The sequence below is a fragment of the Gorilla gorilla genome, chromosome 23 (assembly GCF_029281585.2).
Source record: "Gorilla gorilla gorilla isolate KB3781 chromosome 23, NHGRI_mGorGor1-v2.1_pri, whole genome shotgun sequence".
NCBI classification, from domain to species: domain Eukaryota; kingdom Metazoa; phylum Chordata; class Mammalia; order Primates; family Hominidae; genus Gorilla; species Gorilla gorilla.
This window is the reverse complement of record NC_086018.1, coordinates 9834295-9906383: the sequence shown is the minus strand read 5'-3', so window position 1 is coordinate 9906383 and position 72089 is coordinate 9834295. Positions and strand designations below refer to the sequence as shown.

General features: G+C 38.9%; 3 protein-coding genes and 1 pseudogene across 3 annotated transcripts; 2 read left to right on the top strand and 2 right to left on the bottom strand.

Annotated features, from left to right (window-relative positions):
• Positions 1-46703: 46703 nt before the first annotated feature.
• Positions 46704-51126, bottom strand: LOC129529652 (unconventional myosin-Vb-like). The gene is given in 2 exon segments (XM_055375386.1): positions 46704-47981; positions 51073-51126. Coding segments are annotated over 2 exon segments (1332 nt in total).
• Positions 51127-59913: 8787 nt separating this feature from the next.
• Positions 59914-60285, bottom strand: LOC129529639 (cyclin-dependent kinase 2-associated protein 2-like). The gene has a single exon (XM_055375364.1). It carries the CDS (start codon positions 60283-60285, stop codon positions 59914-59916), a length of 372 nt encoding a protein of 123 aa, XP_055231339.1.
• A 5854-nt stretch (positions 60286-66139) lies between these two features.
• On the top strand, positions 66140-67829 carry LOC101125723 (uncharacterized). The gene is given in 2 exon segments (XM_031007325.3): positions 66140-66458; positions 66553-67829. Coding segments are annotated over 2 exon segments (1596 nt in total).
• Positions 67830-70891: 3062 nt separating this feature from the next.
• The window catches only part of LOC129529651 (mucin-19-like), a 3706-nt pseudogene continuing 2508 nt past the window's right edge, over positions 70892-72089 (top strand).

Genomic DNA, 72089 nt, shown 5'->3' with positions numbered 1-72089 from the left:
GCTAATGGTGGAGTAGATGTCTCTTTGCTTCTGACAGGGTGTCTGCTTATGTGTGAAACAAAATAGTATGCTATATATTTCATTAAGAAATCTGCTAAAAAATGAAGTAGAACAGGTTCATATTCCTAAGAGGCACAGGATTTGCTACAGCAGCAAGAACAAAAGGCTTAAGTAACAAAAATGTGCAAAGTAGTTACAAACATGTTCATCTAAACAAAACAATGTGAGCATCTGCATATGACAATAACTTATGCAAAAAATATTTTTAACTGAGATTGAAATCATTTTATACATAACAAATGTTATCACTGTATTCTCAGGTAATATATTGTTTGCATATAGATGTTATAAATAATAACTTATTTAATTTATTCATCATTTATACAACAAATAATTCTTTGGAATCTACAAAATGCTGGTTTTGTTCTAGGCACTGAATGTACAAATTGATTTAAAATATGTGTTCTTAGAGTGTGGTAGATCAAAAAATACAAATAGGCCAGGCACAGTGGCTCACACCTGTAATCCCAGCACTTTGGGAGTCCAAGGTAGGTGGATCACCTGAGGTCAGGAGTTCGAGACCAGCCTGACCAACATGGTGAAACCCCATCACTACTAAAAATACAAAATTAGCCGAGGGTGGTGGCACAAGCCTGTAGTCCCAGCTACTCGGGAGGAAGAGGCAGGACAATCGCTTGAACCAGGGAGGTGGAGGTGGCAGTGAGCCGAGATTGCACCATTGCACTCCAGCCTGGGCAACAAGAGCAAAACTCTGCCTAATATATATACATATATTATGTATAGATACATATATACATATATTATGTATAGATACATATATACATATATTATGTATAGATACATATATACATATATTATGTATAGATACATATATACATATATTATGTATAGATACATATATACATATGTGTATATATATAACATATATACATATGTGTATATATAACATATATATACATATGTGTATATATAACATATATGCATATGTGTATTATAACATATATGCATATGTGTATTATAACATATATGCATATGTGTATTATAACATATATACATATGTGTACATATAACATATATACTTATGTGTACATATATAACATATATACATATGTGTACATATAACATATATACATATGTGTACATATAACATATATACATATGTGTACATATAACATATATACATATGTGTACATATAACATATATACATATGTGTACATATAACATATATACATATGTGTATATATAACATATATACATGTGTGTATATATAACATATATACATGTGTGTATATATATAACATATACATGTGTCTATATATAACATATATACGTGTGTGTATATAACATATATACGTGTGTGTATATATAACATATATACGTGTGTGTATATATAACATATATACGTGTGTGTATATATAACATATATACGTGTGTGTATATACACATATACGTGTGTGTGTATATACACATATACGTGTGTGTATATACACATATACGTGTGTGTATATACACATATACGTGTGTGTATATACACATATACATAATACATAATATATGCATATGTATAATATACATATATACATAATATATAATATATGCATATGTATAATATACATATATACATAATATATAATATATGCATATGTATAGTATACGTATATATCTGTCTAATATATATACCTATATACATATATTAAATATATATATACATATATTAAATATATATACACATATATATTAGAAGTTGTACTGCTGAAAACAAGCGCTACCAATGAAAAATTTCAGGAAACCTAGTGTGATTATTTTTAATAGAAATGGATATTTTAATACAGGTCTCTTGTTTTTTCTTGTGGAAATAAATGACGAGTTGGAATTTCTGGGTGTTTGGTATCTGAATATTTAAGTATAGCACGTATGGTCAGTTTTTCAAAGGCATTTTACCATCTTACTTGTCCATCGGTAACTCATAAGATATGTGGAACAACATCCTCTCCAACAACCTCTAGTATCAGTCTTTGTAAAGTTTGTTAATTAAATGGGTGTTTTTTTGTTTTTGTTTTTCTTTTTGAGACCGTCTCACCCTGTCACCCAGGCTGTAGTGCTGCTGCGTGATCTTAGCTCACTGCAGTCTTTGCCTTCCAGGTTCAAGTGATTCTCCTGCCTTGGCCTCTCAAGTAGCTGGGACTACAGGTGCCCCCCACCACACCCAGCTAATTTTTATATGTTTAGTAAAGACAGGGTTTCACCATATTGGCCAAGCTGTTCTCAATCCTGACTTCAGATGGTCCACCTGTCTCAGCCTCCTAAAGCGCTGGGATTACAGTCATGAGCCACCGCACTTGGCTGGATTTTCTTTCTTTCTCTCTCTCTCTCTCTCTCTCTCTCTCTCTACTTTAAGTTGTGGGATAAATGTGTAGAACATGCAGTTTTGTTACACAGGTATACATGTGTCATGGTGGTTTGCTGCAACATGGGTGTAGGTTTTGCTGGTAATTATTATATTATTAAAAGATAACAGAATACCTAGCTAAAAAAAATGCGAGGAGGCATTGATGGGCACATGTTTACTGAGCACATCCTGACTCCAGAATTAAAAATCCAATTTATGCCTCTGCAGTCCAATAAAATTTTTCCTTAAGAATCCAGGGATCAGACTTTCATCTCAGCAACCACTCCAATATGGTTTCTCACCTACTCATTCCAACGAGCTGCTCATATCAAAATATAAGTGCTATCCATGTTGTTAAATTATAAATTGAACCATAACTTCTCAGCCTTCATCTTAATTTATATATCAGCAGCATTTCACACAGTCGACCTCCACCTTCTCTTTGTAAAACTTTTTTATAGAATTCCAGAACACTTAACCTACTTTCCCTCCACCACGTTTTTGATAATTACCCCTAGTCCTTTTTTGCAGGTTTCATCTTTACTATTTTTTAAATGTTAGAGGACCATTAGGCTCAGGACTTTGACTTCTTATCTTTCTTATCTTTGCTTTGTTACTAATTTTTGTGTCATTAATTTCCTGATATTTCATATTACACCTAAACACTGGACACTACACCCAACACTCCCTGACTTATCCACGTGGATGTCAGTTAGGAATCTCAAAATTAATATGTCTGTGTGGAGCCACTGAAACTCCCCAAATTTGCTCTTCCCCATTCTGTTTAATGGCAACTCCCATTTTATAGTTTCTCAGCTCAATATTCTTGGTGTCCCCTTTTAATTCTGTCTCTGTAGCTCTGTCACTCTCTTCCTGTATCTGTCTGATTCTCTCCCTCTCTCTCCTCTCTCTCTTGCTCACGGTCACTCTTGCTCTCTCTCACTGCTTCACACACACACAAACACACACAGACAGACAGACACACAAACACACGCACATTTTCAGATCTGATGTGTATGGAATTCCTGCCAGCTTTACCTTTAAAATGTAATAATTCCAAATGTTGTTTCCAAATTCACATTCCCACCCCCACCACTTGGTAACTATAGCGCTTCCCTCACAAGGCCAAGTGCAGAGATTTCTTGGGGAAATAATGAGAACTATTATACATTCTTATTTCAAGGACACCTAAAATTATAGGATTACCATATTTGATACTAATTTAAGCTTCTGTCATTGCCCTTTTTTCAATCCAGTCTCCACACAGCTACCACAGTGTGCAAGTAGAAGTCTCAGCCATATCACCACACTCCTGCTTTAATGTCCCTACTCCATTGCTTCTTTTCTCCTTCAGAAGAGTTTAAGCTTAATGAAGCTGGGCAACTTTACATATTTTTCCACGAGCTGGAGATCACTTGGTGTAAGGTAAAAATGATCAGTCAATATTTTCAAATAACAGAATCCACGAATAATAGTTTTGTTTCTTTGAGAGTACATTGACTTTTAAAAATCAAGAAAATAGATTGGTCAAGAGAATTCTGCTTGTTTTGATTTTGTTATCCCTCGATTAGATTAACTGTGTTAGTATAAATGTCAGTGTGGAAAGCTATAAGCATTTCCTAAACTTTAAAATGAAAGGCATGGAATTTAAATATCTACTCCTTTTATTCAAGCAACCAAAAAACACAACTTTTTAAATATATTTTATGTATGTATGAAATCTAAATTTATTTTTCTCTCTTTATCCCTGAATACTTTTTAAAGTTATTCATGTCCTCATTATTTTTTAATCCACTTCAGTCACATTTTAAAATATATTTTTGACTTCATTAAGAATATCTTTGTGTTCCACTGAATAGCTTGCCAAATAATAAAACATTAGCAGTATAATTTCCTCATAGACTTTATTTAATTTGCTTGGTTACACATAGATTTCCTACTCTCAACTCATAATTTCATTCAAGTGTAATATATTCTACTTGACATTTGCGGGGTTTTCATACCATGCATTTGTCATTGAAATTGGTTTTTGATATTTGAACCACTAGTTTATAATTATATTGTTGGTTAGACTGGTCTGTAGAATCTTTCTTTGTTTTGATTCTGTGGTTTATTCATTACAGAGTAGCTGTGCTACTGTAAATTTTGAGGTCAAAGGCTTAAAGCATTTCATGTATTTTAAAACAAAGTGGATGGCATTTAAATATCTATTCCTTAAAATTTGGAAGAAAGGTTAACACCATATAAACCCAGAGCCTGTTTTTTAGATTAGTAGCACGTAGACATTTTCAATTTCTTCTAAAGTTGAAAAAAATAAACATTTTATATTCATAGAATGCTTGATGAAGGTAAATATTTAATTTTCACTTAAAAGAAATTTGGTTACATTGAAAGGAAATGTGGCTAATATAAGTGAGATACATTTCTAATTAAAACAATAATTTAAGATAAATAATGCTCAAAGAACCGTGGTCATTGCATTTATTCCAGAGAAAGGACATTTATCCTGATCTGGCTGTAATAACGTAGTAGGTAGAACTGCTGCTGTGGACACCCAAGCAAGGAAGGGAAGCTGGTGTCTCAAGGGGTCCCGCTGAGATGGAAAGGGGTCAGGGCCCAGACTGTTGATGTCGCCTGGACCCAACCACCACGTCTCAGAAGAAGAAATGACCCTCCCCTCCTGGTGTTGCCCCAAACAAGGAGCTTAGCAGTGTTGCACACAGGATAGTCCTTGCAGGAGACATGTTTGACAAGTTGCTGAGGTGCCTGATGGGGCCAGGCTTTTTTTCATGAAATGAGTTTGCATCGTGAGGAAGACTCTTTATTGGAAACCTGGCAGGGATCCAATTTCCCCTTTGCCTTAACCCCATAGGAGCACAGTAGACAGGGAGGAAGTCACCCAGGTGGCTGTTCCTGCTTGGCCCCCACTTCCCAGACCCTTCCAGGCATGGAGAGCCACTGAGATCACTCCATGGGCTGCTCACATGGGGTCTGGACCCAGCCGCCCTCCTGTGCCTGTCAGGCAGCCCCTGGGCCATCACAGGACCCACTGTGTGGTGATCAGTGGCCCACCACCTGTCCTTGCAGTGGGTGCAGGTCACAGATGCTGCCCCAGTCCTGGCACACTGGCCTTCCCAGCCTAGCCCAGGGTAGGGGATGTGAATGATCCTTGCCTGTGCCCCTTCAGACCATGTGAGGTTGGACACTCACTGCAGAAGTCCCTCCAGGTCCCTTTTCAACTGAGTTGTGGGGGACTTGCTTAGTCCTCATGCCCAGGGTCAGGGGAGGGGTGCAGGGTCTGCACCCTAAATCCCCTAGGGCCTGAGGGAGGTCTCCCAGGTGACCTCTGTCCTCTCCAGTGACATGAGTCCTCCCAGATGGCCTCAGCCCTCTCAGGTGACTTGCTTCCATCGTGACTCTGGCTCTTGCAGGAGGTGGGCTACTACAGGGACATGAGCTGCCTAACTGCCATCCTCCTCCTGTATCTGCCAGTGGAAGACACCTTCTGGGCACTGAATCAGCTGATGGCCGAGGAGAGGCACTCCCTGCAGGGTAGGTGGACAGCTACCCCGAGGGCCTCACACAGCCAGGCCATGGGACGGCCACCCTGACTGGGTGATCCTGACTTCCAGGCAACGCACCTTCCTTGCTTTCCAGCTTGTTAGGAGCCTTCAGGACATCCCTGCTGAGGGTCCCACAGGGGCCCAGAGCTGAACAGGGACCCTTTCACTTCAAGGCAGATGGTGCTGCAGCCTCCCCCTGGCCACCCTGTGTGTCCTAGAGCCACAGCCCTCTAGCCCTGAGTTCATGCAGGTGACTCTCACTTCCCCAAGAGTCCTCCTACCTCCCAGCTGGCCACACTCCCAGCTGCCCCCTAGCCCACAGATGGGCCAATGAAGTCAAGATGGCAGTGTCTGCCCATCCCATGTCCCCTAGCCAGACCCCATGTCCAGGAGATGACCATGCAGTCCTTCAGCACCCACCTGGTTCCCTCCACTGGCCACTGCCTGCCTCAGCCCTGCCTCACAGCCTCAAAGGCAGGCCTGCCCTCCTGGCACCTTTACCCAGGATGCTGCTGTGCAGTGCCTCCAGCTAGGGCCCATCTCCCTAGAGCTGAGGGCACATGGTAGGGTCACCTGATGGAAGGGAGGAAGGCCTCAGGATCCGGGGTCCCCTGCCACTGCCCAGCTCTTCCAGCTGATGGCTCCACATCTTGGGAGTGGGCTCTGATGCATGATGGGTCAGGGGCTTCCCAGTTTTCTACAGCCCAAATACTGCCCAGCTCCAGAGGCTCCTATCCCACCAGGAGCAGGTATAACACAAATCTTTCCCAAAGATCATGCGGTACCTGCTGAGTGGATGACACCCTCAACTCTTTCCCAGAGGCCCAGGGTCCCATGGGGCAGGGAAACAGGGGAAGATGGAGCTCCTCGAGGGCCTGACAAGGGGCTGAGTCCCAGTCAGGGCCTCACCCAAGATGAGGATTTTCCATGGGTTTGGAGTTGGGTTTCCTTTTCCTGCCCTCGAGGAGGAGGCAGAGGTACTAGGATGGGGGCTGAGCTCCAGCTGAGCAGGGTTAAGGGAAGTGTGTCCACCAGGCATCTGTGCATGGGGGAGTTGTTGGGGAAGCACTGGCCACTGTCCAGTGTTCTGCCCCAGGGCAGCTCAGGGGGCCCTGAGCACCTAGGGTCCAGGAAGTGCCGTGCATTGAGGTTTGTTGAGTTGGCTCCTCTGGTGTTTTGTTGATGGGATAAGGAGGCAAATGGAGACCCCAGGCCAGGGACTCACCTGTCCCACAAGTGCCCAGCTCCCCCAGGAGGACCTGGCTCACCCCAAGCCAGCAGGAAGCACAGGAAAGTTTCTGCATGGCACAGAAGCCAGGCCCTCCTCAAGAGGGGGCATCACACTGCAGGGGTCAGGACTCAGGCCCGCTGCTATTTCCACATTATTCATTTATAGGGTGATATGGTTTGGCTGAGTTGCCACCCAAATCTCATCTTGAACTGTAATTTCCATAATCCTCATGTGTCATGGGAGTGGCCCAGTGAGAGGTAACTGAATCATGGCGGCAGTTTCCCCCATGCTGTTCTCATGATAGTAAGTGAGTTCTCATGTGATCTGATGGTTTTATAAGCATCTGGCACTTCCCTTGCTTGAGGTGATGAATGCCCCATTTACCCTGATGTGATTATCACACATGGTATGCCTGTGTCAAACTATCTCATGTACCCCATAAATATATACACCTACCATGTACTCATATAAATTAAAAATAAAAATAAATTTTTAAAAATACTGTGAGTTTTAAAGGTGAGGTTTGCCCTCCAGCGCTGGTGCCTGCCAGGTGTGACCTTCACGTCGTCTTTCCACATGGTCCAGGCCCCCATCTGCAGAGGCCAACAGTTCCCAGAGTGACCTTCCTCAGAAAACAGGGTCTTGGAGGAGACAGTCAGAGGAGGGGGCCTCATCCTCCCCACTGCCCAGCCCCTTGTGGGGATTGGAAGTGAGGGTCTCTGCCCACAAGTTGGCAGTCACCCTAAGCTGTTTTGTGGGAGGAAGCATAGGGAATATAGGTCAGTGCTGGGACAGCATTTCCTGATCCTGACTTGGAGAAGGTGTTAAAATCTTGACATTCCTGACTCCTCCTTTGTGAGAGCCCCTGCCCTGCAGGTCTCACAGGGTTGTTGTGAGGGTCACCTGTGGTGATGGGTTTGGAAGTGCTTTGTGAATGACACAGTGGGCCTTCCTATTCCTGTCATTGGCCTTTCGATCTTCAATACTAATTGCCTGGGGAACTCCAGGCCTCAAGGTCTAATCCTGGAAAGGTATGAGGTGTCCCTAGTGGAATATTCTACACCTCCTGGGAGGTCTCTCACTTCAACCTTCACCCGACATAACCCCTGCTCCTGTTCGCTCAGCCTGGAGAGCTTGCCCAGGAGCACAGGGTAGTACTGGACTGACCTCTTTGGAAAGGGTGATTACATCCTCATTTCAGCTCTCCCTCTTCCTAGCTTTCCACGTAGAAATCCAGGGCTCCATGCAGCATTTGCTGGACATGAGGGGGAAAAATTTTAGGGCAGGGATCTGCCCTGGTTGGGGACAGAGGAGTATCCTGGAGTCTGAGTGTCAGGAGTGTGAGACCTGCCCAGCTGGCCAGCCCCTGTCCCCATGCTGCTCGAAGCATGATGTTTCCTGCACAAGCTTCCTTTAAAGGGAAGCTTCCGGAGTGACTGCAGTGAGGTCCATGCTGTTGGGGGTGACAGAGAAGCCCTGGAGGCCCTCTGCTCTTACCCTGGCAGGAGGTGGCCAAAAATAAGCAGGCAGAGGAAGCTTCTCCAACATGCTTGGAAAGAAATTTCCGCTTATCACTCATGTCACACTTGCCACTAGAAGGACAATTTCTACAGTGGAGTGGAAGAAAATGACTATGCTGTGGGAGAGAATGGATGCATCCAGAAGAGCAAGGTGGGAGGAAAATGAGCCCATTGCCAGAATTTTGTGTCTTTTGAAGACATTTGCCAGAATTCTACTTTTGAAGGCTGCCCCTTTTGACAGTTACTGAGGAAGCTGTGGGACATTTTCAAAGCCTTTTATATAAAAAAAAACACACAATATACTGCTGTGGGTCTGTGTTCAGGGACTACGAAGAACACAGCTGCCACCGTTCTGTGTCGCAGATGCTGTGGGAAGTGCCTTAACACACAGAAGTTTGCTTCGTGCAACCGGGTGAGGAACATCTCTAAAACAGTTTACAGTCAAGAAAATTCAGTGTTCAGGAGGCTGAATGCGTTATCCAAGATCACACATATGTCCTGACAGATTCGGGGTTCAATGAAGGATTGTGTATTTTAATTAAGAATTATGTATTTTAATTAATAATTATATATTTTAATTTCACATTTTAAATTTCTGCACTTTTCTTCCATCACTTTTCACCATGCTTTCTACACTTGGAATTCCTTTTATGGGCTTCTTGAACTTCTTTACTTGTATGTTATTGATTTTCTACAAGTTTTAACATATATGATTAAAGAGTATTTCTTAATGTTTTAATAATTATCCTAGAATAAAATATATTTACTTTGATGTATGCATTGGATATTACAGTGTATTGTGTACATTTTCAAACACTTTGTGTTATACCAGAAGCATTATTCAACAGTGGTCAATTTTTTACCTGAACTATGTTCAGAAAATCTTTCCACCACAGTACAAAAAGATCGACTTCATGTTGTTAACAGATGGATGTGCCATAGTGCAATTGACTGTTTAATTATCCTGTTATCCTGTTGTGGATATTCAAGTTCAAACAATGCAGTAATAAATATGCAAGAGTGCTTTCAGACATTAAACAATGTGGCTCTAAATTAGGGACCTAGTGCCTGTAATCCCAGCACTTTGGGAGGTCTAGGTGGGTGGATCACCTGAGGTCAGAAGTTTTGAGACCAGCCTGGCCAACATGGCAAAACCCCTTTTCTACAAAAAATACAAAAGTTAGCTGGGTATGGTGATGCACACTTGTAGCCCCAGCTACTCGGGAGGCTGAGGTAGGACAACTGCCTGAACCCACGAGGCAGAGGTTGCAGTGAGCTGAGATCCTGTCACTGCACTCCAGTCTGGGGGACAGAGTGAGACTCTGTCCCAATAATAAATAAATAAATAAATAAATAATCTAGAAGTACAATTGCTTAGCCAAATTTCTTATGCATTTTGAATGATAAGAGTTGCTGCCTAATTTCTGTTACAAAGGCTATGGTAATTTACACTCAAAACACAGAATAGTTTGGTTGTTGTCACATATGGAGTCTTACTGCTGCCGAGACTGGAGTGCAGTGGTGTAATCCTAGCTCGTTGTAGCCTCCAACACCTAGGCTCAAGCAATCCTCCCACCTCAGCCTCCCTCCCAAGTAACTAGGATTACAGGTCCATGCCACCACACCCAGCTAATTTTATTCTTAGATATGGGATCTTGCTATGTTGCCCAGGCTGGTCTTGGAATCCTGGCCTCAAGGTGACCTCAGCCTCCAGTGTAGCTGACATTACAGGCGTGAGACACTGTACCTGGCTGAATGAGTGCCTCTATCCTGACACTTGTGTCCCCACGGGATCCTGCAGAATTCAGGACTCTGTCCACACAGGGGAAAACTCTGTTGGGGTCCTGATGACTGAGGAGGGAGCTTACCCATGGCTCTCCTGGTCATTTTTATTTAATAGTGAGCACAGAACCTCACATTTTCTGGAATGTTCCCATATGATTTTGTGAGAGAAAAGAGAATACAGACCCCAACCCCAAGCTCACTGTGTCAAAGGGAAAATTAAGCTTGGGAACTGAGTTACGCAATACTGCCTTCCTTGTTCTCAAACACATAGCTATAACTTCCCAACCCTGTGTCATAGCCTCATCCATAAGCCAGGTTCCCACAGTGACAGAAGGCCGCAAGTCTCCTCAGATGTCCTCCCTGACAATTTGCTGTGAGCCCCTAAATCTTTCAGAATGCACATCCCACCTGTAAACCATCCCTAAAAGTGAGTCAGCTCAATTTACCCTGACAATCTCAATTACCAGCTTATTTTCATAGTTCTGGGACAAGGTCAGGACCAGAAATCATCCCTCTGCCTATCCTGAGATGAATGAATCATTGAGTTTTTCTCTACTTCACTCCCTCTATTCACATGCTTACTTTATCTTATGTAAAATGGAGATTTACTGAATGCGAGATGAACGCATAACTGTTTCCTCTGCTCCCTCCTTTCCTATGTAAAATGTAGATATCCTGATGCTAATCAGAGCCACACAAGAATGCAAGCATTTGCTTCACTGCCTACCTTCAGTCTCATGGGAGTTCTCTGGATTTCTTGTATCAGCATGTGGACCTCTTTAGCAAGATTGAGGACAGTTTTCTGAATTATATCCTCAAAAACGTTTTCCAAGTTGCTCACTTTCTTTTCTTCTCCGTTAGAAATGCCAATAAGTCAGCTGGGCACAGTGGCTCATGCTAGTAATCCCAGCACTTTGGGAGGCCAAGGTGGGAGGATCACCCGAGGCCAGAAGTTTGAGACCTAACTGGCCAGCATGGCGAAACCCCACCTCTACTAAAAATACAAAAATTAGCGAGGCATGCTGGCACACACCTGAAATCTCAGATACTTGGGAGGCTGAGGCACGAGAATTGCTTGAACCCAGGAGGTGGAGGTTTCAGTGAGCCAAGATCATGCCACTGCACTACAGACTGGGTAACAGAGCGAGATTCTGTCTCAAAAAAAAAAATGCCAATATGTCATAGATTTTGTTCCTTTACATAATCCTACATTTCTCAAAAGTTTGGTTCATTATTTTTAAATTCTTTTTTTATTTTTGTCTGACTGGGTTGATTCAAAGGTCTGGTCTTTGAGCTCTTAAATTATTTCTTCTATTTGGTCTAGTCTGTTGCTAAGGCTGCGAACTGTTTTTTGAAATTCCTATAGTAAATTTTTCAATGCAAGAAGCTCTGCTTGGTTCTTTCTCAATATGGCTATGTTGTCATTCAAATCCAGGATCGTTGTTATGGGGTTGTTGTTGGATTTCAACTTTCTGTTGGATTTTGGTGATTTTTTTTGCCACTTATATCTTGAATACTATACCTGTCATTTCAGACGTTCCATTCTGGTTAGGACTCATTGCTAGATTGCTGGTTTAATCCTTTGGAGGTCATGGAACATTCTGGCTTTTTGTATTGCCAGAGTTCTTGTGCTGGTTTCTTTTCATCTGAGAGACTTGATGCTTCTTTTGTTGAATTTGCTATCATTTGGAAGGAGTTTTTTTTTTTTAATTTTTCATTCTTTCTTTCTCTTAAGGGTATGACTGTGGTGTATGTTGTATAGAATCAATTTGCTTCATTTCTGGGTACTTTCAGAGGACCAAGGCTCTGTACAAGTTCCTTGGTTGCAGATAGGCTCCTGTGGTGGCTTGGTGTGGTGATGTATTTTTGTTTGGTGGCATAATTCAGGCTTCAGTCCAGTAGACAATGCTTAAGAGTAACAGCTGGCTGCAGGGTCTTCTCCTCTGTGTACTTGTCCTCGACAGGTGCAGAAGTGACAAAGTGCCAAAAGCGCCCTGTCCCAGTGTGCACTAGTCTTCAGCAGGGGCAGAGCTGCTGGAGATACCTAAGAAGCAGCCTCTTTCAGCCCACGTTCCTTGGGCCCCAACAGGATGACCACTGCTGGATCTGCGGCAGTGCACTAGGAAGGGGACAGAGGGCAAGAGATGACCACCTCTCTAAATCTGTTCCCAGGCTTTGGTGTGCCCCTTTCAGCAGCTGATATCATGACAGTGTTTCCTTTGACCCAAGGGGTGGGTTTGGCAAGCTGTATTCCTCCTTCCCTTAGGGCTGGTCCTCACCAAAGTTTAGGTCTCCTGGGGAATGGGGTTCACCTCCCTCTTGTTTCTTGGAGCTGATGGAGTATTCTCTCAACTGACCAAGGGAGCAGGCTGAGACACCCAGCAATGACACACACAGACCAGTTCCAGGTTGCAAAGATGTTCTTGGCTGCAAGTCTCACCATCCTTGAGAAACCTCTGCTTTAGCAACTCTCTTCCCACTACAGTCCTGCAAGAGGAGAGAGCCTAATTCTAACACCTACTGCTGGGGCACTTTCCACACTCAACACTCAATTCTGGCTGTGGAGGCTGCTCCCCTGCTCCAGAGCAAGCACTCCAATTCCTAGCCCAAGATTAAAGTGTCTGCAGTGGCCACCATTGCCAGGCACCAAAAAATGATTGACTTTGTATGAGCCCAGATTAAAAAGGGCATCCTTATCTCAGTCCCAGGTCTAGGGAAATGCCTGCAGCTTTTCTGAGTGTCTTTCCTCTTTCCCCATCTCTCAGCCACTTTTGTGCTAGCTCCAAGGCTTGGGAGAAACAGAGTGCTCTCCCTTAATCTGGATTGCACAGATCCCCAGTGGAAAGGTGAGTTTCAGAGGGAGACTGGCTGCTCTTCTCTCATACTGGAGTTTCACTCCCTTTTGTGAACCAAATGCTATCACAGAGGCTGCTTTTCCACCTCCCCCTCCACAGGGTCTGAAGTGTTCTTCTCTATTCCTGTGAATTCCTGTTTTTCTTCTTGAATTGAAGCTCACAAAGTTTATCTTTATGCTTATTTTTCTACTTCCAAGTGGCTGAGGCACACTGAAAGCCCCTAATCCATCATTCTAGGAAAAAAGGATGGTTTAAATAAAGGAATGTTCATATAAAATATATATTAATTAACGCAAACATATTTTATTTGACATGAGTTAGGTGAATATTTGATACATTAATTAATTTTAAAATTGTTAAATAAAATTAGAAATGTCTTCGAATTTGCCAAGGTATGTTTCTCTCCTGGGATTACTGGTCAGTTTTATTTTTTCCTTGGATAGACATTTTAAGCCATAAATCTTGACATAGACCTGATGTAGACCTCCATACCTTTCCCAGACGTGGGACCGAGCAACTGGGACAGGTCCATCCTAGCACTAAGGGATGATTAAACCTAACTTGTAGTCGTTGTACAACTATAAACATGGTTGATGCTTTAAGAGAAAGATCTTGATGGAAAGGGTTAAATGTAAAAATTGATCATATGAATTGGGTCATTCTTATCACACCAAATAAAGCCATCAACAAGCCTGGGGGAGGAGGCATTCAGGGCAAAAACACCACTCCAAAAGCATAATTCTCTGCATGCCTGGCTGCTGAAATTACCTGCTTTAAGCTGAAACCAGTTTTATCAAATGGTTACTGAAACAACCTCTTGAACACTAAGACTAGCTTTACCCACCACTGTCCCTCACCTATGAGAGCCTGCCAGCTCTCAAAAACCTTACTGGTGCCAGTGAACTTTCTCAAAGAGAAATACATACCGTTTTTCTCTCTGTCTCCCTTTTTTATAAAACCTCTAACTTTCTCTTTATGTTTTGGACATACTAAAGACACCCATTCTGCATGTATGTGTGAAATTGTAATACTTGTATCTCAAATAAAACATTTTAATTTCAGATGTTTGTCTATATTTATTTGACTTTGACAATCTGATATTATTTAGCATTATTTCCAGTCTTCCAAATAATGTCAAAATTTTGTTATGTTAGATAGGAATATCTTGTTATTCAACTTGAAGGTAAACTGCTTGATCAATGCATGTAATTCCTTGACAGATTGTCAGCACCTCTAAGACAACATGTAGATATTGCTCATTACTAACTCATTTCATCTTTTCATGATAAATGACATAAATTTAATTTTCATTTTTAAAGTGCAAACCATTATGCCTTGTATTATGGCATTCTTGCATTACTATAAAGGAATACCTAAGCACTACTTAGTTTATACTGAAAAAAAAGATTGACTTGGCTCACAGTTCTGCAGGCTGTACAGGAAGCTTTGTATAGGCAGTTGCTTGGCTTCAAGAAGGGTCCTCAGGGAGATTTTACACATGGCAGAAGGTGAAGCAAAAGAAGGTATGTCACATGGCCAGAGCAGGAGCAAGCAGAGGGAGGTGCCACACACTTTTAAACAGCCAGATGTAATGAGAACTCACTCACTCTTGCAAGGACAGTGCCAAGAGGAATGGTGCTAAACATGAGAAATCAGTCCTCATGACCCCATCACCTCCCACCAGACCCCAACTCCAACACTGGGAATTACAATTCGACATGAGACTTAAAGGGTACAACATCCAAACTATTTCATTCCATCCCTGGCCCTTCAAATCTCACGTTCTTCTCACATTGCAAAATACAATCATCCCTTCTCAATAGTCTCCCAAAAGTCTCAACTTGTTTTGGCATCACTCGAAAGTGCAGTTTCTTCTGAGACAAGGCAAGTCCCTTCCACCGATGAGCCTGTAAAATCAAAACAAGTTATTTACTTCTAAGATAAAATTGGGGTACAGGCATTGGGTAAACATTGCCATTACAAAAGGGAGAAATTGGCCAAAAGAAAGGGGCTACAGGCCCCACACAAGTTCAAATCCCAGCAGGGCAGTCAATAAAACTCGATGTTCCAAAATAATCTCCTTTGAAACCATGTCCCACATCCTGGGAACATAGAGCATTCCCAGGATGCATAGGGTGGGCTCCCAAGGCCTTGGGCAGCTCTGCTCCCACAGCTTTTCTACACTGAAGGCATGAGTTGCTGGTGGCTCTATCATTCTGGGATCTGGAGGGCAGCAGCCCCCTCCCACAGCTCCACTAGGTAGCCCCCCCAGTCAGGACCCCGTGTGGGGCCTCCAACCCCACATTTCCACTTGGCACTGTCCTAGAAGAGGTCCTCTTTGAGGGCTCCAGCCATGCATAGTCTTCTCCCTGGGCATCCAGCCTTTCTCATACATCCTCTGAAATTTAGGCAGACAATGCCAAGCCTCCTTCACTCTTGCACTTTGCTCACCTGCAGGCTTAACACCACATGGAAGCCACCAAGGCTTATAGTTTGCACCTTCTGAAGCCATGACCTGAGCTCTATCTGCAGCCCTTTGAACCAAGGCTGGAGCTAGAAGGGCCAGGATGCAAGGAACACCCTCCTGGGGGTGGTACAGGACAGTGATGCCCTGGCCCTGGTCCAAGTGGAACAGGAATTAAAAGAAATTAAAGAATGTGTAAGCAGAAACTCAGTTGTATGTGAGAAAACCCAATTCCCCCTGAGAAAGAGAAAGAGCTGGAGTCCTTTAAAAATTAACTGCCTGTTTTTCTGTGGCTAGTGAGCCTCATCTCTCTTCCTTTCCCAGGCATTGTGAAGACGCTGTGTCCCTAGCTGTGCAGCTGCAAGGTCACTAGACAGATAAACTCAAGTGGTAAAACATGTTTTTCCTTGAAAAGTAATAAATGATATAATGCATGTCTCAATTAATTGAATAACTGTCGTTCTTTCTCGCATCTGTAATGTGCTTCCCCCTGCACAGATCTCCCCACTCCCCACCACCCCACAAAATGCTTAAAAGTTAACTTAAGTCTTTGTTCAGGACTCAGTCCTTTGGATGTTAATCTGACTGGGCCGGTGCACCTAAATAATAAATATCCTCCTCAACCCCATCGGTTTCTCTGATTCCTTAAAAAATCCCACTACAGATGAGTAGGTTGCAAAAATTTTCTCCCATTTTGTAGGTTGCCTGTTCACTCTGATGGTAGTTTCTTTTGCTGTGCAGAAGCTCTTTAGTTTAATTAGATCCCATTTGTCAATTTTGGCTTTTGTAGCCATTGCTTTTGGTGTTTTGGACATGAAGTCCTTGCCCATGCCTATGTCCTGAATGGTAATGCCTAGGTTTTCTTCTAGGGTTTTAATGGTTTTAGGTCTAATGTTTAAGTCTTTAATCCATCTTGAATTGATTTTTGTATAAGGTGTAAGGAAGGGATCCAGTTTCAGCTTTCTACATATGGCTAGCCTGTTTTCCGAGCACCATTTATTAAATAGGGAATCCTTTCCCCATTGCTTGTTTTTCTCAGGTTTGTCAAAGATCAGATAGTTGTAGATATGTGGAGTTATTTCTGAGGGCTCTGTTCTGTTCCATTGATCTATATCTCTGTTTTGGTACCAGTACCATGCTGTTTTGGTTACTGTAGCCTTGTAGTATAGTTTGAAGTCAGGTAGTGTGATGCCTCCAGCTTTGTTCTTTTGGCTTAGGATTGACTTGGTGATGCGGGGTCTTTTTTGGTTCCATATGAATTTTAAAGTAGTTTTTTCCAATTCTGTGAAGAAAGTCATTGGTAGCTTGATGGGGATGGCATTGAATCTGTAAATTACCTTGGGCAGTATGGTACCATTTTCACGATATTGATTCTTCCTACCCATGAGCATGGAATGTTCTTCCATTTGTTTGTATCCTCTTTTATTTCCTTGAGCAGTGGTTTGTAATTCTCCTTGAAGAGGTCCTTCACATCCCTTGTAAGTTGGATTCCTAGGTATTTTATTCTCTTTGAAGCAATTGTGAATGGGAGTTCACTCATGATTTGGCTCTCTGTTTGTCTGTTGTTGGTGTATAAGAATGCTTGTGATTTTTGTCCAGAATCTACAGTGAACTCAAACAAATTTACAGGAAAAAAACAAACAACCCCATCAAAAAGTGGGTGAAGGACACGAACAGACACTTCTCAAAAGAAGACATTTATGCAGCCAAAAGACACATGAAAAAATGCTCATCATCACTGGCCATCAGAGAAATGCAAATCAAAACCACAATGAGATACCATCTCACACAAGTTAGAATGGCAATCATTAAAAAGTCAGGAAACAACAGGTGCTGGAGAGGATGTGGAGAAATAGGAACACTTTTACACTGTGGGTGGGACTGTAGACTAGTTCAACCATTGTGGAAGTCAGTGTGGCAATTCCTCAGGGATCTAGAACTGGAAATACCATTTGACCCAGCCATCCCATTACTGGGTATATACCCAAAGGACTATAAATCATGCTGCTATAAAGACACATGCACACGTATGTTTATTGCAGCATTATTCACAATAGCAAAGACTCAGAACCAACCCAAATGTCCAACAATGATAGACTGGATTAAGAAAATGTGGCACATATACACCATGGAATACTATGCAGCCATAAAAAATGATGAGTTCATGTCCTTTGTAGGGACATGGATGAAATTGGAAATCATCATTCTCAGTAAACGATCGCAAGAACAAAAAACCAAACACCGCATATTCTCACTTGTAGGTGGGAATTGAACAATGAGAACACATGGACACAGGAAGGGGAACATCACACTCTGGGGACTGTTGTCGTGTGGGGGGAGTGGGGAGGGATAGCATTGGGAGATATACCTAATGCTAGATGACGAGTTGGTGGGTGCAGTGCACCAGCATGGCACATGTATACATATGTAACTAACCTGCACAATGTGCACATATACCCTAAAACTTAAAGTATAATAATAACAAAAAAAAAAAAAGAAAAAAAAATCCCACTACAGCCTGGGCATGGTGGCTCATGCCTGTAATCCCAGCACTTTGGGAGGCTGAGGCAGGCAGATCACGAGGTCAGGAGATTGAGACCATCATGGCTAAGATAGTGAAAACCCATCTCTACCAAAAATACAAAAAATTAGCCATGCATGGTGGCAGTCACCTGTAGTCCCAACTACTTGGGAGGCTGAGGCAGGAGAATGGCATGTACCCGGGAGGCAGAGCTTGCAGTGAGCTGAGATTGTGCCACTGCACTCCAGCCTGGGCAACAGAGTGAGACTCCATCTCAAAATAAATAAATAAATAAATATATAAATAAATTTTTAAAATCCCACTACACAAGAAACCATTCTTTCATCCTAGACCTCTAGGTCTGTGCTGGGATGAGCTGCTGCAAAGATTTCTGAAATGCCTTCAAGGCCTTTTTTAAATTGTCTTGGCTATCAGCACCTTGCTCTTTTTCAGTTATGCAAATATCTCTAATAAGTGGTTGCTCCACAGCCTGTTTAGATTCTTCCCCTGAAAATGCTTTATCTTCCTTTGCCAAATGGGCAGGCTGCAAATTTTCTATACTTGTATGGTCTGCTTCCCATTTAATTGTAAATTCCAACTTTAAGTAATTTTTTTGCTCCCGCGTCTGAGTGTTCAAACTTCCTCAGATCACTAGTACATGAACAGACTGCAGCCAAGTTCTTTGCAAAGGCATAACAGGCATGATCTTTATTCCAAGTCCCAGTAAGTTCCTCATTTTCATCTGAGACCGCATCAGCCTATCCTTCACTGTCCATATCACTATCAGCATTTTGGTCACAACCATTTAACTAGTCTCTAAGAAATTCAGAACTTTCCTTCATCTTCCTGTATTCTGAGCCCGGCAAACTCTTCCAACTCCTGCCCATTACCTAGTTCCAAAGTCACTTCCACATTTTCAAGTATCTTTATAGCAACGCCCCATGTCTCAGTACCAATTTTCTGTATTAGGCCATTCTTACATTGCTATAAAGAAATACCTGAGACTGGGTAATTTATAAAGAAAGGAGGTTTGAAAAGAGGTTTGTATAGCTGCAGGCTGTACAAGCATGATTCTGGCATCTGCCTAGCTTCTGGTGAGGCCTCAGGAGGCTTTATTCACGGCAGAAGATGAAGAAGGAGCAGGCAGGCACATCACCTGGCAAGGCAGGGGAAGCACCACGTACTTTTAAACAAATAGATCTTGCAAGAATTCACTCACTATCACAAGGACAGCACCAGGGACAGGATGCTAGACCATTTCTGAGAAATCCACCCCCATGATCCAATCACCTCCCTCCAGACCTACTACCAACCTTGGGGATATCACAATTCAACATGAGATTTAGAGGGAACAACATCTGAAGTATCTCATGCCTCATGTTGTGACTTGGTATAATGTCCATAAGATTACACTGACTTTACACATCATATTGCAGTTTTTGCTAGCTCTTCTGTAGTAAGAAAATGGGATTCATCAGCAATGCCTTCTAAGTCTGGCTCTGTTTTCCCGTGCAGACTTTTCCCTGAGCTCTGCTTGTCAGTCTTGCTAGAACCTCACCCTAGGCAGCAACCTCCAGTCTGAGATTGCCCTTGACAATGGCTGAGGTTTGCATTGTTGGGATTAGAAAAAACAAAGGGAAGACAGACCAAAACAGATTTAAATACAGATCCCATTTGTTGAAGTTTTAAGTAATTTTAAATGTTTATTTTCACCAGCTGCCCACTCCCATTGTACTCTCCTCACCCAAAAAGGTGACTTGATATTCTAGTAAAAAGCCAAACTGTGCTTTAGAGAAACCCACTTGTTACTTCTTTAAATCCATATAATTTTGCCAAAGTGAATTTTTCTTAATATGTTCTGGCAGAATCAGAAAACTAATTATTTACACCAGAGTCACTTAACTTTTCCTCTTGGTCATTTGCACGTAAATTATTTTTATATGTATAAAATTTGCTTACTCAAGAAAGCTCTTGCTATATATATATATATATTTTTTTGTGGTATCTTAACATACTCTAGTCTTGTCTTGAATTCCTTAAGACTTTGAGGTAAAGAACTCTATTGTAACAAGTTTCCAAATCAAAGTGGGAAAGAGGAAGATTAGGTTAAGCATTAGGTCATCAGGTATGTAGGACAGCTAATTCCATTATCAGAATGGTAGTGATAGTCAGTTTGCATTTTGCATATTAGTTGTAACAAAAATATTCAGCATATTAGTGAAAAAACCAAAGTTATTGTGAATCAGTTTATAATTTATTTTTTGAGATAGGGTCTTACTCTGTCACCCAAGCTCAAGTGCAGAGGCATGATCTTGGCTCACTGCAGCCTCAACCACCTGGGCTCAAGAGATCCTCCCAGCCCAGCCTCCTTAGTACAGGTGAGTGCCACCACACCCAGCTATTTTTTCTCTAGTTTTTGTAGAGATTGGGTCTCACTTTGTTGCCAAGGCTGTTCTCAAACTCCTGGGCTCAAGCAATCCTTCTGCCTCAACCTCGCAAGTGGTGCTGGGATTACAGGTTTGAGCCACCGCACCTGGCCAGTTTATAATGTTAATGGCTTTTGGAGCAGGAACCAGTGGGTGCTGCTTCTTGTCTGCAAGATGAGGAGTCTCCTCTCCCCAGAAGTGAGGCATCTTCTACCACAAAGGAGGCTTTGCCCAAACAGTCACCGAAAGGCTGAGATTGGGGAAAGAACAAAACAGGAGTCAATATGTTCCTGGAACCTAACTGCTCCCCAATTCAATCTACTGCAGACATTCAGAATGAAGGGGACATTCAGCTGAGGAACAGGAGTGCACTGGCTGTTAAAATCTCAGATTGTAAAAACAATTTTGCTTCATTTTCCCTAAATAACTTTTAAACAATTGTTCTTAGGTGATTTTCTAAACTTCAGGTAATATCTGTGAATTAGTAAATGTTCTTTAAAAGATGGGATAATATTTTTATTTTGTTTAATTATATGTGTTTTTAAACTAATTTTATAGGAAAAATAATTTCTTTCCTTCCCTGTTATACCAAATACAGCCTTTAGCTCAAGACACAAGTAATTCCAGGAAAACTGGAATGTAAGTTCAATATGTTGCACTAAGTACATTTGAAAGTGCATGCATTTTTATTTTAATTCATCATTCTCAGTCAACTATCGCAAGGACAAAAAACCAAACACCGCATGTTCTCACTTAGGTGGGAATTGAACAATGAGAACACATGGACACAGGAAGGGGAACATCACACTCTGGGGGCTGTTGTGGGGTGGGGAGAGGGGGGAGGGATAGCATTAGGAGATATGCCTAAGGCTAAATGTCGAGTTAATGGGTGCAGCACACCAGCATGGCACACGTATACATATGTAATGTATACATATGCAATGTATACATATGCAATGTATACATATGCAATGTATACATATGCAATGTATACATATGCAATGTATACATATGCAATGTATACATATGCAATGTATACATATGCAATGTATACATATGCAATGTATACATATGCAATGTATACATATGCAATGTATACATATGCAATGTATACATATGCAATGTATACATATGCAATGTATACATATGCAATGTATACATATGTAATGTATACATATGCAATGTATACATATGTAATGTATACATATGCAATGTATACATATGTAATGTATACATATGCAATGTATACATATGTAATGTATACATATGCAATGTATACATATGTAATGTATACATATGTAATGTATACATACGTTAATGCACCAATTCTGCATCAAGTCAGTGCAGAGACACTGCAAGAATGACTTTTGGTTTTCTTTTCCTAGTTTTTGAAAGTTTCTCAAGTCTGTCATACTGGACTCCGTATTACATCTTGAATTTTTTTCACTTAATATAGATCTCCTATACGCTCAATTGTTTAGCTATTACCTTAACATTTACCCTGTGAACCCATGACATTTGAGGCTGCCAAAGTGATTATTACATGATAAAACATATACTTGGTTAAAGGCAATATTTAACAATTGTAAAACCAATAAATGAATAATTAAATCTTTCTGGCTTAGACTTAAAACTGCTTAATTTAGTCATATCTCTACCCACAACATAGGGATTCCAACAAGGGTGAAAGTGGAGTTGGCAAGCATTTCCATTCTCTTCTGGGACAATAATTCTTACTACCAACACTAGTTCTGACCAGTGAAATTCAAAATCAGTGAAACACTACCCGGAGTCTGAGTGAACCAAAAATAGTTTCACTTTAGGAAAAAGTCTATATCCTTAGATGTGAGTGATTCTCTGTGAACATTTTATTCACTTGAATATATTTAAAGAAAATCTTTCTGAATTGGTGTGTTTTCTTTAGTTTGTATTCTGATACTTTGATGCTAAAAGCTCTTGATTTTAAGTTTTCATGAAGGGGCTATCTACATAATAATTTTTATACATCATTATATGCATCAATAATTAAAAAGGAGTAGAAATTTTTACACCAATTGAGAAATATTATAGACCTAACGAAATGAGGGCAAACTATAAGCAATTTGGGGAAACTATAAGGATGTAATTAAATAGTCACTGTTTTTAGAAACCATTAACTGCATATTGAAATCTTGACACTTGTTGGGAAAACGAGGTGGTAAATCAACTTGTCAGCGTGAGTATTAAATAAAACAAAATATGGTTAAGTTCAGGTAGTAGTTCTGCAATTTCTGATTTTAAATGTTTCTGCAAAATAGTTTATCTGAGTGATTAAACTATTATTCCGTGTTCACCAACCATTAAGAAAATCTGCTGTATGGCCAGGTTAAACCTGAAAGTGGTACAATTCAAAACTTGATGTAGGCAATAGGTATGTATAATGTATTTATTCTAATATGAGAGGGTATATCAAAGTAATTTTCTTGGAGCACACTGTCAAAACAAAGCAATGGGATTTGGCCATGGACATTTCATTATTATCAAAGAGACCTGGACACTACCTTAGAGTAATAACTATTATTTAGCAAAGATGTTTTATAAAAAGAACAACAAAATGAGAGGAATAGAAATCACACAGGTAAAACAGATAATCTGATTTTGTGGGTCTCAGAGCAGAGATTAGTGTCTTTCAGTTTCAGAGTAAATGACCTCACTGCATTTCTCTGAACTGCCATCGTTGTCACAAATATACTGTGTTCTAACACACTCCATGATTTAAGGTCTACAAAGTAACAAAGGCAAAATAACCTATATGCTCTACCATATTTTCCTCAATTCTAGTGTTCTTCAAAGAGAGAATGTTTTCTCTAAATCTAATTGAGAGTAATTCTGTATGGATCGATAAACATTTCTTCAGGCAGTTGTAGTAATGTGTGTCTGGGGCTAACTCAGAGGGGTCTTTTATGTCTTTTAAAAGAAACTAACTATACTCTTGTGATATGATAATCACCATCATTGACTTACAGTTTCTGAGGTTTGAAGGTATATTGAACACTCAAGGGGCTCACATTCTTACTGATTCATGAATCTCTTCAGGTCCAGGGAACTTAGCATTTTTCAAGAGTGCAAAATGCCTAGAGACAGCTGGGAACAAACGAATGTCATTCCTGATACTGTGCTCATAGTTACTTGAGCTTCATCTCAGAAAATAAATTGTCTGGTGCAATATTTCTTACAACTTAGTTCCTAAATGAACTCAACAAACTAGTTCTTTTGTTTTATTTTATTACTATTATACTTTAAGTTTTAGGGTACATGTGCACAACGTGCAGGTTTGTTACATATGTATACATGTGCCATATTGGTGTGCTGCACCCATTAACTCGTCATTTAACATTAGGTATATCTCCTAATGCTATCCCTCCCCACTCCCCCGACCCCACAACTGTCCCTGGTGTGTGATGTTCCCCTTCCTGTGTCCATGTGTTATTGTTCAATTCCCACCTATGAGTGAGAACAGGCAGTGTTTGGCTTTTTGTCCTTGTGATAGTTTGCTAAGAATGATGGTTTCCAGCTTCATCCATGTCCTTACAAAGGACATGAACTCATCCTTTTTTATGGCTGCATAGTATTCCGTGGTGTACATGTGCCATATTTTCTTAATCCACTCTATCATTGTTGGACATTTGGATTGGTTCCAAGTCTTTGCTATTGTGAATAGTGCCACTATAAACATACATGTGCATGTGTCTTTATAGCAGCATGATTTATAATCCTTTGGGTATATACACAGTAATGGGATGGCTGGGTCAAAAGGTATTTCTAGTTCTAGATCCCTGAGGAATTGCCACACTGACTTCCACAATGGTTGAACTAGTTCACAGTCCCACCAGCAGTGTAAAAGTGTTCCTATTTCTCCACATCCTCTCCAGCACCTGTTGTTTCCTGACTTTTTAATGATTGCCATTCTAACTGGTGTGAGATGGTATCTCATTGTGGTTTTGATTTGCATTTCTCTGATGGCCAGTGATGATGAGCATTTTTTCATGTGTTTTTTGGCTGCATAAATGTCTTCTTTTGAGAACTGTCTGTTCATATCCTTCGCCCACTTTTTGATGGGGTTGTTTGTTTTTTTCTTGTCAATTTGTTTGAGTTCAGTGTAGATTCGGGATATTAGCCCTTTGTCAGATGAGTAGGTTGTGAAAATTTTCTCCCATTCTATAGGTTGCCTGTTCATTCTGACGGTAGTTTCTTTTGCTGTTCAGAAGCTCTTTAGTTTAATTAGATCCCATTTGTCAATTTTGGCTTTTGTTGCCATTGCTTTTGGTGTTTTAGACATGAAGTCCTTGCCCATGCTTATGTCCTGAATGGTATTGCCTAGGTTTTCTTCTAGGGTTTTTATGGTTTTAGGTCTAACATGTAAGTCTTGAATCCATTTTGAATTAATTTTTGTATAAGGTATAAGGAAGGGATCCAGTTTCAGCTTTCTACATATGGCTAGCCTGTTTTCCCAGCACCATTTATTAAATAGGGAATCCTTTCCCCATTTCTTCTTTTTGTCAGGTTTGTCAAAGATGAGATAGTTGTAGATATGCGGCATTATTTCTGAGGGCTCTGTTCTGTTCCATTGGTCTATATCTCTGTTTTGGTACCAGTACCATGCTGTTTTGGTTACTGTAGCCTTGTAGTATGGTTTGAAGTCAGGTAGTGCGATGCCTCCAGCTTTGTTCTTTTGGCTTAGGATTGACTTGGAAATGCGGGCTCTTTTTTGGTTCCATATGAACTTTAAAATAGTTTTTTTCCAATTCTGTGAAGAAAGTCATTGGTAGCTTGATGGGGATGGCACTGAATCTATAAATTACCTTGGGCAGTATGGCCGTTTTCTTATTGATTCTTCCTACCCATGAGCATGGTATGTTATTCCATTTGTTTGTATCCTCTTTTATTTCATTGAGCAGTGATTTGTAGTTCTCCTTGAAGAGGTCCTTCACATCCCTTGTAAGTTGGATTCCTAGGTATTTTATTCTCTTTAAAGCAATTGTGAATGGGAGTTCCCTCATGATTTGGCTCTCTGTCTGTTATTGATATATAAGAATGGTTGTGATTTTTGTACATTGATTTTTTATTCTGAGACTTTGCTGAAGTTGCTTATCAGCTTAAGGAGATTTTAGGCTGAGACAATGGGTTTTTCTAGATATACGATCATGTCATCTGCAAACAGGGACAATTTGGCTTCCTCTTTTCCTAACTGAATGCCCTTTATTTCCTTCTCCTGCCTGAATGCCCTGGCTAGGACTTCTAACACTATGTTGAATAGGAGTGGTGAGAGAGGGCATCCCTGTCTTGTGCCAGTTTTCAAAGGGAATGCTTCCAGTTTTTGTCCATTCAGTATGATATTGGCTGTGGGTTTGTCATAGATAGCTCTTATTATTTTGAGATATGTCCCATCGACATCTAATTTATTGAGAGTTTTTAGCATGAAGCGTTGTTGAATTTTGTCACAGGCCTTTTGTTCATCTATTGAGATAATCATGTGGTTTTTGTCTTTGGATCTGTTTATGTGCTGGATTATGTTTATTGATTTTATGCAAGAATAATCTAAATTTCTCTGGTGAAAGAACCTAAACATGCCTTTTAAAAACTTAGATATCATTCGTTTTGTAAAACCTAATGAAAATAACAATTTTGTCTATTGTAAAAGGCAAGTGATTGCAACAGATGGAAATCACTTTATTTCCTATATCTTTGTAAAGATAATGACTGCTAATAAACAACATGAAGAATTGTACAACATAATTGTACAACATAAGATTGTACTTTGAAACTCTCGCTGTCATCTGACATATGCAGATAACAGAGAAATATAATCCCCTTTCTAAATGTTTACATTGTCTCCCTGGTACGAAATAGCTTGTTGGAAACATCAGTAATCACTGACATAAAGATCCCACTATTAAACAAAACTGATACTTTTTAAAAACATACAGCAAATAAGCAATATTTCATAAAGCAACATTTCATAAAGCAACAGAGGATTTTATATGTTCCCCACTCCATTAGAGGCTATTATGCTGAATTGGATCCTCATTCCAACCTTTGTCCATATTTTAGGGTTGAAATAGTCTAAAACATAACATTTACTCTTCTCCTGTTGTGATATCTATATATCTAATATGTTCACATTCTCTGTATTCATCTATGTTAATAATTTTAAAAAGGAAAAGAAAGGGGGCTTTAGGAAGAACTTTACATCACACGTCAGAGTAAACATCAAATCAAGTTGTCATCAATTTACTAATAAACCCATTTAAGAAAAAGTATTCAGCTAGAGAGCAATGAACCTTATTGTCTTTGTGTCTGATCCATATTTCTCCACCTGATACATGGAAATAACCAGAGAGTTACTATAAAATACCTCAGGTGCATTGATGAAAGTAATTTCCTGCTTTTGTGGGATAACTGAAACATAAACCTAAATAAGATAGTTTGAAAGCTCACTTTCTCATCAATGCTCAAATAATTTGTTCTAATAAAGCCCAGTAAAACTTAGCTTGTAATGCCATCAAGGCAAATATATTCATGAAGTACTCACTTGCTAAATTTTTAAACACAATACATTATCTCATCTTTAACTTTTAGTTGTTATTTCAATTATCCATTGCTGTGTAATTAGCAGTCATCAAACTTAGTTGCTTAAAACACAAACTCACAATTTGTTAACTTTGGTTGAGCTCAGGAGGATAATATTCGGAGTCTTGCCTAGGTTTCCTTATATGACTGACAAGGCCTACATAGTCTAAAGTGACATCACTCAAATATCTGGCAGTTCACTGGTGCTATCAGCTGGGTTCTCCTCCACTTAGTCTCTCTGGTAGAGTAGATCAGGTTCTCATTTGGCATTGGTGCCATTTTAATTTGGCAAGCCTAAATTTACTATCATTTATCAAGTGTCTATTAAGTCAGTGTCAGAGAGGGCTGTATAAGGATATGGCTATGAGGAGACTTAATAAATCGAGGGTTCTTTGATATAACAGGTTACCCAGTTACATTTCTTGTTCTAAAGATTTTTTCAGATACAACAAACAATATTTTACAATTTAACTTGTAGATGAATGAGTTTCCTGGGATATAATTTAACTAAGCAAACTCTTTCATACTAAAAATCTTATGACCCATCTTAGGTTTTAAGATTGATATGAGAGGTATTCTGGAATAGAAATCCAAATTTAAGGCTAGAGTCAAGAGTGCCAAAGATAAGACTCTTACCCAAAGGAAAATCAAGCAATTGCTATGTCTTGCAAAGGCCAGTGAGCAGACAGAGGGGAGAGAATACAATTGCCCCAAATAAAGACTCACTTTGGAACTCAGTGATTATATGTGTGCATATATGTGTATATATATGTATATTATACATGTGTATGCATGTATATATATGAATATATATAAAACTGAAAACTGCACACATCCCATATACACCATATACATGAAAGTGAACACACGCACATACATAAACATATATATTCAATTTCAAACAATTGTTAGGGAACCTGAGGAAGAAACTAAATGGAATATAATGGTTGCATCTATGATAGCCATGGTACTAGAACTAGTAGTAGTTATACTAAGGTGAGAATTGACATAGTAAAAGAAATAAGATACAAAGCAGTAAGAGAGAGCTACATTTTCCTTAAGGCCAGGCTGAATATTCACTAACAAGGAAATTTCTACAGTCATTATTTTAATCTGATTCATTCTGTTGGTGGGATATTCCAGAGTTACCACCTACAGAAATTCCACTTTTCCTTACCGAGGTTTTCTTTTTTTCTTTTCAGTCCAAATATTAGTCATTTTGGTAGAGAGGGTAGAAACAATTAACAATTGAGTAATTCCTCAAAAATCATGTTAAAAGGTTTCCAAATCATGAATGTATAGTTATATTTTGTTCACTAGATTTTAACCCACATACCTCACTTGTATAGAAGTTATGCTTATTTGGATATTCAGTATATTTCTTCACATAAAGACAAAATCTATAAAATGTACACACACAGAGATGCTATGGATGCATGCACACATGTGCACACACAAATATGTATACATGGTTTACCATTATTTTCTAGATCATTCAGAGGTCAGTATTAATTAAAACATCATAGATCTATGGCAAATTTTGGGCCACTTCTCCTAAGACAGGAATTTAAAAAGCCTTCAATTGTCATAACAATGGGAAGAAGTCTGAGAGCTGGAGTAAGGGAAGTTGGTGTTCAGAAATATTAACTACCATTTATATAGGATATCCTTATGAGATAATCTTAAAGCCAAATGAGGCTAAAATATTAATACGAGTTATTTAGCCAAGTTTTCCAGCAGGAAGAAGGAAATAAGCAGTGAACTAAAAAGCATACAAGATACAGAGGAGCAGGTTAACTGAAGCCATTGCAGCAGAAATTGAGAAGAATAAACAGGAGTTAGAAGATGAGAGCAAGCAATTGAAAGTGGAGTGGGCTGAGCTGGAATTATGGTGTAGAAAATGACTGGTTGAGAAAAACCCAAACAAATATTTCTATAATGTCATGTGCATAAGATACCTGTAGATGTTATCAAGGTATATAAATAAACTACCTGTCATTAGAGCTAATTTCTTAGCAAATTATTCATAAAAGTTTATAACTTTGTGAGGCATTACAGACACCAAAACTAATGATTTGGCATTTCCATGGACCAATTTGCCTAAAGAACTATCTTTTACACTTTACTGTTTTTTTAATAAAAAATACAGTGCTCAAAAAGTCTTTTATACCAAGTCCAGTAGGTTGATAACATTGAGTATAACTGAGCCTTGCTTTGTGTCTACCCTCAAGCAAATCTGGAGATTTTCTCAAGCCTCTTTATGAAAATGGAGAGACCTCACAAGATGCTAATGGACAGCTGACCCTGCTCCCTGCTCCATCACAGGTTGTAGAGTATTAATTCCCAAGTTACCCAGACATTTAGTTCTGAATGTGCAAAAATGGTTTAGGTTCAAATGTTTTCAACTACTGGCAAGCTCAAGAATTCAGAGGGCATAGTACTAAGGGAAATGTAATTAATATATAATATCAAAACTTAAGCATAGCACCATAACACCTAATTTTTGATGATGTCAAATACTTAAAGTTCTCCCTTTTTATTTTCTGGTGAAAGGTGCATAGTGTACAAACCTCTACTAACTTCTTGGGCTTCTGAATAAAGGAAAGGACTACCTAATGACAGTAATAGCTTGACTGCTGAAGAATTATGTCAATTAACAAAAATTGCTTCATAGGAAAAAGATGAATTGTCTCTTCAAAGTTTTTTTTAAGCATGGGTGACCAAAACCATCCAATACTTAGAAGAAAATATTGCATTGTTTTATACAAGATATGCTGTACATGTTACAGAAGATTCATGTTTAATAATGCATCTTGTAAAAATCTTAGAGACCTATAACCTTACAACATGACTTAACCCAAATACATTGAAAACCCCTTGGATTTAGACCTACAGGGAGGTGGTTTTGCTTTCAGTATCACAGCACGCATAGTTGAAGCAAACATATTCCTTCAAACATAATACTTTTACATAATAGAAAGTGTTCTCTGTTTTCTGGATGAAAAGGCATGAGGTCTTTTGTATTAGCAAACTGAAATTGTTAACTATAAAAAGTCAAAAATCAAAGGTGCTCTCACATATTTATAAGGACCTTGAATGGCTCAGATTCATCAGGAAAAAAAAAAAACATTCCTCAGAGAGTCTGATCTCAAGCTGATGTTTCTTTATTGAATTTGATTCTAAACCATCATTTTTGTTGAATCTTCTGTGCTTTCAGAATGCTGAAAAGTAAAATATTTTTAACTTATGAAAGAGACAATTTATTTTTATTTTCTCCTGTACATTTTTAAGTAGCACCTTAAAAAATAGACTAATCCATCCAGGGTCAAAAGAACTCAACCCAATTCTCTATCACTGTGAAAATAGACTTCGTTCTTCATTACAAAAGCACTACAATAACTATAAAAATTATACCTCCTGGAGTATATATTTACATATCCATGCAAAAGGGGAATAGATTAAAAGATGTTTATGAATGTCTAAAACCTTAAGTCAGTTTAACGTAGTATTATAAATCAGGTTTGTGGGTGATATTTTGTCTACTTCTACACTTGTGAGCAAGTTATTAAGTTTTAGGTTACTTATATTTAAAATTCAAAAAGGAAATGATTGTGATTGCATTCAAAGAAAGAGGACATTTTGAAGCTTCTTTTTTTTACTAATATCAAAACATAATATCACATTTATAAAACACGTTGATGGCTTACAACCAAGTAAAATATCTCAATACCCCACTTTTCAAGATCAGTAATATTGGCCTAAGAGTATCACTGTATAGGCATTATAAAAAGTTGTATTTACACCCTGAGATTATACCCTATAATGTGCAAACATTATAGGATAGACAAGTGGATATAAGGTTTCTTCCTAGGTTTCCTTACATACTCCAAATGGTAAAACTAGATGGAAGATTAAAATTCTAAATTTTGTTAATTTTAGAACCTTCAATGTCAGAGTTACTTTGTATGAATGAGTTTACCTAATTTTCCACACTATGCATATCTAATAGATATTACTATTGCACAGGTGAGAAAACTGTATCTCTGATTATTATTATTCACTCTAGTCACAGAGATAAGAAAGGGCAAAATATCATAAGACAAGCCCAAATAGGTCTTATTTTAATGGAATATTTTTCCACTGGACTTCAACTGGTTTATCTTATTTATCCATACATCTAAGATCAGTTGAAAAAAGAGACTTGCAGATGCAATATTTTAGCTAATATATCCAATCTCCTATTTGAAATCTCCTGTGTATCTAACAGAAAACTCAAATTTAGTATGTCTGAAATCAAGCTGACTGCTGCACGTGTTCACACTGAAACAAAGCAAAACAAAATTCCTTCAACAGCTTTTCTCATCTCAATAAATGGTACTACACTGTGCCTGTATGACTCATGCCCAAAACCTAGAGGTCGACCTAGGTTCTTTTTTTCCCCATGACTCTCCATTTCCAAGATTTCCATTTCTTCCGTGAACACTTCTCAAAGCCACACCCATCTCTCTGTCAGAATACCACAATGCATTGCAAATCTGCCTCCCCACTTGTCATCTCCTCCCTAAATGCTCTATTTTCACAGTAGTCCGAGTGGCTTTTTTTTTTATAAAACACACAAGATCTTGACTCTTCATTCCCTACTTTCTGCTTTAACTCCTTGTTTGGCTTTCCTCTGCTAATATAAAGAAAAATTTCCAACTTCTTTTTAATGACCATAGATCCTGGTTTGATGTTTTCTACCTACCTCTCCAACCACATGTCATACACTTCCCTTCTTTTCTTATCACACCCAAAACATTCTTAATTATTTCCACAGTCTTTGTATATGCCAACCGTTTTTCTGCCTCTAGAATTTTGTGCTTGTTTCTCTTTCTTTCTAAAATAAGCTTTCTGTGGCTTTTTGTAAAATTAGATCATTGTTCTTTGAAATCTCGGCTAAGAAGTTTTCTGAAATACCTTAATTAAAGTTCCTTCCCTGGTTACTAGCAGTCTCCTCACTTTGTTTATTTTTATTGTAATCTTTAATGATTGTTTTCTATTTGTTTGATTTCTTGATCAACTCAAATTTGTATCCTCAGCTCTTATCAAAATACTAGGTAACTACACACCTATTAAAACAACTAAACATAAAAATAGTGACAACAAAAGCTGGCAATGGTGAAGAAACTGTATCATTCATACATTATTTGAATTGTAAAATGTTATAATACTCTGGAAATAATTTATCAGTTTCTTTAAAAACTAAACATATATTTATAATAAGATCCAGCAATTACACCCCTGGAAATTTATCTAAGAGAAATGAAAACCTATATGCGATCTTTAATATCTTTCATAGCACCTTTAATTCTAACAGAGAAAAACTGGAAACATCCAAGATGTTGGAAAGGTGAAAGGTTGAATAAACTGTGGTATATCCATATGATTAAATACTACCCAGAAATAAAAAAGAACATACTTTTGACACATGCAATAACTTGCATAGATCTGAAGGGCATTATGCTTAGTGAAAAAAAGCAAATATCAAAAGGACACATGGCATATTATTTCATGTATATAACTTTAATAAAATAACATACATATAGAAAACAGATTAGTGATTTCCAGAGGTTAGTGATGGTATGAGAATGTGAGATGAATATGGCTATAAAATGTGAGGAAGACACTTTTAGTGATGGAAGAGTTCTGTAACTTAATTGTAATAATGGTCACATTAATCAACACGTGATAAAATTGACATAGACCTATGAATTCACATTGTATAAATGTCAATACCTGGTCTTGATATTGTACTAAATTATACAAGATGTAACTCTTGAAATAAACTGTGTAGAATAGTACACGAGACCTCTCTGTATTTGAAACTCCCTATGGATCTATGATCTTTTCAAAATAAAAAGCTACAAAATGCTAAGTGTTCAATAAATAAAACAATAACTGTATTTTATCCAATTCTTAACATGTAAAAATGCTTCACATACATTAACTCATACAATTCAATCTATAGCAGGATCATATTGATGCCATTATTAGTCCCAATTTATAGCCTAGTAGCTTGTTCAAGGTCACATAGCTAATAGGAGGAAGGGTTATGATTTTAATCCAAGCAACCAGCTCCAGAGAATGTGCTACCAACTGACACATCACAGCGTTTCTCAAAAATAATTCTGGATGGAAGGAAAGAAGGGAGTTAAGGAAGGAGAGAGAGAAGGAAGGAAGGAAGGAAGGAAGGGAGGGAGGAAGGAAAGAAGAAAGGAAAGAAGGAAGGCTGGAAGGAAAGGAGGGAGGGAGGAAACAGGGAAAGAAGGAGGGAAGGAAGGAAGGAAGATACAATAAAGGAAGGAAGAAAGGAAGGAAGGAAGGAAGGAAGGAAGGAAGGGAGAAAGAAAGATACAATAGCCAGTATATTTACTCAAAGAGAAGACATCATAAAACCCTTTTAACAAACACAGCCTGACTTCTCAAATTCCCTCTCCATTCAACTTCCTTGACTGTAGAGTCCTATTCAGGGTCAAGGGAAGGAGAAATCAAACTAAAGATCATAACGCTGCATGTATGTGGCATTGTATTGCCAGAGTTCTCTGAGTAAACCTTTCTAGAGATGCACATTTTGCACTCTATTGGAAAAGTTATCTTAGTTATAATGTTTCTGAAGATGCATTTGCCATATTGAAAGCAAGCAGTCACATACAATTTGATAGACACCAGCACAAATGACAAGAAAAACTTGGTAAAGTTGAAGAGACTGCCTTTGTTATATCTAATATTCTATCACCCCAGATCTATCTTCTCAAATCTCCACATTACTTAGCCTAACCCGATTTTTCTATTTTCTAGAGGAACCCACCACATTGATCAGGTTGATTTATTCACATTTTCCCAAAAATGCTAGGTAGATTCCTTCCTAAATCCATTAGTAAGTTATAGTCTGTATTCCCCATGGATGAACTGTGTTCACCAGTTATGACTCTTAGGAGGAACTTCATAGAAGATCTTCAGTGGCATCTATTGGTACATGTTGGACATTAACTAAAAATGTATAGTTTTAGCAACCAACAGATTCTATTCTTATACCTGTTGGTCATGTCCAGGCAGTTATGTGTAAAATAATTACACAATGTTTCAAAATTTCAAGATGTTTGCCTACCTATATAGTGTCCTTCACTCTCCACTCCAGCTCTCCAAATAATATCCATAATTCAAAGACCAGTTAAATCCTACAGGCATATTCACAGAATAACTGCCCTGAAAACATTGCTTAAATTAATGAAGACCATCTATGGGCAATGCATCTTCAAGAGTTCAAGATCTGATGGAAAAAAGGAAACAAAGAAGAAATTTCAATACAATGTGATGAAAATTTTAAATTATTTCTCTCTTGCAAATTTCCATTGCTTGTTTGAACATTCAGGAGAATAGTACTGCTTTCCCATTGAATGTATAAATAAATGTAAGAATGAAGGTTGGCCATCCCTCCAAATTCATTAAACATTAAATTTTTAAGTAAAAGATAAGAGGGCTGTATGAAAATTAAAATTCATAATTACTTCCAATATAGAAAATAACTGAAATAGACAAAAACACAACCAAATAGAAATGGATATTGCTAAAAATCACCTTCTTAATTAAATTAGTAACAAAAGTGAAATTATTGTTCTATCCATATTGGTGACATTGCTTCTTAAATTATTCAAATTAAAATATATTCTACTGGTGAGTTCAGGAAAAATTGACAATAAAGGAATAGTATCATACACAAAGAAATATAACTCACTGTTTTAGCCTAGCAACTAGTGTTTACAGAACAAGTTACAGATTATTCTGCAATACAAAACAATCCTAAAGTGTTTTTAACCTTAAATCAAAATTCAAATTAGAATTAGAAATGAAATGATGTTCTCATTTCAGCAATGAATGCAGAAGTGAAATCACTTGATTTTTCTGAAGACTGTATTTTTCAGTGTTCATCTGGATTTAACACTTTAAAGAATACCTTTTATTCCTTAAATAACATTCAGTTTGTGAAAGTAAGCACACCTTTTTCAGCTCCGCTTATTCTGCAGAAGGATCCTTCCATATCAAGGATTAACACAATATGCATCGTGGGTTCACAAAGTTCAGTTTGCAGCTATCCTTAGCAAATCATGAGAACCATCTGGACTGATTGATGTGGAGATTGAAAGTAATTGATCCTGCCGTTGAGAAGCTTTTTGAAACATGAAATTAAACAAGATGATATTAAGCATTCTGAAGTTCATCAGAGTGGCACATCAAATGTGTTACTTGCTATTCATTTTCCTTTGTATTTTTATAAAGACCTTTGGCTGGCAGAATGGAACAGAAATAGAAGCTAAAAGATCTAGATATTGATGTAGTGATCAAAGGCATACAGTTGGTTTACTTTGTTATAATAATATTTTATGTGGTACATGAAGACTTTGATCCCTTGACAAATGTCATTTGTAGGAGAGCAATTATTAATAGGATTGTAAGTCTTAATATGCAAGGATCACCATTAATAAAAGTAGACTATTGTAAAGTGAATTAGCAATAATTTTACTTATGAATAAAAACTTATACTATTTCAGGTCATTTTCTTGTTGTTTCTTGAAAAAAGAAGTCCTTTATAAGTCCAGTTAAATATTACCTAATTTTTGCATCAAATTTCATGGTAAACAAGGCTTATTTTCTTACTTTACTGATGTCTAAAAGCTAAATTTCACTGGTGATATATCATTTGTTTAAGACTAGGTAACTGATAACCTAAGCTGAGACCCAAAATTTGTTATTTTCTTTATTTCCAGCACAATATTTTCCATCATGGTATATTACATCTTGCTAAAGCAGCTATGTTTCTTTAGCAAGACAATTGAAAAGCATAAACATTGGTTTACTAGAAAGATTTTTAATATTCCATATTATTTACAACTGTTTGCTTATTTCCATGTATAAAATGACATTGATTCAATAGACTTCTTCCACATTTGCATGATATTCAGCTATAACACTAACTCAGGCAATATTCATATGGCTCCAGAATTAAACCGGTATCTGACCTCCCAATTGAATTAGAAGATAGGCATTTTGTGATTTGAGGGAGACATCCTGTGAATTTACAAATGTCCAGAAAGTGATACAAAAGAAAAACAAAAGACTTTAGTCTAGTTAAAAGTAGTGCTACTATTTCTTGAAATTCTGAAAGCTGTAATAAGTATCACTCCCAAATCTGGGGATAAAGTACAGAAAATGGCATCTTCCAATATAATCTTGGACATATTTGTCATTAAGAAGCACAATGAAATATGACAAATTGTACAGCAACTTTTAAAAATTGCTAATAACTCTTTGTTTATCTCAGTAGTAAAATTTAAATACTGATCCAACCTGACACATATGAACATAACATACCTATTCTGAAAGACAAAGAATATGTATCAATATTTATATTATATTTAATACAAATCATGGAATATAGAATTATAGAATTGTGCCTATTTACCTAGAAAATATTACCCCAATTTTGTTTTTCTAAGCTTCAAGAGAGATTTCATGGAGAAAATGAGATTTTATAAGCAATGCTAGCAAAAAAAGACAACTTAAAAGATTATGGAGAAAAAGGCATATTTTAGATACAAAACACAGATTGAGAAACGCTTAGGGGCAAGAAGTAATGCATCATTGGCCAGTGTAAATGAACCGTTTAAGCAGTAAAATGTGTCCAAGCAAGTGGTGAGTATATTCTGTTCTCTTTTATATATCTAGACAAGTGATTTCAAACACCCACATGGAGCCCTGAGACCCTGGGTGTTCACCTAATGTAAGCCCCAATATAGGAGCTGAGGTCAAGTAATTGAGGGAATATGTCTAACAATCAATAAGCAAATTAGAATGAGCTAACTGTCACACATTCTTACCCTCATCCCTTTGCTGCATTAACTGAGCAAACAGCTCTCTCTAACTACGTAGGAAAAGTGTTAGTACTCAAATAAAAAGGTAAATTTAATAATCTGCTTAAGGCTGTATGAAAAAATGAAGCAATGTGTATCAGGTTTCTTCAAATATATGCATATTGCAATCCACCCTTATAAGTAGATTTACCCTCGATTGTAAGAGCTAAAAGCAGGCAGGTCACGGTGGCTGATGCCTATAATCCCAGCACTTTGGGAGGCTGAGGTGGGCGGATCACGAGGTCAGGAGATCAAAACCATCCTGGCTAACATGGTGAACCCCGTCTCTACTAAAAATACAAAAAATTAGTTGGGTGTGGTGGCGGGCGCCTGTAGTCCCAGCTACTCAGGAGGCTGAGACAGGAGAGTGGCGTGAACCCAGGAGGCAGAGGTTGCAGTGAGCCGAGATCACACCACTGTACTCCAGCCTGGGCGACAGAACGAGACTCTGTCTCAAGAAAAAAAAAAAAAAAAGGAAACATTCTGCAAATATTGAATTTAAATGCATATTTCTGCTTTCATATAGCTTATATGATAATAAAGCTATATGCACCAGCAGATATATTAAGTTTTATATTATATAACATATTATATATATTTTACACTGGATAATGGAAAAATGGTACCTATTATGTTGGTGACCACAATTTTGGCAGCCTTAGAAAAACTTCAGGGCCGGGCGTGCTGGCTCACGCCTGTAATCCCAGTACTTTGGGAGGCCGAGGCGAGCGGGTCACGAGGTCAGGAGATCGAGACCATCCTGGCAAACACGGTGAAACCCCCTCTCTACTAAAAATACAGAAAATTAGCCAGGTGTAGTGGCGGGCACCTGTAGTCCCAGCTACTCGGGAGGCCTAGGCAGGAGAATGGCGTTAACCTGGGAGGCAGAGCTTGCAGTGAGCCGAGATTGCGCCACTGCAATCCAGCCTGGGCGACAGAGTGAGACTCTGTCTCAAAAAAACAAAAAAACAAAAAACAAAAAACAAAAACTTCAGAGCATAAGCCAAAACAATTACAAATAGCATGGCTTTAAATTAATTTTTTAAGAATCTTAAGGTGACAAATATTCTGTCATCTGTCATGCAAATCTAGTTCCACAGAAGGGCAAATTAGGAATCCATTACCTGGAATAACCATTCCTCATGCCTAGAAGAAGAATCTCTACAAGTAGGATTCTTGCTGTTCAACATGCCCTTATAAATTGGAGTCAAACTGAATCATTTTTTCTTGGCAATGGACAAGAAAATCAGACTGTAACTGTAGTTTTGTCACTGAGAATTGGTCAACCATTTCAAAATAGGTAAGTTTTCTCCCTCTGATGTTTCTACTGGGGCTTGAAGGATTGATAAATATGCTTGTATTCTCTGTCAGAATTTTGAACTAAGGGAGAGATACTCAAAGATTCAGGCAGATGGAGATCAAGATGGCAGGTTTATTTTTAAAGGAGCTATGGGGAATCTTTGTGGTAACAATAGATTTTTTCTGTTACTGTAGACACACATACCTTCCCAGCCACAAGTGGTGCTAGACAACTGCACACCTCTCCATCCCACCTCCCATCCCAACAGATACATAGGCATTTTCTTTAGATGTTGATGAAAATAATTATTTTATCACTATATCCAGATAATTCCAACATGCAATATGCTTGTTGAGGTGAAATAATTTTTCTAAGATACAAACAGAAAATATATACGATTGAAATAGACACTAGGTGATATTTCACATATGCAATATGAGCTCTGTTTCTTTGACAAGACAGATGAATGAAGAATTCATGTTTGAATGATTAGCATTAGTCTAAAGTATTAAATAATGAAATTGTCCATATTCTCTGCCCAGTATGATCTTTTAAAATATCATCCACACAAATACAAGTGAGGTCATATTTTTTACAATGAGGCATCAAATTTAAAGGCAGCAAAAAATAATGAATATACCTCTTAGGCTAATTGTTTACTTTATTGGCTTTAATGATATGGAAAGTTGAAGTTTAGAGTGAGAAAAGCACCAAAAAAGAAAATAATCAGTCTCCTGACTTTCATATCTGGTAGTCTTAGAATGAATGTCCGAACTGTCACAGGTCAAATAATGGCCCAGTATGTTTTCAAATAAGTGACACTGAGCACCATGTTTTAGAAGTAAATGATTGTCCTTCTTGATGTTAATCTCACAACTTAAGGACATGCTTGCCAAACATCATAATTTCTCTTAATAACTCATATCAGATAAATCTCCAGTGGAGACCTATGCTCTGAACTCCAGACTTATGCCAAGTAGCCTAATTACCATCTCCACTTGCAGGCAAAATAGGCATCTCAAAGTGAACATACCTCAAAAAGAGCTCTTAGTCTCCTTCTACTATTCTCCCCACTTACCCAGCATCTTCCCCATTCTCACCTTCTCTCATCATGTTCCTCATATCAGGAGGTAATAGAGTCCATCCTTATAGTTATACAGTTATTAAGCCATGAAACACCCTGTTTATACCCTTGGCAGCCCAATTTTTTTTTTAAATTATACTTTAAGTTCTGTGATACAGGTGCAGAACATGCAGGTTTGTTACATAGGTATACATGTGCCATGGTGGTTTGCTGCACCTATCAACCTGTCATCTACATTAGGTATTTCTGCTAATGTTATGCCTCCCTTACCCCCCACCCCCTGACAGGCCCTTGTGTGTAATATTCCCCTCCCTGTATCCATGTGTTCTTACTGTTCAACTCCCACTTATGAGTGAGAATATGCAGTGTTTGGTTTTTTGTTCCTGTGTTAGTTTGCTGAGACTGATGGTTTCCAGCTTCATCTATGTCCCTGCAAAGGACATGAACACATTCTTTTTTATGGCTGCATAATATTCCATGGTATATATGTGCCACATTTTCTTTATCCAGGCTATCATTGATGGGCATTTGGGTTGGTTCCAAGTCTTTGCTATTGTGAATAGTGCTGCAGTAAACATACATGTACTTGTGCCAACCCCATCAAAAAGTGGGCAAAGGATGTGAACAGACATTTCTCAAAAGAAGAAATTTATGCGGCCAACAAACATATGAAAAAAAGCTCATCATCACTGTTCCGGGTCCATCCCGCAGACCCTGGCTGAGCAACAGAAGAAAGGAGTACTCAGACACAAATATACAGGGTAAGAGCAGGCTAGGAGGCTGCAAGCACTAGGGGCAGAGGAGAGTTAGTAGTCTCGATAAGCCAGAGCTGCTTGTATTTATTCAGTACTGGTATAACGTCCAAGGCCTGGAGTCAACACAATTGCTGGGTAATTAACATTTTTGCTCCCTCTTACAGGGAGCAGTCTCATGCTCAGAAGTTCAAAAGTCAGTTTCCTGATGACATAAGTAAACAAGCCTATTTAGATAAACTTCTTTACTTTTCCTTGCACCTACTTCTGACCCTTAGCCTCAGAGAAAGAGAATTTTCTTCCTTCACCTTTATTCTCTCATGAAGCTTTTGCAAGACCTTCCAACCTTTCAAGAAGGCTTGCGTCTTTCCTTATAGCTTCTCCCACCACCCTGACCGATCTCCCACATCACTGGTCATTAGAGAAATGCAAATCAAAACCACAGTGAGATACCATCCCACGCCAGTTAGAATGGCGACCACTAAAAAGTCAGGAAACAATAGACACTGGAGAGGATATGGAGAAATAGGAATGCTTTTACACTGTTGATGGGAGTGTAAGTTAGTTCAACTATTGTGGAAGGCAGTGTGGTGATTTCTCAAGGTTCTAGAACCAGAAATACCATTTGACCCAGCAATCCCATTACTAGGTTTCTACCCAAAGTATTATAAATCATTCTACGTTTTTTTTTGACATGGAGTTTCACTCTCGTCATCCAGGTTGGAGTGCAATGGCATGATCTTGGCTCACTGCAACCACCACCTCCTGGGTTCAAGTGATTCCCTTGCCTCAGCTTCCTGAGGAGCTGGGATTACAGGCACCTGCCAGCATGCCCGGCTAATGTTTGTATTTTTAGTAGAGACAGGGTTTCACCATGTTGGCCAGGCTGGTCTCAAACTCCTGACCTCAGGTAATCCACCCATCTCAGCCTCCCTAAATGCCGTGATTACAGGAGTAAGTCACCATTCCCAGACACCCTCATTTTTTTATAGCTCATACTATGTTAACAAATTTTATCAATAGTAGTTCAAAACATCTTCAGATTCTGTTCCTGTCTCACCACCATCACTACTCCCCTGATTCAAACCACCATCTCTCCACTCTCCAGTTAGGTTTACTGCTATAGCCGCCTAACTGGTCTTCCTACTTCCCTGTAGCCCCTTGCCTTCAGTTTATTCTAGTTTCTGCAATTAGGGTGATTCTTTAAGAATAAGTCAGACCGAGCCATTCTTCTCTTAAAACCCTCCAATGACTTCACTCTCCATCCCACTCAAGGTATTAGTTTCCTCAGGCTACTGTAAAAAATTACCACCAACTGAGTAGGTTAAAAGTATAGAAATTTATTCTCTCACAGTTCTGGAGGCTAGGAGTTCAAAGTAAGGTGTCATCAGGGTCATGGTCTCTGAAGGCTCCAGGGGAGGATCCTTCCTTGTCTTTTCCTAGCTTCTCACAGTTGCCATCAATCCTTGGCATTCTCTGGCTTGTAGTTACATGACTCCAATCTCTTCCTTCATCTTCACATACTTTATCCACTGTGTGTTTTTCTAAATATCCACGTTCTTACAAGCACACTAGTCATTTGATAAGGGCCCATCTGAATCCACTTAACTTGATTGACTAGGCAAGATTTTATTTCCAAGTAATGTCATATTTACAAGTACCGAGAGTTGGGATTTGAACATCTTTTTGGGGAAGACACAATTCAATCCACATTACTCACATCCCAAAGCTCCTTACCATGCACGCATCTCCAGTCCTTTGGTATTCAAAGTGTGATACACAGACCAGTAGCACCAGCATCCCCTGAAACTTGTAAGAAATATAAACTCTCCAGACCACCTGAATCAGAATCTTTATTTTAATGTGAAACCTAGGTGATTTATATGCAAATTAGAATTTGAGAAGCATACCCCTCAAAACAACCTGCCTACTTTTCTTATTATTTCATCTGCTCTTCACACCATATCACTCTGTCATTACTCTGCTTGTGTCATATTGGCCTTTTTGATATTCCTGTAGTGCCTGGACTATTCCTCCCCCAGATATTTGCATGGGTTATTTACTCACCTGCACCAGATATAAAGATATAGTTATTATATATAGTGATATATAATTATACATATGTTATCACATATATAAAACACAGTGCAGTTGTTCCTGGATAATCTATTTTAAATACACATCCTATCAACCCCATTCTTCTTCCTTGCTTTTTCTAATTCAAAAGTATTTATTTTCACAAATTTTTATCCACAGCTAAATATTACAGTGACTATTCCAAGCATTTTTCTATAAAGAAAGGTGTAGTTTACAGATTTGTTCAAAGTGGAAAAATATTTTCATCAGTAGTCTTTCTTCCCTGGTGTTAGGTTCACCCCTGAATATGTTCTGAACTCTTCCGGAGAGGCAGTCCTTCATCTAAATGTCAGTGGGTGGCAAAATGTTATATTCAAATCTGGATTATTCTGATACAGTGTCACTTCAGAAAGTAGCTTAGTTTCATTTCTGGTTGATCCCCTTTGTTAGAATTAGGAATTTAAAAAAAAATCTTTTTATGTAATGAACTTTATAATAATAATAAATCCTGCCCTGTGTTTGTCATTGGCATTAACCTCTGTCTACACCCTCTAATTCTCTAATTATGGCTCCAGTGGGTATAAAAGGTGAATTATGGTTATTTGGCTCATGCAGCAAATTAATTGGAGAAACTGATGACAAATAGTCTGTGAAGAACTACAAGGTCTTGCCCCATGCTGTCCCATTTTAGTTACCATTTAGTTATGTAGGCATTATACAAATGCCTCAAATTAGGACACCTTTGCTGTCTCAGTAGGTCGAGTGTATGAAAATTTACTTTATGCAGAAGAAATAAATTCTAATTTATTGGTTACCAGAATCTTAATATATGAAGGTTCTAAGTAAATATTTCATGAATTGATGGTAGCAGAGTTAATTTTTAAATGTTCCAAGCTCCTAGGTTTTTTTTGTTTTGTTTTTACAAAAGCCTTAAAGTTTGGTACTAAGGAAATCAAAGAATCAACTCCCACCATCATGCTTCAGGGAAAGGGAAAAATGTCTACCTTTGGGTCTAATCTGCCTCCCAGGCGAGCCTACAGGTACTAGAACTCTAACTGCAACTATGATGGCACAGGGAAAATGCATGTATGTAATATGCTTGTCGGCTTCAGCAACAACTCATGTATACATACACATTTACTATATGTAAACAGGTCCCGTATAATACTTAAAACACAAGTGTTTGATCTATAAATATTTGATTCTTAGTATTTAAAATGCTTCTAATGTTTTAAAAGACAAAACTCCACCATGATATCACATTGAACATTAAAATTATTCCCACAGCAACACTTATTTCAGAGAAACAATTGAGAAGTCAGTTATCTTAGTCACCACTAAAGCCACCTGGTGAGAAAAGCCTGAACTAAATTTTAAATATTAAAAAATTAAAGAGACATCTAGTGCAGAGTTCAAACCTTTATGTTGAATTGTTTAAGAGTCATTACTGATTTCATGACACTGATAAGTGTTTGAGATGAAATGATTTTTAAAAATGCAGAGAAAATGCTAACAGAATATTATATAGTTCCCCTAAAGATGCTTCTTCTAACCTCCAAGTATTAAATAAGATTGATCTAAATGTTAAGTACATATAAAGTACATATTTGCTAGTCATCTATAAATTTTAAGTACAATTCCAGTGATATACCTGTATCTTTTGGAAGCGAAGAACTAAACCTGCCATTTCTTAGGCTAAGTAGACGATTCATAAGGTCCTTCCCTCCCCATTTATTCTGATTGCCAAGCTTTTGTTCAGTAAGCTCTTGGCATCTAGTGGTTAACCAGTGACAGCAGACAGTAGTGACCAAGAGAGATGGAGAGAACGATGGTGTAAGACAGTATATAAGGACAGTAAGCCACTGTATTTGTGGAACCACTGCATGTCAAAACTCCTTAACACTCTAACAAGGCATTTTTGGTCTTTTAAGATTAAGGACAGTCCTTACATAAGGGACTCAGTTTCAAACTAAAGTGCATCAAAAAGCAAATTATACTTCACAAACAACTTTAAAGAGGTAGCCACAAACCCAGTTGTTTTAGATTGGCCTTCTAAATGAAGTCAGCACATGGATCCATGTGTGAGTGTCATGGACTTCAGTGATTATGTAACTGTAACTGAAAGAAAAAGGCACAGCTCTGCAGACACCCAAGAGAAGCTGGCATGTTTAATGTGGATGTAGAAGGGATAATGTCCATGGCAACTGATTGGAACACAACTGTCAGCAGCCTCAACACAGGCTAAGACTGGGTTAAGCCCCAGGAGATGCAGAGAACGACTGAGGAAGCTGTGGTCTAAGGGCACAGTACAGAAGGTAGCTTGGAGTGTGCTGTATTTCCTAGAGCCTTTTAAGTTGGGTGGTTGAGTAAAGGAGGGTGGAGGCAGGCTGTTCTACTTCCAATCCATGGATAAATCTCATTTTCTCAATGTAATACAGAGGCAGTTCTTCTATGATTGGCAAACACTATTTGTTCTTATCATGGAAACAGCATACTGCTATCAAGAAATAGGGAAAAGACAGTAAAAAAATGTGTGGAAAGAATATGGAATACCATGCAGCCATAAAAAATGATGAGTTCATGTCCTTTGTAGGGACATGGATGAAGCTGGAAACCATCATTCTCAGCAAACTATCACAAGGACAAAAAACCAAACGTCGCATGTTCTCACTCATAGGTGGGAATTGAACAATAAGAACACTTGGACACAGGAAGGCGAACATCACACACCAGGACCTGCTGTGTGGTGGGGGGAGGGGGGAGGGATAGCATTAGGAGATATACCTAATGGAAATGATGAGTTAGTGGGTGCAGCAAACCAACATGGCACATGTATACATATGCAACAAACCTGCACATTGTGCACATGTACCCTAGAACTTTAAGTATAATAAAAAAAGTGTGGAAAGAATAATATGGGTTTCTAACTGAATGCTTGCTTTTGAAGAGCCCAAAAACAAACAAACAAAAAATTCTAAGAGCAGCAAACATCTACGTCTGTTATATTGCTGAATTACTCTTTTTTAAAATCCTTATTTCATAGGAGAGATATTTACAATTTTGAATTACAAGGTTTGAAAAACGTTGAAAATAACCTGAAAGGGGAAAGTTGACCTAAGCCATTTTATTGTCTTAAAAAAACCCCAACTTTTGTGTAATAGTAATCCCTGAACTGAGTATTTTGAAGGTTTTTCAGATAATCTGATGTGCGAGGTTAGTTTGTTTTACTATTCAGTTGTTTGGAATAGTAGAGCATTATATGACGCTCTTACTGGAGGCTTAATGGTATTAAGAGATTAAAAGCTTTCACATTGTTTGGTTTTTACATCTATAAATAAAACAAGTTGTTATCATTTTCTAATATTTAGCTTATATACATTTTTGTGAGAGTTTTGTGGGACTTGGAAAGTGTATGGACCAGCATCAGACACAAATTATTTTTCCATCTTTCTCACTTGGAGTTTCAGATAGCAGCATTTTAATCATGTCTTCCATTAAACCAAGATTACACAAAAGCATTTGAGGACACTGAGGACTGGCACTTCTAATTTTGCTTCAGAAACCAGTACTCAAAATGTCTGGTTTGGAGGTTAGTAACACTGCTGTCTTTGTATAATCAGCCATTAAAAAATATTTTGGGGACATTTCTCAGAAGTCTCATCCCCATATTTTTGTTCTGAACACATCTCACCACAAACTCTACCACACCTATGGTTTGCAAACTTTGGGAAATGTGAATATATGTCATTATCATGGTTATTAGTACTATTATTTGTTAAAAGCCCTTTGAAGGCAATTTATGTGACTTATAAATAGTTAGTATTTTAATTTGGATATTCTCCAGTTATATGCAAAGATGAAAACTCGACAGCTTCATTTTATAGAATTGGCATCTTTTATACGGCTATGGGGACTGCTTGGTGTCTATAAATTATTATGTATATTTGTTGGACTGAAATCAAACTTAAAATCTTCCACATTTCAAGTGTTTTTATTCTGAGAAGTATGTACAAAAAATAATGCCATAGTTGTGTCTAATTCTGTATAGTTCAGCACCCTCCACAGGCTGTCAATCTCTGATTTGATCTACTTTTACCAGATTTAACAGATCCTTGAATTTACTTTACTGTCTATACTTCCTTTTTGCTCACATTGGGAATCAGACTAAACATGCATCTACTTCTCTGAGGAACTCCAGATTGAGACATGCTGGGATTGACTCCATGGTTAGGGAAGATGGATGAAATGGAAACAAAACAGGAAACATTTGCTTGGCATCTAATAGCAGTTGCTGAGGGTCATTCTGCTCTTGTAGTTGTGCCTGGATCGTTTGTATAAAGGCCACTGTTACCTGTTCTTCAAATTCATTCAGGGGAGGCTAAAGGTTTAAAATTTTGACAATCTGCTGGGTGTTGAGAGAGGCACAAAGGGAGCAGATGGCCTCTGCATCCTCCTGGGTTTTCTTCTTTAATTGCAGGAGCTGGGCTGCTTGGATCAGAGGTTCCATGGTCTGAACTACTCCACTCTGGTGAAGGTTTCTTCCCCAAAGCCACTGCTCAAGCTGACTTATATTGTACCTGAGTTGCATGCCTGTGCTCCAAGAGCAGACGTCCTTCTGCAGGAGCAGGTCATTAAGAGTCACTGCATTGATCATGTAGAAGAGCTGTTTGAATACCTGCAGGATGATCTCAGGGTCCAAGCCCTGGTCACACATGACTGTATGAAAGGCATTCATCTGGCGGATGATAGCTTCCAGGCGGTATGAGTTATCCCCATCTGCCATGCTGGAGGAGTGCTTCTGGGAGTCAGTGGGCTTCACACCAGATAGACCCTGAATGCTTTCATTTTCCAACATGGCAGAAACTATCATCGGCTGTAACACACCCTCGGCAATTTTAAAGAGCTGCTGGTAGATCTGAATGGAAAGGTCGCTCAGTACCTGACGGTATTCGGTGAGGTCAAAGTTCTTAAGGCAGTGTTCGTTGTGCTTTGCAGTATTCTGAGTCATGAAGCCCTCATCCCCGCTGTACCGCTTCAGACAGTGAAGAAGGTGGCAGGTGTTGGATAACAAGAATGACGTCATCTCAAAATCATCACTGTGCTTCTTCAGGACTTTCTTAATGCCGTTGGTGGTGGAGGTCATCAGGGAGTGCACCTTGAGATCATCGTTGGTTTGGTCCACGAGCCGGATGCACATGTAGAGGATGTAGGCGGGGAGACAGGGCACTGTGTCCAACAGCATCTGGGGCTTCAAGTCTGTCACCAGGTTGAGGATGAGGAGGGCCTTGCCCTCTTTGTGGCACTCCAACATGCCCTGGAAATCCTTTTCTTTCCACTGAACTGTGACCTGCCTGTTGAACTCATGGCGCTTCCTCTCACTCTGGGCCAACACCTGGGCAGCTTCTTCATGTAAATCTTCAGTTGCTTTTAGAGCTTCCTCTCATTCTTTTCCTCTTACTTTATTTTTCACCACATAACTTCCTATCGACTAGTATGTTGAATATTTTGCTTATTAACTTTGTTTATTGTCTTCTCCCTCGATTAGAATATTAGCTACTTGAGTACAAGGATTTGAGCCTGTTACATTCACTGCTGAATTTTAGGCTCCTGGAAGATACCCAGCATTCAATAGAGACCACACAATAAATATATGTCAAATAAATGAGCCTGTAAGTTCATCAATTTATTTGCCCATATGCATTAACTTTTGCCCATATACATCCAATAACTCTTGTTATATGAAATCAACTGTACTATTTGCGTCATGTAATAGTTTAAAAATACATATGTGTGTATATAAATATATACAGAGATCATAGACCTAACTCCATCTATATATGTGTGTATGTGATATATATAAATATATACACACATATATATAACTGACATATATATAAATATATACACACACATATATATGACTGACATATATATAAATACATACACACACATAGATATGACTGATATACATATCTATCTTGTGTAAGTGGAATCAGGCAGTATTCAAACATACTTTCAATTAGTAATGACTATAGTTTAAATAAGAGAAAGTTTAAAGATTCTGATAGTTTAAATAAGAGAAAGCAAACATCACTACTACTAGTATTTGGGGAAAAAGATTACAAATAGAGATATTATGATAAAAGCATACAATATTTTTTATGTTTGTGCACTTAGATCCATGTTCAAACTTTGGCTCACCTATACATGTATAGCACATTGGAATATGTGCTACAGTATGCCATTTATAAAGACTGAAAATAATAGTTTATAAACATTATTATTTATTTAGCAACATCATAAGCTTGGTTTCAAAAATACCTGAATTACATAGCATAATCCCTGTGCTGGAGAACAGAACAGTAGCTGCTAAGGGTTAGGGTTAGCTGGAAGACGTGATTAGTGAGGGATAACGTGAAGACATGTACTTTCTTTGTGGTGATAGAGCAGTTCTGCATCCAGATAATGGCAATGGTTACATGAATCCACACTTCATAGATCTATACACACACATCACACATACATTCAAACACATCTGTACATGTAAAATCCTTAGAAATATGAATAGTTTCTGAACCTAAGTTAATGGTATGGAAACAATGTCAATTTCCTGATTTTGGCAACGTACTAGGTTAAGTTAGATATAATCATTGGGGAAAGTTGCCTGAAAATAGCATGGTCATTCGTTTTACTTCTTTTTTTAACTTCTTATGAGTCAAATTATTTTAAAACAAAAGGTATTAAGAAAAGACAAAAATTTGAAAGTTCAAAAATCAAAGCCCATATGAATTTGGACATATTATTTGATTTCTTTTGTAGACCTTGATTTCTTCACCTGTAAAAATGGAATAATAGTATGATTCCTATCTCATTATTGTCATGCTTAAATCATACCACTTAAGTAGGTGCCTATATATATATATATATATATATATATATACACACACACACACATATATCTATATATATGACTGACTTTGACTGACTTAGGTCTGTGATTTAAGATGTGGAAATTGGAATTTACCAGAACATTTGTGAATTGATTTGTTCTAATGCTTCACCAACTGTCATGGTAAAGGACACCTTAGCCCAGCTCATAGTATGAAAACACGTAAATGCTTCTATGTGCCCTAAATTTCTCTTGGTTAAGCTTTATACTTTTTTTTTTGTTTATGACACAGAAATATGATCACAAAGCACATGTGTACCACAATACAAATTTCATGTATTTTGTCTCTGTATTATGTTTTCTTTCCATTTATGTCTTTTCAAGCTAACAATTCCTAATCTCCTAATACAGTGAGCCTTTCAAGCACTTACTTCTTTAGATAGTCATGTCCTTTTAACTAGGATCTCACAGATAAAGTTATCAAAGCATGGAAAAGGATGAAGGACTTGACTCCTTCCCCTCTCCATCCCCCACTAAATTCAATTCGTCCCAACCTTGTATTTGTTTTGTTCTCCTGGAAAAGAAAATATAGTCATCACCCTCAATAAATATACAATCTAGTTAGAGAGATATGACTTCAGAGTAGGATTTCTTAGTTTTGATTTTGATTATCTTCCTTTAGATATTTGGAAAGACCAAAATGCTGTATGCTTATGGACTGCAAGCAGTATGAGTGGAAAACAAAAGTAATAAATGTTACTTCTGACTTTATTATAATGTTAGGATGTTAATAGTTAACAATTACTTACTGAAGGAAGATTTAAATTGAATATTTCTAAATGGGAAAAATTTAAAAAGCAGTTGAGTCCATAAATTTTAGGACCCAGAATCTACTGAGCTAAAAACTCAATGAGAGTTAATTCTCTGTTGGTGTTGTAGCAATTCTTGAGGTTATTTGTGAAGACTCACATGAGAGCTAAACAATAAAAGAGGACTGAGACCATTTCAAGGGATGGAGAACACCTTCCTTTCTTGTTCAGATGATGCTCTGAGACACTGCTGTTTATTTTGACTGCCTCTTTTTAAACAAACTTCCACTTAGGAACTTAAAAACCACCTGTAAACCAACAACCACAAAAAAGTGGGGAACTCAGTGTTTAAGCATTATTGTTCACCAGACACGGTACTGGGCACTTACATAAATGGTATGGTTTAAGCATGACAATAATGAGACAGAAATTCTACTATCATTCCATTTTTACAGGTGAAGAAATCAAGGTCTACAAAATAAATCAAATAATATGTTCAAATTCATAAGGGCTTTGATTTTAGAAATTTTAGATTTTTTTGTCTTTGTTTAATACCAATTATTTTTAAATAATTTGACTCACAAGAAGTTAAAAAATAGTAAAAAGAATGACCGTGTTATTTTCAGCCAACTTTCCCCAATAATTATATCTAACTTAACCTAGTACATTGCCAAAATCAGGAAATTGACATTGTTTACATACCATTAACTCAGGTTCAGACCCTATTCATATTTCTAAGGATTTTACATGTACTCTTGTGTAGGTGTGTGTGAGTGTATGTGTGATGTGTGTGTATAGATATATGAAGTGTGGATTTATGTAACCATCACCATAATCTGGATGCAGAACTGCTCTATCACCACAAAGAAAGTACATGTTTTCATGTTATCCCTCACTAATCACATTCCAACCAACCCTAACCTTTGGCAGCCACTGATCTGTTCTCCAGCACTAGGATTATGCTTTGTAAATCAGGTATTTTTGAAGCCAAAGCTCAGGAGGTTGCTAAATAAATAATATTTTATAAAATGTTATTTTCAGTTTTATAAATGGCATACTGTAGCACATATTCAAATGTGCTATACATGTATAGGTGGCAAAGTTTGAACATGGATCTAAGTGCACAAATGTAAAAAATATTGTACACTTTTATCACAATATCCCTATTTGTAATATTTTCCCCCAAAAGCTAGTAGTAGTGATGTTTGCTTTCTCTTATTTAAATTATCCAAATTATAGTCATTACTAATTGAAAGTATGTTTTAATACTGCCAGATTCCACTTATGTAAGATATCTAAAATAGTTAAACTCCTAGAAACAGAGTAGAATACTGGTTGCCAGGGTCTGGAAGGAGGGGAAATGGGGGGTTGCTGTTCAATGGGTATAAAATTCAGTTATAACAGATGAATAAGTTCTAGAGATCTGCTGTCAACAGAGCACCTATAGTTAATAAGATTCTATTGCGCAGTTAAAAATTTATTAAGAGGATATATCTCATGTTAAACATACTTACTTCATTAACAGAAAAAAATGGAATATTTTACACATAAAATTACATATATGCCTGAATTTCACATTTCGTTTCACAAATTGAACTGGTGCTAAAAAGGTATTTTTGTATTAAAAAACATCTAACTGAAGGAAAAGTTACAAATGAGTGATCCTTCATAAATAAAATATAATCCTAGGGACCGCTGTTTTTCCATTTTGAATACCCTCCACAATTAGTCTTAATAATTATGTTGACTCAATGAAAAATAATGATTTCTCAAGAGGCAATGGAAAATAGAGAATAAGTCCATTCTTGAGAAAATTTATAATTCGTGAAAGTAATTTTTTCATCCTCTTTTCTTATTTAAATCTCAAGTACTCTCTGCCACTCTGTGCTCTTCTTTCTGGGGTAAAATATGCCAGCTATCCACAGTCAGGGCATTCTCTAACCACTCCTCCCTAGAGATGTCTACAGACTTTTACTCAGCTAGACTGTCTTGTTGCCTGTCTTCATAACAACTTCGCAAGACGTGTGGACCATTCTCTTAGGCCCTTGCATGGCAGTGCATAATATATTCCATGCTAGTTATCTAATGAAGTTCACTAAATTAACCACATAAAATACTCTTAGATCTAACAGTACAAACATTTCCAATTATAGGCCGGGTGCGGTGGTTCACGCCTGTAATCCCAGCACTTTGGGAGGCCGAGGCGGGCGGATCACGAGGTCAGGAAATCGAGGCCATCCTGGCTAACACGGTGAAACCCCGTCTCAACCAAACATACAAAAAATTAGCCAGGCGCGGTGGCGGGAACCTGTAGTCTCAGCTACTCACAAGGCTGAGGCAGGAGAATGGCGTGAACCCAGGAGGTGGAGCTAGCGGTGACCCAGGTTGCACCACTGCACTCCAACCTGGGCGACAGAGGGAAACTCTGTCTCAAAAAAAAAAAAAAAAAAAAAAAAGAAAAAGAAAAAAGAAGAAAATTCCAATTACATCACTCCTTTGAAATACATCATAAGGCTAATTTAAAGAGGGTATCACAAAAATAGAAATGACAACGACAGAAAATGGTCCCAATTTTCACTGCACTGTTGCTAAGACCACCTTGCCACTCATCATTATAGAATGCCTTTCAGGTAACATAATAAGAGCCATTTTAAAAATGGAACCTTACTATACCCATGTGTGACAGGCAGAGGGACTCTATTATTATTCATAGTTTACAGATGAAGCAGTTAGATTTGCCCCAGGTCACTGGCTTATTAAATGACGGGCTAAGACAGAACCAAGTTTTATTCTCAAAAAGACCATAAAGAAGAGGATTGATCCAAATGAATTATAAAATTTTCTTATAGCCCCAGTAACAATAATAGATAAGCTAATGATTTCTGTAATAAAAATCCGATATGACAAGTAGAATGTGACAGAATCAACATGATCAATTAATCAGATTTGGGTAGTAGTTTGGTAGCTAAATGTTGGATACTCTTGGACATAAAGATGACAATATTTATGACGATAAAGATGACCATTCCACAGTTTGAGAATTTCTACAGAGAGAGAGATGAAGAAAATTTCTGAAGTTATTGAAACTGTGTGAAGATGAATTATTTGGTTGATGAACTGCTATCATTCTAAATGGACTTCACTTTCTGAAAAAATAATGCATAAGGATGAAATATGTATTGAATGAAAATTATATTTTGTTTTTCCATTTTTTACCTAATAAAAAAATCAGAAAAACAGATTTTTTTTAAAAAAAGAAAAGATGACTATAATAGACAATGGAGACTAGTAGAGGCAGTAGGGAGGGCAGCCAGGGTTGAAAAACTACAGGGTACTAAGCTTCGTATCTGCATGATGAGATCAGTCATAAACCAAACCTCAGCATGGCACAATATACCCGGGTAACAAACCTGCCTAGACATTTGTGTAAAATGAGATGATTGCAGGGTAGTTTTAAAAGTCATTCCCCTTGTGAAAATATGGAATGTTGTGCACATTATTTCATAGACTTTGTGCTTAGTTAAAGGTCTTAACCAAAAATTCTAAATGATTTTTCCTATAAATAAATATCAATAACATCATTTTAATGGGCTCTATGAAGACTTTATTGTGTGATTGTATCATAATTCAGCAAGTGCCCTATTATTGAACACTTAGACTCTTTCTGATTATTTCCCTTTACAAAAAATGCTATATTATAAATTGTTGTATGTATTTTTAAGTTATGAACTTGTTAGGGCAAAAGGTGAATAAATGTAAGGTCTTTGATAAATACTGTCAGAATTCTCTCCATAGAGGATACGATAAAGCATCTTTTCATTTGAAGGAGCAAGAATAACTGCTAAATACTTCTGAGGCTCCCAGTACTTTTTTGGTTTTAAGTTTTGTTGTTGTTTATTTGGTTTTTTGGAGGTTTTCTGTTTTGTTTTATAAGTAGGTTTCAGTATTACTAAGTATTCAGTCATGGTGGATATTCGAAGAATAATTCCTCTCTTTGGGATTATTCCTCTGACACTATGAGCAAGTATCACTGTGTTCTTTCTCTAAAGGAAAATATAAAGCATAGACAAATTAAATGCTGCTCAGATTCTAAAACTATGAAAATATAACAATGGAGAAACAAATAGCAAGTCTGTAGCTACTCAATGACTTTAGCATTGAGTGGATCCTAAAATGCCTATTTTTGCACAGAATGAAAAAGATACAGCAGGTTCCTTTGGAAGATCAAAGTGAGAAAATTGACTACAGCTTTAACAGCCTTAAAATAAATTTTTGGCAGAATGGAAAAGTATGCATAATTGAGAAAAGTACACTAATCTGTAGAATAAAATAGATATAAAAAGAGACTAAACCGTAATGCTGCTGCCTGTTCTTTTGACAACAATCTTCCACCTGTCCCTGAATGCTGTGTTTAGGGAATCAAAGTTTAGAGCTGAAAAAAAATAGGAGGTTGGAGAGTTTAGGACGAAGGCAGTGTAGGGCTGTGTAAATTGCAGAGAAGTCGGAGCCAGAAGACTTGAGTGGCATGCAATTGTGGATGGGCTATGAAATCCGGCAGCCTGCCTTTAAATACCAACTCAGACATTTACTAATCCTATGATCCCAGGCAAATACCATATCCTCTCTTTGGCTCAGTTTCTACATTTTTAAATAGGGATAAAAATAGTGCCTTACTGCCGGGCGCGGTGGCTCACGCCTATAATCCCAGCACTTTGGCAGGCCGAGGCGGAAGGATCACGAAGTCAGGGGATCGAGACCATCCTGGCTAACAAGGTGAAAACCCATCTCTACTAAAAATGCAAAAAATTAGCCGAGCGTGGTGGTGGGCGCCTGTAGTCCCAGCTACTGGGGAGGCTGAGACAGGAGAATGGCATGAACACGGGAGGCGGAGCTTGCAGTGAGTCGAGATCGCGCCACTGCACTCCAGCCTGTGCGACAGAAGGAGACTCCGTCTCAAAAAAAAAAAAAGTGCCTTATTTTCCCAGTGCCTGACTCATATTATTTATTAAATATTAGCCATTCTTTTATTATATAACTAGATTGGAACTGGCAGCTCACCTTACCTTGTGTCTCAATTTCTTCAACTGTAAAATGAAGTAGTTAGACAATGTGAGCATGTGATATCACAACTAGAAGTGAAAGTCTATGGTCCTATCAGAACAGCAACAACAACAAACTCACTGGATGCTATCATGCTACCATTAGAGTAGGTTTGGAAATGATCCGAAGCCACCAAAGTGAATATGAAAATAAAGAATTCAAAGCACAGTAGGGGAGAAAAGGAGAGAGGGGAAATAAGAAAAGTCGCTTTTACAGATAGATTTTTTACATCTACATTTATCATCTGATACTATAATTATATCAAATATGTGATTGATTGCATAGGCCATAAAATTACTATAAAACAGTCATTTGTGCATTGCAAGAAGAGTGGTTGTTTCCAACTTCCTTTTGTAAACCAATAAGTGAATGAGGCAGATCTCAAGTGATTTAGAGATTTTGCTTTGCAAGGTGGAGGATACACCTGGGAAAAAGAATCACAAGTCACAAGTAGACGATGTCCTGTGCTTTTTCTAAAGAGGGTTTTAGGAACTTCAATATTTAAAGGAGAAAGAGGAAGCAGGCAGGAAATTAAAACGGGAGGAAAAGAAGGATAGAGGGAAGGCAGGGAAGCTAATGGCTACATTCTTGTGAGGCTCTGATTAGTGCTCAGTGAATCTGTATGTTACATGTGGCAACAACAGGAGGAAGGAGTCAGTTGTGCATTCATCCTCTCTCTCAGTAAATCTACATTTTACATAAGTTAAAGTAAGCATATGAAATTACAGCTGTTTGGGAACAAAAGGATGGCAGTTTTTGCATGACTCAGGTTCCAAGCTTAATTTTCCTTTGTCATAGTGAGTTTGGGGTCCTGAGATTTTATTTTCCTTTCACACTTTCTACCAATATAAAGCTTCCTCATAGATGCCTTCTTTTTTCAAACATTAACAACCCTCGTGGTTTTCTCTCATTTTAAGTACAGAAAACATAATACTGTACAATAATTTTATCTGTCTTAAATACAAGACTGCTTATGATTCACTTAAAATAAAAAAATGGCTCCACATTTCTGGCTTTTAGTTGGATTATGATTTCAACCAAAAATCAGAGCTTTTTAAATTTGAGTTTGAGTTTCACACACCCAGTAAAGTGGAAATATAGACTTGTTCTTAAGACAGTGTTATGACACTCAAAAGAATCATGGCCAAACTTAATTACCTGTTGCAAACATCATTGCAGTTTTTTACTGAACTATCAGAGACTTTCTTGTGCCTATCACAGTGCATACACTAAATACATATTACAGGGCCAGGCACGGTGACCCATGCCTATAATCCCAATGCTTCGACAGGCCACAGCAGGAGCATTGCTTGAGGCCAAGATTTTGAGACCTGCCTGGGCAACATAGCACAACCCCATCTCTATTTTTTTTTTTTAATTAGCCAAGCATGGTGGCAGGTGCCTGTAGGCCAAGATACTTGGGAGGCTGAGATGGGAGGATCAATTGAACCCAGGAGTAAGGTTACAGTGAACTATGATCACACCCCTGCACTCCAGCCTGGGTGACAGAGTAAGACCCTGATTCTAAAAATAAAAAATAAATTAAAAATACATAAATACATAAATAAGTATTATGGAATCAACAAATAAATAAATTGAAAAAAGGACTGAGTAAAATTACTTAGTAATGAGGCCTTTGTTGTCTGTCCTTATATAAAATAAATCCACAGGACCCCACATCCCCCTTACTGTTCTTATTTTTCTCCATACCATTCATAGTCATGTTATACTACATATGTACTTGTTGATGGTCTTTCTCTTACTGGTAGAATGTAAACTCCATGATAGAAGAGACTTTGTTGATGTTTTCCTTTGTATTTTTTTCACAGCTTAATTCCCAGTGCACACAGTAAGCACACAATAAATATTTACTGTATGGATATTTAAGCAAGTCACTTCCCTCAATTTCTTCAAATTATTTATGTCACTTTGAAGGTAAAATCTCTCTTCTATACATCATTTTTCCTTCAATCTCCACTTTTAATATCTGTCACTGGCAAACTTAATAAGTATACTCATTGTTCAGGTCAATAATGAGAAATTTTAAGCACTTTATTAAATATTTATTGAGTGTTCCTCTATAATGGACACTCTACTATACATTTCTGCCTTATTTGTGGAAGGTATTCAATGTAATTATGCCACACACGTAGACTTCCAGATCCTTGTGTCAAACTTACTTTCCTTGGCTTTGTTGAAGAACACATACTATTATGAAGCTCACTTTAAGGCAAATATTTCTTGAAAATACAAAATTGATAGATATATGTATGTAGGTTTCCTTCTTATATGTCTTTTACAAGCAATGAAGTTGTATATCTCCTTTAGTGTTTAATGTGTTTCATCAGATAATACCCTAGAAGTTTTATCAAATTTTTCTGTCCACCTTTTGAAGGTGTATGAGAGTGAAAAAATGCAGTCTGCTGCTTCACTAATAAAACTAGGACAAATGCCATTCCAACTGAAATATGTGAAACGCTTGGTTTTATTAATTTGAAGCATTTTAAACCTCTAAATTTGGAATCCAGTAAAGACATTTCATAGAAAAACTAAAATTTTTTTGATTTTTTAATCTTGATAACTTGTAATAGTTTACAGCCACAGTGGCAGCTTTTACATATGTACATGCATTTAAATACAGTTTCATAAATAGCCATGTGGCAAAATATCTGCCACTAGGCCAAAAAAAAAAAATCTTTGCCACTAAATGAACATCTTTAAGTAATATTGAAAATAGATGTGAGGTAATTTTTTATCTAAAGTGACTGTAGCCTATATTAAGACATACTCACTGTAACAATTCAAGTTTTAAAATCCTTGTTTTATAACTCAAAAATGTGTCTTTTCCAAAAAACACATCTTTACATTTATTGCTATTGTACATTCATTTGGCAGGAAACAGGGATATTTGATGTCTTGCAATGATAAAACAATCATATTCAATAGAAAATTATCTCACATTCTGCATGACTTTTGAACATTCTATAAGATAATTACATAAGTGAAAAACCAATTTGTAGATATCTGAGTGAGTACAACCATTTAATAAATGTGAATAAAGCATTTCAGAACATTTTAATGTACACTGCATTTTCTGATAGTAAGATTTTAAGTTAAAATAAGATTATACTTTAAAAAGCTTGCCATTTTGAAAAAAAATCATATCACTGTTGGCAATGTCTTTTTCATATTTGAGATGCTAGTCCAACATATTGCATATCCACCTGTTTTTGTTTGATTTTATTGTTATTACATTCATGGTAATACTAAAATACACACACACACACACACAATTACTTAGGTTTTTTTTCAATAAATAGCGCAAAGAAAAATGCTGACAACGTTCAGTTGAAATTTTGAAATTGGGTTTTATAATTCTGCCCACATAGGAAAAGCTGAAATGGTCTATGAAGATGTAGTTTTTGAAAGAATGAAGCAAGTAGGAAAACCAACAAAACCAAGTGAAAATTATACAAGGAAACACAATAATAAGTTAACAAAAAATACACTTTTTCTTCATGTTGACAAGATATGATTTATTCCTTTCTAATATTTTCCCATCTCTTATAAATATATAAGCTTGCTTGTTAATACTTTGTCTAACTCTAATTTTTATTATGTTACCAATGTCATTAATACTTTATTTTTCTTTATTTCTCTTGTAAAGTGACTTCTGAACTTCCTAGTTTGTTTAAACTATCGCAAGGTCAGAAAACCAAACACTGCATATTCTCACTCATAGGTGGGAATTAAACAGTGAGAATACTTTGACACAGGCAGGGGAACATCACACACTGGGGCCTGTCATGGGGTGGGGGGCTGGGGGAGGGAGAGCATTAGGAGAAATACCTAATGTAAATGACAAGTTAATGGGTGCAGCAAACCAACACAGCACATGTATACAGATGTAACAAACCTGCACGTTGTGCACATGTACCCTAGAACTTAAAGTATAATAAAAATAAATAAATACATAAATAAAATAAAATGAATAAAAAATAAATACAAACATATTAATCATAAGTAAATGAAACATCTGATAATCTCATTATGTCTGGTAGTAATGTCACCTCTGAGTATTTAAATATTCATCTACATATTTCTTTGCTAAATTTCCTTTTATTTCTCCTTTATATTAAACTTTTTTTAGAGAGCACAACTCCAAAGCATCTTTTATTAATACAGAAAGGTCATATTTAGCAAAAGACACAAGGCAGGGAAGTGTCAGGCCTGAGGCCTGAGCTGTGCTGAGGGAGAAGGAGGCTCCGGACAAGTGCTGGGAAGGGCTGAGTGGTGGGGGCTACAGAAAGTTCCAGTGGGCAACACTGTCGGCAGGTCATGGGTGGGACTCACGGGGACTTCGCTGCTAACTCTTGTTGCGTTGGCGGGGTGGGGTGGGGAGGGGGGTCCTTAGTGCTGCCACCTGGAGTGAGAACCGCCCCTTGGTTCCTGGAGGGCACCCATCAAGGGACACAGGACAAGAAGCCCAGGATGGTTAGTGCAATTAGGGATGAAGGCCAGGGAGAAGCAGGTGCTCTGAAGTCCAGACACAGAGGCCTAGGAGCTTCCTGTTAAGTGTGGGCGTTCCGCTCTGTCTCTACCAGGCACTCTGAATAGGGATGGATGATACCTCTCTTCAGGCACTTCGCGGCGCTCTTGCTGCCAGCATAGGTGGGCCGGATCCCTTTGCCCATCTCCTCTGTGACCAACAGCAGTTCCTTGTAGGTGCTCTGGGAGCCCTGGGCACCAGGTGGTTTCATGACCTGCACACAACCGACGGTAGGCGGTCCAAAGTCTTTAAACAGCGGTCTGAAAGGGGCAGTGGCTCCCGGCCCTGAGCCCGACGGTGACGGGACACTTCCTGTAGGGACCGGAGTGCCTGGCCCAGGGGTGCTGGAGCCGGGGGTGCTGCTGGGGTCAGGGGTGGTAGGTTTGTAGGACATCCCCAACTCCAGGGCGCTGGGGAAGCCAGCAGGCTGCTCTTCGGGGGTTGGCTGCGGGACCGCTCTACAGCGATCTGATTGGCAAGCGGGCTGCACACCACCTGGTAAATCTATAATAAACTTTTTAACTGCAATTTGTATTAATCTAAACACAGTTCAAATATTCTCCACGAAAATTTCACATTTGAGTTGAGACATCCTAAAGTGTAAAATACACAATGGATTTCAAAGATTTCATATGAAAAAAGAACGCAAACTATCTCTAATAATTTTTATATTGATTACATATTGACCCAATATTTTGGATATATATTGGGTTAAATAAAATATACAATTTTTAAAAATTATGCTACATTTTTGTTAAAAAATTTAAGTAAACTATATATGAAATTATTTCTTGGGATAGAAAAGTGGACATGATTAAATATTTACTTAAACTTTTTTCAAAAACATATCTTTAAAACACATTTTCAAACACAACAAAAGTATTTTAATTTTGAATAGGTAAAATAAACTTATTCCTGCTGAAATTCAATCATGGCATGATTTCCTTTTTATGCATTTGAGGACTCTGTTTATAACCCAGATAAAAACATAAAACTTTTGAAACTCTTCTAAGAATGTCTAACACAAATTAGCTGTATAGATATCACGGCACAGACGATGCTGAGGCCGGACTAACTGAAGAAAAACAGGCTGAAGATGCTGTACTCACACAGAAGCTGGCCCCCAGGTTACCTGCCCTTCATGTACATGGCGATGGTCACCTGGCTCACCAGCAAAGTGAACAACAGGTCGGTGGCAGCCAGCCGCATAACTGTGTAGAAGGTGGTCTCCTGCACCTTGCGCGACTTGCACAGCACCATGATGGCCACCAGGTTGCCCACCACCCCGAAAATGGACGGTCCCAGGCTGTCCAGCAGATTGGGCTCCAGGTCAAGGACACATTGGCCTGGGAAGGGGTTAACATGACAGTGGCTGGTGGTACGCAGCCCTGGAGTGCGAAGCTGAGTCTGGAGATGGCAGAAGAGAGACAAAGCCACTGTGAGTGAAAGGACCACCTGCAGGGCATTAGACCCGCGCCCAGGAAACGGGATGCTAACATGACAAGGGAGGAACTCAATCCCACTCTCTGGATCGCAACCACTTACCAACGGCAGCCACCCAAATCTCCAGGCTCCCTCTGCTCCTGCCAGCAGCACACTCTTGCTGATCTTAATATTTATAAACTGAGCTTCCCATTCCTCTTCCTCCTCTCAGCCTATCTCACTCCACTGACAAGACCCATCTCCAGGGAAAGGTAGCTCCCTAGTATTATTCCCGACAGATTCTGAGTTAATAAAATGCACATTGAAACCCTGGAAGACAATTTGGAAAGTGCTCTCTTTCCTCCTTGGCTCCCCTGGCAGCGCCGCATCTCCACACCCTTTGCCCGATGGCCCACATCCCATGTCACTTGTAGCGGCCCCAGTGGTGGGGCCTAAGACAATGAAACCTAGGACTAATTGGTGTACCTGAGGAAGAAGTGAATTATAAAAGTTAGGAAAACATATTTGGGGGAATAATCAAGGAAAACTTCCGTGGCCTTGTGAGAGACCTAGACATCCAAATAAAAGAAGCACAAATAACACCTGGGAAATTCATCACAAAAAGATCTTAGCCTAGGCACATTGTCACTGGGTTATCCAAAGTTAAGACAAAAGAAAGAATCTTAAGAGCAGTGAGACAGAAGCACTAGGTAACCTATAAAGGAAAACCTATCAAACTAACAGCAGATTTTGCAGCAGAAACCTTAAAAGCTAGATGGGATTGGGGCCCTTTCTTCAGCCTCCTCAAACAAAACAATTATCAGCCAAGAATTCTGTATCCAGCAAAACTAAACATCATATATGAAAGAAAGATACAGTCATTTTCAGACAAACAAATGCTGACAGAACTTGCCATTACCAAACCAGCACTGTAAGAACTGCTAAAAGGAGCTCTAAATCATGAAACAAACCCTGGAAACACATCAAAACAGAACTTCATTAAAGCATAAATCACACAAGATCTATAAAACAAAAATACAAGTTAAAAAGCAAAAACAAAAAACAAAAACAAAGTACAGAGGCAACAGAGAGCATGATGAAAGCAATGGTACCTCACTTTTTAATACCAATGTTGGTTGTAAATGGCTTCAATGCTCCACTTACAAGATACAGAACCACAGAATGGATAATAACTCACCAACTAACTATCTGTTGCCTTCAGGAGACTCACCTGACACATAACGACCTACATAAACTTAAGGAAAGTGGTAGAAAAAGGCATTTCATGCAAATGGACACCAAAAGCGAGCAGCGGTAGCTATTCTCATATGAGACAAAACAAACTTTAAAGCAACAGTAGCTAAAAGAGACAAAGACAGACAGTATATAATGGTAAAGGTCTCATTCAACAGAAAAACATGACAATCCTAAATATACATGAACCTAACACTGGAGCTCCCAAATTTATAAAACAATCACTAGTAAACATAAGAAATAAGATAGACAGCAACACAATAATAGTGGGGGACTTCATTACTCCACTGACAGCACTAGACAGGTCATCAAGACAGAAAGTCAACAAAGAAACACCGGATTTAAACTATACTTTGGAACAAATGGACTTAACAGATATGTAAGAACACTTCATCCGACAACCACAGAATACACATTCCATTCAACAGCACATGGAATTTTCTCCAAGATAGACCATATGATAGGCCATAAAACGAGTCTCAATAAATTTAAGAAAATTGAAATTGTACCACGCAGTCTCTCAGATCACAGTGGAATAAAACTGAAAATCAACTCCAAAAGGAATCTTCAAAACCATGCAAATACATGGAAATTAAATAACCTGCTCCCGAATGAGCACTGGGTGAAAAATAAAATCAAGATGGAAATGGAAAAAATTTCTTCGAACTGGATGATACAACCTATCAAGACCTCTGGGATACAGCAAAGGCAGTGCTAAGAGGAAAGTTTGTAGCCCTAAACACCTATGTCAAAAAGTATGAAAGAGCACAAACAGACAATCTAAGTTCACATCTCAGGGAACTGGAGAAGCAGGAACAAGCCAAACCCAATCCCAGCAAACAAAGGAAATAACCAAGATCAGAGCAGAACTAAATGAAATTGACACAGCAACAACAACAACAACAACAAATACAAAACATGAATAAAACGAAAAGTTGGTTATTTGAAAAGATAAACAAAATCGATAGACCATTATAAGATTAACCAAGAAAAGAAGAGAGGAAATCCAAATAACCTCACTAAGAAATGAAACAGGGGATATTACAACTGACACCACTGAAATATTAAAGATTATTCAAGGGTACTATGAACACCTTTTGGCACATAAACTAGAAAACCCAGAAGAGTTGCATAAATTCCTGGAAAAATACAACCCTCCTAGCTTAAATCAGGAAAAAGTAGATACCCCAAGCAGACCAATAAAACAAGCAGCAAGATTGAAATGGTAATTTTAAAATTACCAACAAAAAAGCCGAGGACCAGACAGATTCACAGCAGAATTCTACCAGACATTCAAAGAATATTTTCTTTCATTCAAAGAAGAAATGATACCAATCCTTTCACACTATTCCACAAGACAGTGAAAGAAGAAACACTCCCTGATTCATTCTATGAAGCCAGCATCACCCTAATACCAAAACCATGAAAGGACATTACCAAAAAAGAAAACTACAGACCAATATCCATGATGAACACAGATGCCAAAATCCTTAACAAAATACTATCTAACTGAATCCAACAACATATCAAAAAGATAATCCACCATGATCAAGTGGGTTTCATACCAGTGACACAGGAATGGTTTAACATATGCAAGTCAATAAATGTGATACACCAAATAAACAGAATTAAAAAAAACCTCACATGATTTTATCAACAGGTGCAGAAAAAGCATTCGACAAAATCTAGCATTGCTTTATGATTAAAGCTCTCAGCAAAATACGCATACAAGGGACATACCTTAATGTAATAAAAGCCATCTATGACGGACCCACAGCCAACATAACACTGAATGGGGAAAAGGTGAAAGCATTCCCTTTGAGAACTGGAACAAGACAAAGAGACTACTCTCACCACTCCTCTTCAACATAGTACTGGAAGTCCTAGCCAGAGCAATCAGACAAAAGAAGGAAATAGAGGAAATCCAAATCGGTAAAGAGGAAGTCAAACTGTTACTGGTTGCTGACGATATGATCTTTCGCCTTGAAAACCCTACAGACTCCTCTAGAAAGCTCCTAGAACGGATAAAAGAATTCAGCAAAGTTTCCAGATATGAGATTAATGTACACAAATCAGTAGCTCTTCTATACATCAACAGCTACCAAGCTGAGAATCACATCAAGAACTCAACTCCTTTTACAATAGCTGCAAAAAACAAACAAAACAAACAAACAAACAAAACTTAGGAATATACCTAGCAAAGTAATCAAAAGACCTCTACAATGAAAATTACAAAACACTGCTGAAAGAAATCATAGATGGAGCCAAGCACGTTGGCGCATGCCTATAATCCCAGCTACTCGGGAAACTGAGGCAGGAGAATCACTTGAACCCTGGAGGCAGAAGTTGTAGTGAGCCGAGATCACACCATTGCACTCCCACCTCAGCAACAAGAGCGAAACTACCTCTGAAAAAATAAAAATAAGAAAGAAAAGAAATCATAGATGACACAAACAAATGGAAACACATCCCCATGCTCATGGATGGGTAGAACCAATATTGTGAAAATTACCATTCTGTTAAAGGCAATCTATGAATTCAATGCAATCCCCATCTGAATACCACCATCATCCCTCACAGAATTACAAAAACAATTCTAAAATTAGTATGGAACCCAAAGAGTGCCATGTAGCCAAACCAAGGCTAAGCAAAAAGAACAAACCTGGAGGCATCACACTACTTGATTTCAAACTGTACAATAAGGCCATAGTTACCAAAACAGCATGGTACTGGTTTAAAAATAGGCACATAGACCAATGGAACAGAAGAGAGAACCCAGAAATTAACCCAAATACTTACAGCCAACTGATCTTCGACAAAGCAAACAAAAACATAAAGTGGGGAAAGGACACCCTTTTCAACACATGACGTTGGGATAATTGGCGAGCCACATGTAGGGGAATAAAACTGGATTCTCATCTCCCACCTTATACAAAAATCTACCCAAGATGGATTAAGAACTTAAACCTAATTCCTGAACTGTAAAAATTCTAGAAGATAACACTGGATAAACCCTTCTAGACATTGGCATAGGCAAGGATTTCATGACCAAGAACCCAAATGCAAATGCAGTAAAAACAAAGATAAATAGCTGGGACTTAATTAAACTAAAGAGCTTTTGCATGGCAAAAGGAACAGTCAGCAGAGTAAATAGACAAATCGCAGAGTGGGACCCCTACCCGTGACCCTGACCCCTAACCCCTGACCCCTAACCCCTGACCCAAACTCTAACCACTATCCCTAACCCTAACCCCTAACCCAACCCTCACCCTAACCCCTAATCCCTAACCCCTAACATCTCTTAAACCCTAACTCTAAACTTTGACTCCTAACCCCTAACTCTGACCCCAATCCCTATCTCCAACCCCTAACCCTAAACTTAACCCCTAACCCCTAACCCTAACACCAGCCTTAACCCTAGGTTGGTTACTACGTTTTTATTGACTATGTCAATGTTGATTATTATGATCGCTGTCTTTGGACTGCACGGCAGCGAGGGGATTGCGGATCTTATATTAATATTTTTGTATTGAGGCAGTGCATTAGCATTACAGGTGCTTGTTACATGAGCAATGGGGATGTCATACTTTGGATGTCATGTCTGCATTAGGAATGCCGCATTTGTCTTCCGAGGCTCCGGTGTGGATCTCGCACTGCGGCCGCCTCGCCTTGGCTGGGGAGAACCTCGGTGGGCAGGATTCAGAGGGACTTTCGGTTTCCCGTTTTCCACACTGAACCCTTCTAACTGGTCTCTGACACTGATTATTCAGGGCTGCAAACAGGAAGGATTTTATTCACCGTTGATGCGGCCCCGAGTTGTTCCAAAGCGAGGCAGTGCCCCCAATGTCTGTGCTGAGGAGAACGCTGCTCTGCCTTCGCAGTGTCCCCCGGGTGTGTGCTGAGCAGAACACAGCTCAGCCCTCGCGGTGCCCCCGGCCCGCCGGCCCGGGTCTGTGCTGAGGAGAACACTGCTCCGCCTTCGCAGTATCTCCGAAGTCTGTGCAGAGGAGAACTCAGCTCCGCCCTCGCGATGCTCTCTCGGTCTGTGCTGAGGAGAAGGCAGCTCCGCCCTCGCAAAGGCAGAGCGCCCTTAGCAAAGGCAGAGAGGCGCAGAGCGCCGGCGCAGGCGCGGAGAGGCACAGAGCAGGGCAGGTGGCACCAACAGCGCGTCCCTCAGGCCTCCAGCGCACGCATTCCAGCGGCCACCCAGACCATGCTCCGCCGACTGGGCGCCCAAGCTGCAGTCGCCCTCTGTGTGCAGGCAGCAGCTGCCTGGCAACCCCCGAGCCCGCTCGCGCTGCCAGCATCGCAGAACCAGGGCCAGGTGTCCCAGTGGCTGCGGCCAAGCCAGGCATTCTGACCGGCGGCGGCGGCTGCACAGGAGCGAGAACTGAGAACCCGCCGCTCAACCACACACGGGGTGACTGCTGAGGGCCCATACCAACGGCCCCGATCTCCCTCAGGTGGAGGACTGGGCGGGAGGCACGGCCTGGGGGCCCTCAGGCTGGGCGCGCTGGCGATCCCGAGGCCGACCAGGCCATGCACCTCCAGCCTGCCTGGGCACCCAAGCTGCAGCCGCCTTCTGTGTGCAGGCAGCAACCTCCAGGCAACTCCCGAGTCCACCCTCACTTCCCACATCTCGGAACGAGGGCCAGATGTCCCTGTGGCTGGGGCCAAGCCAGGCGGTCTGCCCTGCAGCAGCTGCACAGGGACGGGAACTGGCCCTCAGCCCTATCCCCCGTGGCTGCAGAGGGCCCTTGGCTAGAGGTGTCCAGCTCTGGCAGAGGAGGAGCCGGGAGAGGGCAGGGTCTGGCGGGCTCTCAGGCCAGGGGCACTCGCGATCCAGAGGCCACCCAGGCCATGCTCCACCACCTGGGCGCCCAGCTACAGGCGCCAGGCAACTCCCAAGCTGGCTGGCGCGCCCAGCCTCGCAGACCCGGGCCTGGATGTCGCCGTGGCCGCGGCCAAGCCAGGCGGTCTGCCCGGCGGCGGCTGCACCGGGGCAGGAACCGACCCTCAGCCCCATCCCCGGTGGCTGCGGACGGCCCCTGGAGCGGCCCCGACCTCTCTTCCGAGGAGAAGAGGGGCGGGAGTCACGGCCAGGCAGGCCCTCAGGTGGGAAGGGATGTGCGCCTGCGATTCCGGGACGTACCGCGCCAGCCCAGGAAAACCCGGAAGCCAGCAGCTCCTGTTTCTCTGTGTGATTCTGTGAGGAACCACCAAATTGTTTGCCACGGCGAGTGCATCATTTTCTATTCCTAGCAGCCAGTTCATGAGGGCTCCAATTTCTCCACCTCCTTAGCAACACTGATTTTCTGTGTCGTTGTTATGAAAGCCTTACTAGTGGATGCAAAGTGGCATCTCATTTGGGTTTTGTCTTGCATTTTATTAATGAATAATGGTGTTTAGCATCTTTTCTTGTCCGTCTTAGACATTTGTGTATCTTCTTTGGAGAAATGTCTATTCAAGTCCTTTGCCTATTTTTTAATTGGGATGTTAGAAATTCTGATGTTGAGTTGTGGGATATTAAGCTTTTATCAGACACGCACTTTGATTTTATCAGATACATATTTTCTCACATACTATCGGTTGTCTTTTAACTCCCTTGATAGTATCCTTTGATGCATAAAGGTTTTTTATTTTGATTAAATCTAAGTTACATGTATTTTCTTTTGTTATCTGTGCTTTTCTGTCATATTTCAAAATACGCTTAAAACTCAAAGGTCATAAAGGTTTACCTTGTGCTTTCTTCTAAGAGTTACATACTTTAGTCCTTACATTTAAGTCTTTTATTAATTTAGAATTAATTTTTGTGTATACTGCAAGGTAGGGGTCTAACTTCTCTCTTGTGCACTGACATCCAGCTGTTGAAGAGACTGTTCTTTCCTCCCTTGACTAGACTTGGACAGCTTGTTGAACAGTCATTGACCATATATGTGAGCACTAATTTGTAGGATCTCAAATCTGTTCTATTGTATTGGTCTAAAAGTCTATTAGTCTTATGCCAGTACCACACTCTCTTGATTTCTGTAGATTTGTAGTAGGCTGTGAAACTGAAAAATGTGAGTTTTCTAATATTCTTTTTCAAGACTGTTTTGTCTGTCAGATCCTTTGAATTTTTGTATGAATTGTAGAATGAGTTTCTTTCTTTCTGCAGAAATACCTTTGGGATTTTGATGGTATTGCATTGAATCTGTAGATTACTTTAGATGGTATTGTCATCTTAACAATATTGTCTTACAACCCTTGAACACAGAATGTCTTTCCAGTTATTTCCACTCTCTTTCTTTTTTTTCAGCAAAGTTTTGTGTATACCACCATGGTTAGATTTATGCCTGAATAACTTATTCTTTGATGCTATTATAAATGGAATTTTTAAAATGTTTTCATAGTTCTTTACAACTATATAGAAATATAGCTCATTTGCCTATATTTGTTTTGCATCCTGCCTCTTTTATTAGTTATAATCGGTTTTGTGTTTTATTTGGAGCTTTATACACATAAGATCATGTGTAGATATAATTTTACTTCTGTTTTTTATTTCTAATTTAGATGCCTTTTATTTCTTTGTCTTGCCTAATTGCTCTGGCTAAAATTGCCAGTGGTACGTTGAATACAAGTGGCAAATGCACCATGCTTGTCTTGTTCTAGATGTTAGGAAAACAGCTTTCAGTGTTTCATCATTGATCATGATATTAACGGTTGGGTTTTTGTACATCCTATTGTCATGTTGCAGAAAATCCCTTCTATGCCTAATTTATTGAGTATTTTTATTATAGAAGGGAGTTGTATTTCATCAATGTTTTCTCTGCATCAATTGAAATAATCACGTGCTTATTCATTTTACTGTTAGAGTATATTACACTGATTGATTTTTTATATGTTGAGCCACCCTTGCATTTTGGGGATAAATCTCACAGGGTGATAGTTTACAATCCTTTCATTATACAGTATTGCTGCTAGTATTTTGCTGAGATTTTTGCTTATATATTCATAAGGGATATTGTGCTGTAGTTCTCTTTTTTGTGCTCTCTTTGGCTTTGGTATAAGGACAATGTTGTTATCAAAAAATGAATTAGCAAGTATTCCTTCTTCATATATTATGTCAGAAGAGTTTGAGAAGAAATGGTATTAATTCTTCTTTAAATGTTAGGTTGACTCACCAGTTAATGCAGCTATTTGGTCATAAATGTTTCTTTGTTAATCATTTTCGATTACTAATTCAATCTCCTAGGTTATAGGTCTATTCAGATTTTCTCTTTCTTCTTGAGCCACTTTGGTAGTTTGTGTCTTTCTAGTGATTCGTCCATTTCATCCAGGGCAGCTAATTTGTTGTTAGACAGTTGTTCACAGTATACTCCTGTAATCCTTTTGTATTTCTGTAAAGTTGGTAGTAATGGCTCTGCTTTTATTTATTATTTTAATAATTAGTCTTCCATCTTTTGCTCAGTCAATATAGTGAAAGGCTTGATCTTTCAAATAATCTATGTTTAGTCATTCTACTGCTCTCCAAACTTCTATTTTATTGATTTATGCTCTAATTATGCTCTCTATTATTTCTTTCATACTGTTAGCTTTGGATTTAGTCTTCTTTTGCCTTCTTCCACTGCCGTTAGGTATAGAGTGAGGATGTTGATTTGAGATTTTTCTTAAATGTAGTTGTTTATATCCATACATTTTCCTTTGAACTCTACTTTCACTGCATTCAATAAGTTTTGGTATGTTTTGTTTTTATTTTAATTTATCTCAAGATATTTTATAATTTTGCTTGTGATTTATTTTTTTCACTCACTGGTAGTTGAAGACTGTATTGTTTAATTTACACATTTTCGTGAATTTTCCAGTTTTCACTTATTTATCTGTTGTTTCTTCCATTGTGGGTGTAAATTATATTTTGTATCATTTCAAACTTTTAAAAATGATTAGGACATATTTTGTGGACGAAGATATGGCCCATCCTAGAGAACTTCCATATACACTTGAAAGGAATGTATATTCTGCTGTTGTTGGATGGACTGTCCTGTATATGCGTATTAGCTCTCAGTGGCTTATACCGTTGTTTAACTCTTGTATTTCTCATGAAGCTTCTGTCTGGTTTTTCTATCCATTAATTACAAAAAATGAGATATTGAAGTGTCCAACTGTGACTATAGAACTGTGGGTTTATCCTTTCAATCCTGTTAATTATTTCAGCTTTACTGAGGTGTAATAGAGAAATAAAAATTGTACATGTGATGCGTTTATATGCACATTCTGAAATGATTACCAAAACGAAGTCAATGAACATGTTAATTACCTCACAGAATAGTTACATTTTTGTGTGCATGTGTGGGATAAGAAAACTTAACTCTATCCCCTGTGACTGCAGAGTGGCCATTCCAGCTGCTCCAGGCTCCAGCAGAGGAAGACTGGGGCAGGTGGCACCACCAGGGAGGCCCTCAGGCCTGGCGCACACGCATTCCAGAGGCCACCCAGACCATGCTCTGCCGCCTGGGCGCACAAGCTGCAGTCGCCCTCTGTGTGCAGGCAGCAGCTGCCTGGCAACCCCTGAGCCCGCTTGTGCTCCCAGTCTCGCAGAACCAGGGCCAGGTGTCCCAGTGGCTGTGGCCAAGCCAGGCATTCTGCCCGGCGGTGGCGGCTGCACAGGGGCGAGAACAGAGAACCCGCCGCTCAACCCCACACGGGGTGACTGCCGAGTGCCCATGACAGCGGCCCGATCTCTCTCAGGTGGAGGAGTGGGTGGGAGGCACGGCCTGGGGGCCCTCAGGCTGGGCGCGCTGGAGATCCCAAGGCCGACCAGGCCATGCACCTCCAGCCCGCCTGGGCTCCCAAGCTGCAGCCGCCTTCTGTGTGCAGGCAGCAGCCTCCAGGCAACTCCTGAGCCTGCCCGCACTCCTCACATCTCGGAACGAGGGCCAGATGTCCCTGTGGCTGGGGCCAAGCCAGGCGGTCTGCCCTGCAGCAGCTGCATGGGGGCGGGAAGCCGCCCTCAGCCCCATCCCCAGTGGCTCTAGAGGCCCCCTGGCTAGTGGTCTTGAGCTCTGGCAGAAGAGGAACCGGGCGGGGGCAGGGTCTGGCTTGACCATTTGGAATTACAATACACTTCACTCATCAACCACAGAACATACACTGGAGTATCATCTGCGTGCAGATGAGTATACTGCTCAAAGCGATTTACAGATTCAATGCTTTTCCTATCAAACTACTAATGTCATTTTGCACAAAATAGAAAACATCCAAAATTTATATGGAACCTAAAAGGAGTCTGAATAGCCAAGCCAAAGCAATACTAAGGCTAGAGACATAGGCTAGAGACATCATATTACATGACTCCAAACTATACTAGAAGACTATAGTAATCAAAACAACATGGTACTGGTAGAAAAACAGACACATAGACCAATGGAACAGACTAGAGTACTAGAAACTAAGGCCACATGCCTGCAACCATCACATCTTTAACAAAGTTGACAAAAGTAAGCAATGGGAAAAAGACTTTATTTAATAAATAATGCGGGGATA

Coding starts and splice junctions, on each gene's coding strand:
- LOC129529639 (XM_055375364.1), bottom strand. CDS start 60,285: ATGTCCTACAAACCTACCACCCCTGACCCCAGCAGCACCCCCGGCTCC.